Source organism: Lepisma saccharinum, chromosome 29 (assembly GCF_977018435.1).
Source record: "Lepisma saccharinum chromosome 29, izLepSacc3.1, whole genome shotgun sequence".
Taxonomy (NCBI): Eukaryota; Metazoa; Arthropoda; class Insecta; order Zygentoma; family Lepismatidae; genus Lepisma; species Lepisma saccharinum.
Genome location: NC_139257.1, coordinates 25,300,284 through 25,372,372, shown reverse-complemented (window position 1 = coordinate 25,372,372; position 72,089 = coordinate 25,300,284). Strand labels below are relative to the sequence as shown.

Below are 72,089 nucleotides of genomic sequence, written 5' to 3'. Positions count from 1 at the left end.
TGCCAGGTAGAAGCAATCAATGTTTTTGTGTCGGCCCTGTGTAAAGAAATTTCTAACCTTGTTTTGATTATCCAGTATAATGTCATCAAACACAACAACAGAATTATCGAGACATTCATGAAGTGGCTTAACATCTGATTCAAAAGTGGCAATATCCAATCCATCATATAGCTTCATCAACTGCTGATATTATAATTGTTCCAAGCTCTTAGAGAAGACATACAAGTGCCTGTGTTTCCAGTCTAACCAGTTGGGTGCCAATAGAAAATTATCAATCATTAGTGTAGTTTTACCACAAGCTGATGGCCCAACAATAAGACATCTAATATTATCAGGCAGCAACTTGCCATTTCTCTTAATCTGCTGTTCAGGTTCTGGCAGCCTCTTTATAACATCCCAGGTGTTCATAGTATCACTTTGTCTGCATCGATCCAGCTGTGTTCTGGGAGTCCTAGCCATTTGACAAGTAACTTGTTGCCTTTTCTGCGGATGATTTTTTCTATGAGATATGTGTCAGGCTGTTTAGTTTTGTTGAGTTCTTCTTCATAGAACCGGCCTTTGAGAATTTCTCCTCGGTGGTCTTTAATTATATATGTGTTAAGGGTCCCAGGTTTCATTTGAACCACTGTAAATAATTCAGTGCTCCAGTTTCTTGTAAAGCCTCTTTTGAATAAGTGCTTATATTTGCTGATTCTTACTTGATCACCCACCTTGTATTTGGCTTTTCTTGTTGTTGGCTGGTATCTAGGATAATAAACAGTCCTGATCAATTTTTGCTCATCAGATGAAGTTACTTCAGAGGGTTTCATGTTGATTGTGGAATGGACCGAGTTGTTATATTTATGTAGAAGTTCTGGAAGAATATTAAGCCATTTATAATTACCTTGAAGTGTAAATTGTTTATACATAAGATTTTTTAGGGTTTTGTTGAATCTCTCTACAATTGAGGCTTTGAGATCACTGTAACTCGAGTAATGTTTTATTGACTGGCTTTTAATAAATTGTTGGAACACAGAATTATAAAATTCTTTGCCATTATCTGTTTGCAAATAGCGCGGTGATCTTCCACTCTGATTGATGATTGTCCTGCAGGCTTCTGTAACACATGCTCCAGTCTTGGATTTGAGTGGCACAGCCCAGGCAAATTTTGAAAATTTCTTTTTCTGCTGTAAGCAATCTGCTTGTTACAGATTCAAGGTGCTCATTGATGGTCCTAACAACATCATCATAGCCTGGCTGGATTTTTATGTCCACAACAAGTTTCTTGTATTGTTGCACAATCTCTTGTAGCTAGGTGGCAAAAACAGACAGAGCATTTGCTTGATTGGATTCCATGGTCCCTAGCTGTTGCTTGATATTAGCTACAATTTGTTGCAAATTTTCAATAACTGCCAATTTTGAATTTTGAGCAGTAAGATCATGGACCTGTCTTCTGATATCCTCAAACAGGGCATGCAGTTCATTAATATGTTGATTAGTTGGTAGAGTGGCCACTGTCGGAGTAAGTTGTTTGATCTCTGTCTGGATATTCTTGATATCTTCTGATTTCAATATGCGATTCACAGCTCTCTTAATATTTTTAAGTTCCTGTGATGTAGGCAGATTTGTTACAGTATTTTGCAAAGATTCAAGTGCCAATTTCACATTATTTAATTCAGAAGCATCAGCCACATTTTGCATAGCATTTTGGAGCAGGGCTATATCTGCCTGGGTGGGTGTTGATTGTTGTAAAATTTCAAGTTTTGTTTGGATATCATCGATCAAGTGATGAAAATGAGATAGCTCAGATTCCGTGTTGAGGTTTTCAAGCTTTGTGATCTGTTGCTGGACACTGACAAGTGTGTCTACAATACCAGGCAGGCGGGATTCTAGAGATTCTTGTACATTTGTCAAATCACTTTGCACTGCTGCTATTGTACCCTCAAGATGGGTTATGGTACTTTGAATTTTTCCAAAATCTTCATATGTTTCAAGTTGCAGCTTAATGTTGGCAACACTCCGAGTTATTGCACTCAAAGCATCAGAAGATGGCAAGTTGTTCATAAAATTTTCAAGTGTCTCAATTTTTTCTTTAACCTCGGCTATGGCATTGTTCAAGGGGTCCAGATTAGGTATCTGGAGTGATTGAATCTGTTCCTTTAGAGTGGAAATCACTAGATCAAAATCTTCTTGTGATTTTATGCTTTTGACAATTGTTTGGAGCTGTGTCTGGCCATTATTTATCTGCTCTTCCAATTGCTGTTTCAATTGCTCAGAGTTGGTGGCCTGGGTCTTAAATTTGGCTTGAAGAGCTGCTACAGCTTCTTCTAAACTTTGAAAATTATCCAATGTGGCCAAGTCAGTATATTTTTGAAGCAGCAATTTGAGTTCAGAATGAATTTTAAGAAGAGGGTCCATGCATTGTGATTGCAAATTTGTAATTTCTAGTTGAAGACTGGCATTCAGTGTGGTTTGTAAAGCTTGCAAATCACTTCTTAATATCTTGACTCTGACATCAAGCATCAGAATCTCATCACTGTGATCTTCATGCCTTGTATGGCCAAATATATCATTAGGCATTTTGATTTAGTGGTTATTTATTATTGAATATCTAATTCTTAATTCTATAAAAAAAGGTATAAGCTTGTCATAGGATCCCGGGACCTCAATATATAAGCAGTCACCAGCAGAAACAGTATAAACAGTGCCAGAAATCATGTTTGAGTGCTTAATTCTATAAATATTTCTCCCTACTGAAATCTTGACATTACCCTCAGGGGTTGTAATAAATTGCAATTGACCACCTACAGGTAATTGGTAATGATTTAAATTATTGTTAAATATGTACAATGTTTTACCTGTTTCATCATCAACATCTGTAAGTATGCTGTTCAGATGAATAATTAACAAAGCACTTAGTTTAGATATCATATCAGAAGAGGGTTGTGGTGTTGGCAGGTCCATAATAGCCTGTTTTTTGAACCCAAATAAGTTCATAGGCATGTTTATTTATTTCAAATCATGCTCTGTAATTGGGCATTGATTACCACTTTTCAAATCACAATGACCCCATGGTAGAGTATGTAAGCCACATGATAAAATGCATCTCTTATCATCATGTGGATCCAGAGCCACTTTTCTTACAATATTTGTAGTCAACAAGTGATCCACACTCTGAATTCTGGATTCTGATGTTCTGATTGTGCTACATGATTTGAGGCAATTTTTGTAATCTTCAAATTCAAGCTCTTTGTCTACAGTCACTCTGCCAATGCCCTTGGCCTTTTTGGCAACAGCGCCACTACATGTTTCAAAACTGTACATCTTGGCCCTTAACCCAGCAAATGCCACAATAACATCACCAAGTGTCTCATATTTTAACTTGCCAGGCACCTTTTTGTTGTGGTGTTTAATTTTTGAATGTTCAGTGGTATCAAAATATTTAAACAATTCAGGCTGTGCTATATCTTGATAAACATCTTCTGTTTGAATATCAAGAACAAAACTATCTGTGTCCATGTACATCAGTTTTACACGATCCTTATAAAAAGGCTTCAACACATTATAAAACAATTTTAACATGTGTAATTTGGCCAATTCCAATATCACAGCCCCTACATAAATAGGCTTATCAAACTTAATCTTTGTTTTTTCATGTTGAAAAGTGCCATATTTTCATCATAAATTCTTCTGTAATTGAAGTTGGGTTTGCTATCAATTTTTTGCTCCGGCTGGGGTCAGTAATTAATTTAACATCAGTATATTTTCTGACATTTTCTATTGTTTTGCCATACACAGAATTGACCATCAATTTAAACAAGGTCTTATCAAATTGGCTCATTGCAGATGTTCGAAGCTCTGTGTTTGTATCAATATATGGTTTCAACCATCTTGAGTGCCTGAACCTCAAAACTTTTCCAACTTTGGTCACTTGGACACCATGATTTATTAGGAACTGGAGGTTTTTGTAATATAAGACATAACCCTGTTTTGGCTCTAGAGTCATCATCAATTTCTTTTGTTTAGAGCCAGGTGAGCACTCAACCTCAGGAATTGGGGGCAGATCAGAAAATGTGTTGTGTAAATCATCAGGAATTGTCAGATCAACCTCTAAGAACAGGCCATAGTTACTGTCATCAAAATCCTTAAGATCTTCAATATTGAAATCTTCAACCCACTCAAGCCCTGCATATGGCAGTTTTTTCATCATAGCATAACCATAGAGGCTATTGGCATCTACATACAGTATATAATTTGATGGCAGTGCTGGATCATAATCAGGAATATATTTGTTATTTGCTCTGGCATATCTCTGAGAACATTGCACCATGCCTCCTCTTATACATTGTTTCATAAACAGATACATATCTTGATCCTGGATCAGATCCAATTGCATTTTAGTGTTCAAAAACATTGCAGACCATGCTAGGCCCGGAGCACTGTAAAAATACATTGGATCCAGCTTATAATTTTGCATGGAAGATTTTCTAAATGCCTGAAGTATATCAGCTAAAAGGGTCACATCAAGTTTTAAATATGCCTTGTGATAATCACCAAATGTCTGGCATTTTAAATTGTTCCACATCAACTGGGCATGGTGATAATCATCATCAGTGATTCCAGATGCTCTGATTTTGCTGTAAAACTCTTGTTGTGGTGGCAAAGAACACTCATCAAATTTAGAAAAATCTGTAACATAATCATTTGGATATACACCCTTCCGCCTAATTAATTTCAGGTCCTGATTTGGAAACAAAGCACATGTGATTTTGAATTGATCATCAGATAATTGAGTGGCCAGTGTAGCCAGGCTAGCAGACAGAATTCTGTATGAATCAAGAAATTTTAAGTGAATAGGAACACCATTAACTTTAATTATTTTGCTAATGGCAATATATTTCTCATTATTTTCAGCTAAAATATTTAAATTCTGCTTGTCAAACCCCTCGTACCTGATCAAATGATGAAAATCATAATTGGATGCACCATGGCAAAATATGGGGACAAATTTTGGTCTCTGGATCTTAATATTACAGCTATTACACAGGGCCATTAAGAATTTACCATCTCTTTGAGAATGGTTATGTACCTTGATATTTGTATCTGAAAATTCAGAGTCACATACCGTGCATTTTTCTGCATTGTTGAAATCTTTAATCTGTTTCTCTGTTAAAGGCAACATGGGTTTTGATTTTAATAAGATATTAGATGCTATGTCATGGCACTCATTTTCTATTCTATGTGCAAATTCTTTGATGGCATCTGGTCCCATGTATAAATATTCTTTACTAACAACACCATCCTGTACAACAACATAATAAAAACTAGAAGGTTCATGTAACTGGTATGGTGTAATTGAAGATTCCTCAGGATCTGGGCTACAGAATGCAAGAGGTTTGAGATTTGATTCAAAATCACAGACTATATATGCTGGGTGTTCCAACAAGGCTTCAAATTTTTTGAATTTGGCATTTTCACTTGGATTAGGCTTCACCATATGAACAGGTTTATGGTTGCCACAGTATTTCAGATGCTCAATTAACTTGTTTTTAGCAATTTCTGCATTTTTTTCACGAACCTCGTTTACCATTTTTTGACCATCAAATACAGTTAAACATCTTCGGCACAACTTAAATGTTCTATTAAATTTGTCTAGTTGTGTTCTGACTAAAGCTTCAAGATTTTGTATCAGAGTATAATGGTGTGTATCATCCCCTTCAATTAAGAGCAGATCAATCGGAACAGCAGAATCATCATCAAATGTACTGATTCTGAGCAATTGCTATCAAGCAATTGCCACGGCCAGTAGAACAAATAAAAACATTAATAGATAATTGTTTACCACTGATATTCCTGGCCTTTTTTTCAAATTTATCAATATTCTGAACAGACATTGGATATTCTAAATCCTCCATTGCTTCATCAAAATCATTTTCATGTTGTTTATAATAACTTATTCGCTCAGGATGCCTTGAAACTGGATACAAAGCAGCTAAAATACACCACAAAAAGGATTTCTCATCATTATTTTTTATATTAACCACGGCTTGTTTGTTTTTAATATTGGCAGGTAATGGCAAATATGTAGATCCTTGTAATGGGCTGAATTCAGAAATATTAACATAGAGCTTGTGTGGAGATCTGCATAGGTTCCATCCAGACTCTTTTCCAGCAAATTCAGAGTGTTTAATATTCAATTGATCTATCAAACTGCTTACTATTTTGTCTGAATTTGCATTTGAATATACCGGTACAGTTTCTGTTATGTGGGGCTGTGTAAATTTTGTGCCATTTGGCTTCTTATATTGTGTAAACAATTTGAGGGACAGCTTATAAGAGCCATTTTGTGCATTTAGAATTGCCTGCACATCTGGATTTATACTGTTCAAAAAATTCTTAATGTCACATTTTGGCTCTGATACAAACCGGTGATCCCTAAGTTGGCCATTAAAACTGCTATGGATAGGTGGTGCAAAGCGTGGCTGCTTTGCTGGTCCAGCATTAACAAGTGTTTCATGCTTCCTTTTCAGACCATATGTAGATGGTTGTGGGGGCAATATTGATGACTGTACATAACAAGTACACTTATGCCTTTCGTAATATGCCTTGCTTAATATTTTATGGCATCTTGGACACATTTTTGTGGCCTTTCTGCATTTCTTAGGGTCACAAATATGAAGGTGCCTAGACCAATTAGAACTAGATATATTTTTATTACACTGATTGCAATATTTTTGATTTGGCATTTTTGTTGTTTGTTTATATAAAATTTCTTGGTCCAAAAAACAGAACTATGGATAATATGCCAAAACAATTATAACAGCAGTTAGTGGCTGAGCTGATGCTTTTATACCCAGACAACAGCAATAACTAGGCTCTGGTGATCCCCAATATAAAATAATTTTCTCCTATTATGCTGTTGTATAACACACTTTACCAGGTTTCAGATCTGGGAGCTATCAGTTGTTTATCAACTAGCAGTGAATATTCTCAAAATCTCACGTGTGGAGATATTATTTTGCCACATGTATTTCAATCTTACACATTTTATCAGGACTCAAACCCAGAGCTCTTGTTTACAAGGCAACAATATTAACACTTTGCTATCAGGGGAGGCCTCACATTTTACCAGGACTCAAACCCAGAGCTCTTGTTTACAAGGCAACAATATTAACACTTTGCCATCAGGGGAGGCCTGACATTTTACCAGGACTCAAACCCAGAGCTCTTGTTTACAAGGCAATAAACCATGGGACTATGTCCACATTTTATTGAGTATCAGAACCCAGGAGTTATGACCTCTATATCAGCTAAATACAATTCAAAGTTGGACTTTGAACTGTGCAATGAATATTCTATAAGTCTCACTCGGGTATATATTATCAGAACAAGGCAAAACCTGAATCCAATTCAGGCATATATGACAACATGCAAGAGGCCAATATTCTTTTTACTAAGAATTTCCCTTGGAGTCAATAACATGATGGCATGTATGGGGAATTTTCCCTGAAAGGGCACAGTGTATATTTTATCTCATGCATGCAAGCATATAAAATCTCCCAGGCGTGCATAATTTATTGCTGGCCGGGACATGAAACTGATCAAAGATTAGAAAAAACATGAAACCAATTTGCTTGCCTGCCCTTGTCCTATTGTATTGATCTGTAAGTTGTAGAGGATGAGAATATAAGCATTTTTGCCCTAGTTTTAAGTATAGTCAAAACAATATCAAGGGGGGCATATTTTTGACAAGTTTATGGACAACAAACTGAGAGATTCAGCCTTTGCACACTTGGCCAAATCTGTCTGTTGAGGCTTCTTCATTTGTAAACTAGGGCTCAAAATTCTTTAGATTTAAATATGTACACACATGGCCGATTGGGGCATATGGGCATCTTGACATTGTTTTAAGTGTAGGCAAATCTGTCTATTGAGGGTTCTTCATTTATACACTAGGATTCAGGGTTCTTGGGATTGAGAGCACATCACACTTGAAGAAATGGGGAATAAGAGCATCTTGGCATAGTTTGGCAAATCGGGCTGTTTAATCAAATAACCTCCTCTTTTGTACAATTTTTGTCCTGGTTATAGCACCAATTATACTACTAAAATACGTATCAAAAAACATCAAGCTGATGGCAAGGATTTGACAGTCAAAGTTAATTCTAACGATAATGATGAAGGTAGCGTAGCCCTTTCACATAATTCCTCTGCTCGTAATTCTGTTGTTACAAATAAAAATAGTAGTACAAAATCAATTGTTGTAGATAATACAGAACCTAGTACATGTCGGAATGGAAGAATCCAGTGCGATGATGTACTCAGTACTTCATCTAGTGATGTATCAGATGATTCTTCTAGTACAGTTTCCGGTAAGAAGAATGTTACTAACAGTCGTGCTCGTAAACATGTCCGTTGGAAGCACAAGAATAATATATCTGTAAGATCTAGCTCTGAAGAAACTTCCGTAAAGAAATTCCGAAGTGACGACGCAGAAGGTCCATTCCAAAAACGAGAGTTAGGTGCTGAGAAATATAACTACATTGATGCTTGCTATCAACTGTATGGTACAAATGCACATCCTACTTCTAGTTCTGTGTTTACTACGAAAAACGACAATGTTAGTAATGTACATAATAACCCACATTGTCATCTGAATCAAAGCTTTAATTCTGCTTGTATGTAGTGTGATTTTAACCCACAAATATCGGAACCTAACCCAAAAATGATTGTGTTAGTTATATCTATCGTGATACAAGAGTACCTTGTTCAGTTTCTAACAATCACGATGATCCTCATTCTTCTGTAAATGGTTCGAGATTGGATAACTGTTGTAACACAGGTTTAAACGGAGCAAATCATATTTGCTATAATCGACCGTTTAGTTCGAGAGGTAGAAGTGATCATCCTATAAGTAGAAATACATGCAATGGAGAAGGAAATGCAAGAAGTGGTCGTTTAAAATTATGTGAATTATCTCAATTGCCTACGTTCTTTGGCAAGATAGAGCAACAATCAGCGAGAGAATATACTGAACACCTGGATATCATATTAAATGTTGTAGCAGTGCCAACAGAAATGAAACTGCAAAGTATTCAACAATGCTTCATTGGGAGAGCTGGTTATTGATTTCGTACTCATAAATACAGAAGGTCGATCCGCGTATATGTGTCCGATTTTGGACTAGCACTTACCTTATGAAAATCCACGGGATGACCATCGGTTGGCCTCAATGTGATCACCGTGTGTCTTGGCAATAGCCCTGCACCGTAACTTCCATTGTAGGAGGCTACGACGAAGTACAGGAAGTGGAATCTTCTGCCATTCTGTCAAGAAATAATAGATAAATTCAAGAATTTACCTTGAGTTGATTTAGTAGATTGTGCATTGAAATTTGATAATTTTCAATTTAAATGTTTTCTACAAGAATAATTTCAACTATGGCTATAAGGAAACATTTTCGTCAATAAGATTTCCGCTTCTTATAATATAGATTTCACATGTAGGAATTGAATGAGATATGTTTAATAAAACTTTCGCTTCCATATTAAAATGAAATTTGATTATGTCAGACTCCTCTCTGCACATTGCAATCTAACATGATAGCACACGAGTATTTAGAGTTAATGCTTCCTACATTCCCGATTTCGGCTATAGTGGTAAAGATAACATCAGTACCACACTTGAACGCCCATATACCCCTCTTCCACCCAGGCATTCTTCCAAATGAAGAAAATGCAGAGGGACCATAGATCAGTGGCGGCAACATGGGTGTCATGCTTGGGTAGTTGTCCCTCTTTTGAAAAGGCACTAAAAGCTCTTAATGCTAAGCCTTGACTACAAAGAGAGAGTAAACTGTCCTCCTCCCCTTCCATTTCCCCAGGTTTGGCATCCAATTGCCGCAACAGATTTTGTTGTATGAATGATGCAACATTTCAGAAAATCTTGTCACAGGAAAGTCGTCCCTGTAAGTAGAGTTGAAATATATTCGTAAAATGCTTTTGGGAGGGAGGTCAGTTGTTTAGCACGTTTCTTTTGTTGTGCTTCTTCCGATTTTTTCCCTTTTGCTTAATTTGGCAAGTACGAATCTGAAAACCCACATCTGAAACTTCAACTGAAATAGGTCAGCCAAAGTTGGAAATAATAAAAAAAAATTGTTTGAAAAATCCAAAATATTCATGTTAGAAATGGCCGGTATTTTATCAGGAAAAAATTATTCTTCTTTACTGTTGTCACAGGTTGATGATATATCATGCAAATAATGATCCTTGCCTAAGATAAGTCATTACGTAATCCGTGAGAGATTTAAAATGCCATGCCTGAGTTTTTTTTTTTTTTGCAAATCGTAAATATTCATCTCGAGTATATGACGCAAGCAGTGAATGATGGTCATGCCATCCCAAATTATAATAGAGTACACAATTAGAGGGGGAAATTTTCTTTTCCTGGTTGGAAAGGAAATTTTAAATGTAGAGCCGCGGATGAAAATGTAGAAGGGGGAAATCCCTTGTCTTCCACCCTTCAATTCGAACATAGCTCCCAGAGACCGGTGAGTTAGTGACCTAGTGAATACAAGAGGCTGTTTATGAGAGGATACTTCCGGGGTATATTTCCTTTGAAATTATCTTTAATGATAAGTTTTTAAATTCGAAATTTGGAAATTTCTGATCTTTTCGTCGTGTCCCGTTGGAGTTCGAAATAAAAAGAGCCAACGGTATTGTATCTGATGGATTTCAGCAAACCATTTTTCATAGAATGTTTACCTGAAAGTGCCAGTTTTTACTTGGCGATACAAAATGCCAGTATTTAACTGATTTGATCTGAAAATGTTTAGAGAAATAAAGCAATTAGTTACATAATTGAAGCATTGAACCGAATAATGCTCTATTGCATATTTCAGTGAATGCGAGAACAACGGATACAACCTGTTGTATGTTACTGCCCTATAGTAGAAATAAACATAAACGCTTAGGCAAACATAGTATCAATTTTTAGGCAACATCCGAACTTATGATTGGCCAGCTTGGAGACTATAGCCGCAGGGCCGAAGCATGATTGCACTGGTAACTCAGCACATTCAAAAAAGTGCCATACTCCGTTTATGGGTGGAATGCTTCAATTATCCGATCCATATCCGGTATTCCCGGAAATTTCCGTTCTTGACGAAAATTTTCCTCATGTGAGATATTTGTGTCAGGTTATTCGGTGAAACGGGAATCGGCGAAATGAGATTCGGTGAAACGGGAGTAAATCCCATTAGCAACTTCATGAACATAGCTTCTTACATGACTGGAGTAAAAAGATTTTTGCGCATTCAGCTCAGACAGAAGCGATTCAGTGAACTCATATGATAGGACATTAATGCATTATCCAGACACCGATATTAAATATTGAATATATGAATACATATAAGTGTACAGTCAGCAGCAATACAAAGGTGACACAAGAGATACTGAAATACATTCTTGCCTGAAAGGCGTTGTGTTTCTTCCTAAATCTACGATAGAAATTGTCCTTGAAAATTTGCTATTGAACTCACTTATTGACGTAGGTTTAGACTGAGGCGCGCCCTGCAAATATAGAAAAATAAGTAACGTTAGTTCAGAGCAAGAATAACTAAACATCTAATACAATATAGAAACTAACATTAATAATGTACTAATGGAAGATACAAACTAACATTGATAGTGTAACATTTAGTAAGAATAGTTGAGCTCTTCCCCATGCTACTGAGCTACTAGAATTTCATTCAATTCAGTTATGAAATTCGATATCGATTTATCTGTCTAGGAAATGTCTGGACTCTAAACTCTTAAGTATACAAAATCCATTCGAAGCGTTCAAGCTTTATTTACTTGAAGTTGTACATCCTTAAACAGTGAAACCGTTATGTGTAGTTTCAGGGTGTTCAAAAATTATCGCAACCGAGTCTTTGAACGTACTTAACTTCTGTAGAAAGAGCGATAGAGACAGAATATTACACTAGCTATTAACTCGATGAGTACTCACACAGACCATTGATACAGATCGACATTTTGCACAGCTGCTTATGATTCACGTTTGTTATTACTTTATCTTGGAATGAAATCTTTCTTACACTTTAGTGACTTTTTCCGCATACCGAACCTTCATGTAGGACATAATATTCTTGTTTAATATATATATTTTTAAAATATCCATATAGGGTTAACATCCAGTGAAAATTTCATGTTTCTGTCTCCCTTTGTACAAACGTTACTTAGGTTTCAAAATCTATTGCGTGACATTTTGAACACCCTGTACTACGTGCAGTTACTTTCAGTGAATTAATAGAGCACAAACCTCATACGCCTAGAGTTTGTGATAAATTTCCATTTGGTTTCATTGAACAGATTCTCACTCTTTTGGTAACATTTATGTATCACAACTCGTACGGTTTGACATTTCAAATAAATGCAACTTGACTATTGTCTACTTACATGTCTACAAGTGGCTAAAATCATTCCAAAGATATAGCATGTTTGGAGATCCTCGCTCTATATCAATGGTTTTGAAACTGCAGGTGTGTGGAGCAGACTTCATAGCTTGAACACTCAACAGGAAAATAAATCTGAATTTGTCACTGACACTCTTATCTTTGTTTCATGTGATTTGAAATAAAATACTCCTTCGAAATCTATAATAGACTAATTTTGAAACCGAATCTCCGTTTGAAGGTTTCCAGTTAACAAGCCGATATCATCAAGAAACTGTGTCAGTCTATGCAGACACATAATTCTCACTAGAAACTCCGAGGATGAGGATTTACAATAAAAAAGTCCAAAATTATGCTTTACTGTTTGTTTACAAACGTAATTTTGTACTTTACTCTTTTTCAGTAAATTTGGAAAAATATATGAAAATTGGTGTTTTAAGTGCACTTTATTCACAGTAAGGCTAATCGGGACTGGACCTACAGTTGTCTCGGCATAACAGGAAGACGAGAGAAGCTGCCAGCAGAACGTACATCACGCAGAACCTCATTGTGCTCAGAATGTGTGCAACTGTTAAACAATCGGTTGATGAAGAACTTCAGGTCAAGCGAAGTGGGATTTTATACGAAAGTAAAAAAAAAAGGTAAAAGGTAAAGTGCTCTGCTGTGCTTAGCACCACGCCAGTAAGTCGTATAGGGCGTATGGGGGTAACGCTCACACTTTCTTGATCCGGTCATGAGTGGGGGTGATGTGATCAGCAACACGCTCCTGACCGCCTTTACCCCCAGGGTTTCCCCCAGGTAGCCATGTCATTCGACGCTGGATGGGCACCGGGGCCGCTTCCAACGTTAGAAAAGTTCCTGGATTTGAACCGGCCTAGGTTCGAACGCGGGACCCTGAGCATGGTAGCCAGACTTGTTACCGACTGAGCCACCGGGGCCACGTTATAGGAAATTAGAGCAGGAAAATGTAATGGCGTTCTGAGAGACGTGGACCTTTCGCATCATTTAACAAATAGCTTTTTCTTTGTTTAAATGAAATGGAACCACCTACGCTGATGACTATCAGGGATTATTCCTATGTTCTTTACCAACCTTCAGAGCGACTGGGGCGAGTAGGTGTGTTGCTACGCTATTATATTAATTTGCAAATATATTGAATTTAGCCTCTCCGATGGAGCAGTGGTAACGTTGTCACTTTCAAATCAAGGGCTGCCGAGAGTGGAGGCACACGGTGGTTTGGATCCCACTGTAAACTGTAAACTGTAGGTATATAAAGGAGGGAACCCCCTGACAAACCCGCCTCCTCTCCCATACATTCAGGGGTATGCGCTTTATGCCCGGGGCCTTCAAATAAAAACCATGGCGTCAGTTTTATCTGAATTACGGTTCCCTCCAAACTTTATTTGAGCTTACACGTAAGTGAATACAATATGTTAAAAATACAATTATTCGTGACCTTTTTTGGAATCCAGAAAGGTTATACTTTATAAACTGTAGGTCCAGACTCGATTAGTCCAGCTGCGCATAAAGTGTACTTAAACGTCAAATTGAATGGAATGATTGAAGTGTATCCCCACACGAATAAGCCTAAAGCAGAATTGGGGTTGCGATTCTTCATTCTAGATGACCTCTACGTATGTATCTTCGGAAAAAGCACCGGTTATAGCTATTCACGAACAAAAAATAATACTCTGAGCCGGTTATCTGTGGAGCTTGGGAACGAAGACAAGTCTCTGCACAAGTAGTGACGCAAGACGGCTCCACCAATGATTACGTTAGAGGGAACGGGATTACGTAGAGGGGGAAGATAATGTAGGTATTAGCCGTCGCAGCCTCTTGTACTGTTTCGCTCTTCCCATTTTACTCCCCTTCTCTGCCGCTTTGTGCGGTTTTGCCCCACATATTCCCGGGATAGAGTACAAATCCCAATTGAAACAGATGGAAAATTGTAGAAAATGGTGTCTTCACACTAGGTGGCCTCCCTGTTGAGAAGTGAAAAATCGGGCTACAGGACGAGCGCAGGTTCAAGTCTCCTGGGGAAGCGTAACAACATTTCTCCAGAGATTTCGGCCTGTATATGGGACCAGTAGCCCCCACCACCGTGAGGACATTGGAGAGCTATGAATGAGTATCGTGACCCAGTCTTGAAATCCTACAACGAAAGGGTGTTCGTCGTGCTGACCACACGTCACCCCGTAACTGGTTCGATAATCTTCCACCTAGGTAGGTTGGAGTGAGGGCTTCACTCCTGCCCTATACGGGCTATTGCGCCACGGGTTTTATGAACGTATTTGATATTTTGCTGGTGTGCAAATTTAATATTAATATGTGAAAATCTTTTGGCAAATATTTAGGATGTGTGGGCATCGAAATTATATAATTTTTAAGTTATGTAATAGCCGTTTATATAAGCTAAATGTGCATTTGTTCCCGGTAGTCATCTATTGTGAACGCTTCCGTTCCATATGACTTTCAACACAGGAAATTTCTAGTGTGTTTAAGTTACTTACAGCAAGGTCATTCGTGTAGGAGTAGTATACCTATAAATACTGACTTCACGTTTGGAAACGCGTGATACATTCGACAGACATCATGGCGAAACTGCAATTGGTTTCTGCTCTTGTTCTGATGATGCTTTTCATCGCTGGAATTGGTGCAGCAGCTTCAACTAAACCAAAGACAGATGTAAGTATAACATCGCTTTCACATTCTCAAAGGTTATTCTTAAATGATACGTTACACTAATATTGTCTTTAAAATTCATCACAAATTGCTTCAATTTTTGAGTTGATAATACCACAGATAAAGATATATAAACAGATCTTCATTAAAATCCATAAAATCCGCTGCACGGACCTCACGCTGGGATCTTCCTCTCGCAATAAGCTTCGAAATAATACGTTGGAAAGTGTAGAGAGACACCACTCGAAATCTTGCTTCCAAGAAAAGACAAGAGATGGTACTGCTAAATTTCAGCAGCTCTCAAGCCTCACTTCACTGGAACCATTGCTCTGAAGCGATGTATTCCAAGAAAACTTTCCACCTGCGAAGCCTCAGTGCTTCGACATTGAGAACTGGCCGCGAATGAGTGGCTCTACTTTTACTAGTGGTTAGGAAACCGTAGTATGATGTACATCTATATAAAATTCTTGATTCTGGAAAATACCTGACTATTATACTCATTCCTAGCATATAAGAGGTTACTGAAGGAACAACGCTACCAAAACGAGTACTTTTTCAATGAACACTTAAGAAATTTACCACATATATTCTGTACGTAGCAACGAGATAAATCGTTTATATATGTTTTTTGTTATCTTGAGTTTCTATTGCATTTTCGACATAAATACCACATCAATAGACATAAAAGACGTTACTGAGTGGTTTCAATAATCGCAGCAATGTCTCTGGACGGCAGTCGTACACCCTTTTCGCAAAACCACATGGGGACGAAATATTTTTTGTTTGTTTGTTTGAATTATTTTTGAATGACGAACAGTAACTTTCGAATACATATTTCTTTATCTGTGAAAATATAACCAGTTATATTTAGAGTATTCTCGTTTTCAAGGTTTGGGATCCTGGGTAAGGCATAAATATGCCGTTTGTGTTTGACTCATCATCTGTTAGTTCAGACTTTTGCCACCCGCCTGTGCTGCACCCGCACAGTATATATAGCTCAGGTGACTGACTGCCAGATGCCAGCGGTAAAAGACCTGGACAATCTGCTGACAAGAGAGAACGCTTCAACCATAGACGTACGCAGACCCTCTGATTAGGAAGGGGGCAAAAGCCTTGGCATTGTATTTTACAATTACATTCGGCGTGCAGGGCTTACTCAGGCGTATCTATCCTAGCTGCGGTTCTGAACTTGACAAGACTAAAATAAGCAAATATGCGAGCAAGAAAATATTACGCAATGTATTATTTTAAAATAAAATTTGATATCGAAGGGGACAATTGCCCCTTTGTGAACCCTGCGGGTGCTATTGGGCGTCAGGAAGAAATAATGCAAGAAAGACTTGAAAACTAATTCCATCATGAGTATCCTATTGTTCTGCTACTCTTAGATTCTATTAACCTTGCTTCCTTTTACCTCAATGTTTGCCCCCTAGAATTGGCTTCCGTCTAAGGTTGGCCACATCCCTCCCTTACAAATCGAATGTCAACTAAAAGTATATATTTCACACGTATAATTTGATTTCAATAGTAGTAATTTACATTAATATGATAATTTCAAATTCAAGTGGTGTTTTGTTTTGAGGGGCCAACATTATTACCGGGTAATATGTCCCATGGAAAAATGCCTTGTTCGTCCCTCCATGCGGACGTGCATGATTGGGAAGGCATTGCCTCCCTCCCCTCCTCTTGTCCCCCGTGCAAACACTTATGGCTTCATCTCGCTGTAGACCTATGCCTGGCAGCCATATTATCACTTTCACTTTGCAGATGCAACGTTTACTAAATGGATGATATAGAACTGATTGCTAAACTGTATGTAGAAAAACTGCAAAATAATAAATCACAAAATTTTGATATGAGTAGTAAATGTGGGCTATCCACCGGATGTTTACATTTCTGTACTTCCTTGGTGCGGGCGGAAACTTTACTTCCGGTTTTCAATTGAATAACATGGAGTTCGAAAATCAGAATTGTCTAACGCACATGTGTTTACTATATTTAAGATTGAAACTAACTGTTTATAATCATTCAGAATTCCAAAAATTATAATCTTATTATTTAATGTAATCAATATATACTTTATAATAAAATTTTTACTAACTTCTAAAGTCTTTTTCTTGAAAGGCAATTGAAGAGGTTAATAATAAAATAACAATAACTGTGCATTTCAGTACTGTAATTGTTGTACTGGATATGCACTCTAATATAATTATCAAGTAATAAAAAATTTAGAATACAACATGTTAATTTCATTAGTTTAGTAATTATTTATTGTATAACATTTATAACAGTTGTAATTATTATTATTTCTACTATTCTACTTTTATTACTGGCCTTTACACCCTACAAAAATTTCTGACTACGCTCTCTCTAAGCCATGAGATAAAAATAAAAGGGCATACATTTTACTGTTGTAAAATTGAAGTATTTCAATGTTTATAACTAATGTCAGCTTTATTTCAACCTGCAGAAATCTTAACACGAAACTGTTGGTAGAAGATCAATATTGTCTTGGAAAAGACTACTATTTTTCCGTAAATTTTCATCCAAACGATCCGTGAAAATGCCAATCTTTTCTAGGTTCCTTGTTTCTCTGTATCACTCAAACATTTCAAGTCATCCATTTTGTATCCGATCTTTTATAAGAAAAAAATCTCGGTAACGATCTGTATTTCACTTATTTACATTGGAAAATTATCTAAACCGAAAGTTATTTCCGCGCCACCTATAATCAAATTGTCTGATCGATTATCTTTTGTTTACTCACTGGCTGGCCGCGGTGGCTCAGTCGGTAAAGCGTCTGAGTACCATGCTAAAGGTCCCGGGTTCGATCCCCGGCCGATTCAAATCCGGGAACTTTTCTAACGATGGGAGCGGCCCCGCCGCCTACCCAGCGTCGAATAAACTGGGTACCTGGGGGAAACCCTGTGGAGTAAAGGCGGCCAGGGGCGTGATGCTGATCACATCATCCCCACTCACGTTACCCCCACACCCCTTATACGCCTTCATGGCGTGGTGCTATGCACAGGGGAGCACTTTACCTTTTTTTACCTTTACTCACGAATAGCCCCCATAGGTGGAAATGGTTGTGATGTTTGGTTGTCGTCTGCCTTCTGCTTCCGTGCTGCGCCTGCGCCACAGAGCGGGAAGGGTGACACATGGCAACAGCACTGCCTTGTAGATTTGGACGACAATGAAAAGGACGGGATAGAACGGAACGGAGTGCTTGCCAATTCGGACACTGCCATGTTTCCGGACAAAGGCTCCAAGAACCAAGCAGCGAGGTGAAGGAGAATAATGATAAGATAAGAGCAACAGTAGTAGATAAGCTACACCCGTTTGGTGTTTAAAGTACGCCATCTTGAAATGCATTACCAAACTCGATATGTAGATGGTAATGGAAAAGCTACGAATGATGGCATCACCGCCAAAACACTACTGAGTGGCCCCATTCTCTCTTCTCCCTCTAAACCACTCACTGATTTTTTTTGTCAAATTTATTTCATGTGATGCCTTTAAAATATTTACCGAATGCACTTAAATGCAATATCTGCTTCTTCATTTTCTTTAATTTAAGGTCGCTTTTATGCAACTTTTGACTAATCACGACAATGAGGACGAGTGACGAAGGGATCCTAACAGACAACACTGATGCCCAGGCCGGGATTCGAACCCGTAACGTGGCCACGGTGGTCGTCATTTATATGCTTATTGCTTCAAAGAAAGTATAAACACTTCAGCTCTGAAACTTGATTTCGTTTTGACCCTACTTTAAAAAGTTCCATGCAGGCGATCATGTCTGTTTCAAATATAATTTCCATAACATATATTATTATATCTCGGCGGCAGCAGTCCGCCTGGGCATGGGTGGTTGTGAGTGTGCATTCATCATACCATCACTCATTCCAATCTTCGTAATAGCTAACAGTGGCAAAAAAGCGAAGTAAAACAAACTAAATCAACCAATGAATCAATTAAATCAAAATTATTATTATATCTGAAACACTATAATTCATATACTCCAACAGAGAAACACCCTGTGTAACAGTAGATCATCAACAACATTTATTGGATGATGTAGGTTTAATTTCAACGCAACTATTCCGTGTTACTTGCTGTAACGCACCAAAATTTACTTTCATGATAAAAACATGCAATGCACGTACATAACCAGACATGATACACTGAAATCTGTCCGAGTTATGTCGATCTGATAATGCATTAATTCTACTTTATTTCCTAAGCTTTTTATTGTGTGTTAAATACTTAGTTGTATTATAAAATATGCTACGTAGACTTAACTAATTTCAGTATTAAATGTTACAGCCGATCGAAAAGGAACTGGCGGGTAACTATTATTTAAAAATACTTAATGAAACATATTTCTTAACATCATAATTTCGTTCAGTATATGATAAGTTATTATATTTACTACGAAGTTCAAAATATAAGTATATTTGATATGCTTAATTTTGCCCTGCCTGGTGAATGGACATTGCACTGCAAGTCCAGCCCTATCTCAACAGAAATTTTACGTTCAACAAACTTTAATGTTTAATTTCGTATCTTACGTTGTTATCAAACACTTCTACTCTAATCCAAAAATGAGTTTCAAATTCACGAGCAAAAATGAGCGACTCTACCACGAAAGTCTCTTCAAGACATATAGAAGAAATATATGTTATAAACTTTATCTCAAAATTGCGTAAGTATTAGTTGGAACATTGATGTAATATTTCCAAGGAATATTTGCACTTTTCTTTTCCTTTCTGGGGTTCCAGAGAGCTCATGTTCGTAAGCCAATAGGTGGATTCTTATTTCAGATTCTCTTTCAGAATGTGGATAGACTTTCCCATTTTTGTTCACTAGCGACCATCCTATCGGAAATTCCGGTTCGATTCGGGACTGATAAAGAATGTTACATTTCATGTTATTTCTATGCATTGCGATCTTCAGGATAGGCTAAATGTGGCAGAAAATTCAAATTATGAGACCAAATGTTGGTAGTTTACTTCCACTAAGAAAACTTAATATCTTTTCAGGTCTTTACACAGTTTAAGGTAAGTGTTCTTATGTTAGACAGCATAGACTATTTGATGCAAAAATTGTGTATCACAAGTTGAAATACGTGGAAGGTGCGTTTCTTTAATGCGTAATTTCTAACAAGCTTATTTTAAGAAATCACGTAAAGTTTATTAAAACTGAAATTATTTGAAACATATTTTCAAAATTTACCAACTATGATATCAACAATTTATATAAAATTTGAGCGAGAAACCTCTGATATTGAGTTTGGAAGAAGTAAATAGACTTCGTGCAAAAACGTAATTTGAGATTGATGCAAAATGGATTCTACACTGATTGTAAGGTTAATTCCGTGCCTCTAATGACTAACGAAAATGATACAATTTGAATTTTTTATAACAACATTTCTCTAATTGTATTTTAGGTGAATCCGTGAAGGAATATCATCTGATGAAAAAATGGACCACTTCAATGCAGCACTTCTATATTATTCACCTCACCGTTAAAATGTATTCCTTATCACTGCAATAAAAGCATTTAGGTGCAAAAATTTCATATTTCCTTAATTTGAAACATACACGTATACAATACTGGGCGTCCAACTCAAACGTCCAACTCAAATACATTTGTGTATGAGGCAAATGACGGCAACATTGCAACAGGAAATTGGAATAGTTTATTGTAACGTGAACCGTGGCAGGTACTCAAGGTCATATCTTTTCATGATCCTTGGCATGTTACTGTTGATTGGATAGCCGCCATCTTGGAATCAGCTTCATTTTGTATAATGGAAAGGTGCTAATGTTGGTTACAAGACATTTCCATTTTCGTCAAGTATCCAGTCTCGAAAATAAGACGGAATTTTTTTTTAATTCGGGACGAGACTAGCGAAAGCCTGGTCTTCTCCCGAAAGTAGAAAAAAAACAAAATTAATCATTTGGAAATACTCATTTATTCGGAATAAAGTTCTATATTTATGTGAAAGGAAGGTAATCAGGATGGTGATTGAATACCTAATCTTATTTTTAATAGTCTTTCGAAACCCAGCATTACCTCCCATTTTTCAATTCTCTCAATGCTATTAATTTTATGTTGTGATAGTACTCCAGTCACAAAGCTATGCGGATGTTTGCGTTAAAGATTAGCAATAGAGAACTGCCTTCGATAAGTTCTTTGAATGGGTAGCTTATTATTATTATTGCAAACGTACGAAGAAAATCGTGGTATTTGTTTGCGTCAATATCAGGAACTATAAGGAAAGTTCCCAATTCAGAAACCGATATTTTCACATGGAATGTTCCCATTTCAGGAACCGATATTTTCACGTGGAATGTTCCCAACTCAGGAACCAATATTTTCACTTGGAATATTCCCAATTCAGGAACCGATATTCTCACGTGAAATGTTCCCAACTCAGGAACACCTGCCCCGGAAGGGAAGAAGGAGAGGTAAGGGTCAGTTTCTGAGAGTTTCTATCGTTACTGCACGTTTCCCTGAAATACTTCGTTCATACAGTACAGGGTGTTCATGAAGTCCCGGTACGATTACAAAAACATAGCTCGGAAACTACATGCAATAGAACAATGCTGTTGATATGCAAAATAAGCTACAACTCTCTACGTTTATATGCCATACACCTCAATGTTCGGTAATACACTTCTGCCCGTACACGCCCCAACATATCACCAGTAACAGGATACTATCAGTTATTCTCCTTAGAAGAGTAGCAACATCTAGAACAGCAGTGCTTGAAACACAAACTTTTGACATACTCCCAGAAGAAATCCAAGGGTGGCCAGTGAATAGGTCCATAACGGCCTATCTACCTGACAGGGAAATGCCTATCCAGAAGAAATCGAACATCCTTGGACCAACGAGGGGTTGACTGGAATTCTTTCCAACTGAAGAAGAAGGTACTGTTCGAGTAATGTTCTTTTGTAATGGTACCGGGACTTTATGCACACCCTGTATATCCATTCGGAGAGAAAGTACTATGCTTTACGGGAATTTCTTTTTTCCTGTAATTTTGAGTATCTTGCAGATCTTTTGCTTGTAGGTTAGGTTAAGTTAGAAGTAGTATTGGACTATATATATCGTCCACACGATATATATCGCGATATTAAAAATATATCGTCCAGACGATATCAACAATCAATATATCGTCACGAAATTTTGGCGATAAATCGTCACGATATTTAGTGATATAGTATATCGTATCGGCGATATATATTCACGATATTTTGGCGATATATACGGAAAATATATCGTTTCGTATCGAGTGTGAGCATATTTTCTTGACCATAAATCGCAATATCAAATTTCCTATATCCCTAGTCAGTCGTTACACAGGTGTGCCTATTGTCAAGTATTTCAAACGCCAATTCATCGTCACCCGAGGCAATTTGTAGGATGTTCTGAGTTGGGAAGATATTTCACTGGAATATCCAACCAGTAAAAAGCAGTTCCTGAGATTGCACTGTTTTACCTAGGAATTGCCATAGTTCCTGACTTGGAAAATCCTGAATCGGGATTTCGTTCTTTGAGTAACACCAAGAACATGTTAAGATGTGCGAAGAGAAAGAAAACCACGCTAGACTTCATTTAGGTTCTTCTACTCGTGTATGTGAACGACGGAGTTTGCTGGAGCACGTGGACTCATTAAAACTAGACAAGGAAACATCAAATGGCTTCTCGGAAAATAAACTTTCCCTTTGAAAGCGACAACAATTAATGGCGAACTGATTGTTCATATGATCCTCATCAACCTTCATAACGAATGACAGATATATGTGTCCCTCCAGGACGCCCACGACACTCACCTAACCATTCTGCCACCAATGGATGCATTATCCTAATGATACACACCAGCACCGTATGGGTACAAATCTTGAAGTGTTTGTTATTTCTTCTCGTTGAAAAATGTCTGATGATGTGATATACTCATAAGCTAGATCAGTGAGACACTGGGACTGCTACCATAGGCAGTTCACATAGAGGGGCAGATTTTATATATATTTACACATATGAAGTATTGTTTATGCAAACCTTGCTCCCCCTTCCTAAAGAAAATTATCTTAAATTGGGGTCTCTGACTGCCATGATTTTGTGGCTCAAACCATCATTGATCCAACTCCTCGATTCACCATAGATACTATAGAGTGCGAACTATAGGGTGACCATTATATTTTGACCCAAAAACGGGACATCCAAAGTATATCAGTTTAGTGTTCACCTCCTTCCTGAAATATCAGTTAGATCTAATAAAATTATTGTCATTACTAACGTATTATTGTTATTTGTCACATACATGATAAAGATTAATTGAAATATGATGTTTCGTTGTCAAAAGGTATTAATTATTATAATCTCGGTATGACTTCCATAGCGTTTATCTTCCCTTCTGATAACCTTTGACATTAGTCCTACGCTGAAGTTGAGGAGTGACAGAAGTATTTATCAGAAGAATATCAACAAAAGAAAAACCCGCGGCACAAGCTGATTTAAACAGCACACCGCTGTCTTCTCGAATGTTATCGACGAGAAAGGAACATTTTGACTCTTATGAAGTGTTTGAAATGCAGTCCAACTGTTTTGCCACAGTAGTGTTTCCATTAGTTTAAACAATCCATGAGCTTCTTTGATTGACATGTTTCATATTCAGACTTGGTTTTCAAGTTAAGTCATAGACTTTTATAAAACGGAGAAAGTAGTGGGTTTTTAATAATATCGTCGGGACGATTGGAACATTCTTCTGGAACGGGACTGTCCCGGTCGAAAAGGGATGTATGATCAGCTTATACATTAGTGAGATACGAGATGTGGCAGAAAAGTAATGAGACTGGCAACACTAAGCACGAATCGACGACGCTGCTGCCTTCTGCTTCACATAACAGTTACGTTAACTCCTGCCGTTGGCTCCGTACAAGATTCAACCTGCTACAGTTGCCACGCGATTGTTGAGGGCGCCTGAAGTGAAGCTGAGTTTGTGAGGTGCGCTACGAAAATGGACTTCAAAAAGTTTGAGGAAGGTTTTACCATCAAATTTTGTGTAAAGTTTAGCGAATCCGCTACTGTGACTTCAGTGGCGTATACTGAGTCCAAGAACTGGGCTATCTCACTATGTCACGTGATCCTTGGCTATGTATAGAAATCAGGTTGCCAACTCCTAAGAAATCATGTTGCCAAATCATAAGAAATCAGGTTGCCAACTCATAGGAAATCTGGTTGCCAACTCATCAGTAATCAGGTTGCCAACTCATAAAAAGTAAGGTTGCCAACTCCAGATTCGGCATCATCATCTCACTGATATGAATTAAAATATTTACAATTTCTGATCGATTTTTCTTTTGAATTTTATTCTCTAGACTTCAGGCTTTGCAGATAGCCTTGCTAGCCTAGAATATACGCTCCTGTGTGACTTATAAAAAGTTACAAATGGCTTATGGAGAACATTCCCTATCCAGGACACAAGTGTTTAGATGGCTCCAGCTTTTTCTAGAAGGTCGAGAATGGAGGACGAACATCGTGTGGCGTCCCAAAAACGGACGACAATGTGGAAAAAGGGAGGTCTCGATTGAGGTTCAGAATGATCAGTAGTGAGTTAAATTTGAATCGTCGATCAAATTTTAGCACTTGGATGCTGCACCACGACAATACCTCATGTCACACGACAATCTCCATCAATTATTTTTTGGCAGAAAATAGCATTCCTGTGGTTCCTCGGACCCCGTATCGCCGGATCTCAGTCCCTGTGACATATTTTTATTCCCCCGGCTGAAAACCACTTGAAGGGGCCCAATTTTGGTACTTTGGATAATAAACAGAAAAGCGTAAGCGAAGAGCTGAAGGGTATTCCAGCTGAAGCAAACAACAATGGAAGCAATGCCTCCATCACTGTGTAGCTGCCCAAGGGAACTATTTTGAAGTGGATATCCTTGATTTGTAAAGGAATAACATTCATGATTAAAATAAAATCAGTCTCATTACTTTTCTGCCACACCTCGTATTCTCCATTCGGTCCCCCTTCCAGATGCAGCCAACACCCGATTCCCAGTTGCGATACATAAGCAACAGTTCGGATCCCACATTAAGGATTATATTCATTTTAATATCTGAGCATAATGTCGGCCTTAAAAAAACACCGAAGTTGGCACAAGAGCTATAACATCTACAGTCGCTCTTATTTGCTGTGTAAGTCACTTTAAATGTTGCTCATCCGTCACTCAAATAAAAGAGCCGATATGAAATAATAGCATCGTAAATTCTTATGTCTCTATGACTACAGACGCTAAAATTATATTTCCACGATTCTTGCCAATGGGAGGAGTAACACTTATGTTTCCTTCGATTAGGAACACAGTGTGTTTAATTACAATTATTATTTTGTTCATCAAATCGTTGCGCCCTTTTTGCAAGGTTATCCCTGTAAATGCAGGTGACTACTTTTAGAGAGAATCAGGCATTCAAGAGGATTCAGAATGATGTCGGAACTTATTTATGTTCTTTTCTGTTCATCTCGATCTTTGCTATTCTAACAGTTAATGGAGATGAATATGAATTCGAACCTGTAAGTAAACAATATATTTAATCCAATTATATCTACCACTTACGGAAAGATAAATTCATGAAATTCATGAAAGAATGGTGATCCATCAGCACGACCCTGATCGTCCCCACTCAACTCGCTTCACATTTGAAGAAACTGGAGTGGGAAGTTCTTCCAGACTCCTCATACAACCCTGATCTGGCACCATCAAATTACCATCTGTTTCGATTTATGAAGGATCATATGCGAGGCCAACGTTATAAGACAATGGAGCCATTTCAGTACATTAGTGTCTTCGCCAGGCTGGAAAGGAGTTCTGCCCTTGGGGTTTATTAAACCTTCCAGAACGGTGTGGAAAATATGCACAAAGAAGGGGAGATTATTATAACTCTTTGCTAATTGCCCATTGAGGGAAGGGGCCTACCTACCTACTGTCGCCCTCTGTCACCTGATCCTACTCACTCAACTAACTCGACGTGGGAGATCATTCAACCAGTGACGTGTGGTCTGCATGACGAACCCAAGTTGTAGGTTATTCATTACCGGCTTAAGCTCCCTATTTTCGGTATAAGCTTGACGCCCACTGAGACACCGGAAGCGCGGCAACAGAATGCAACAGACCCATTTCCGGCGTCTCAGTGGGCGTAAACCCTTAAGAAAAGCCATAGATTTCTGGCACGGACATTCCGGCTTATGTTCAGCGCTTTTCCCTGTAGTATATTTTACACCATTTGATTTAAATAGAAGGAACAACAGAACTTCTGTTGTCGGACATTTCTGTGTTTCGCCACGTCTCACGGTTATGGTGCGGGATGGATATTACGTGGAAAGGTAAATAATATACTGTAAATTAAGGTTATGTACTTCGTTTTTCAACTATATGTCACGTTAAACTTTAAAAAAATTCTGCTCCTTACTTTTGGTAGGATCCTCGTATTCGGACCTGATGTTCGTGGTGGCAAAAGTGCAACCTCATTTCATACTCACCTAACCATTCTAAGACTATCCTACTGATACACAACACAACCGTCTGTGAGCAATTGTTGAACTATTTTTTGAGACTTCGCATTCTATGGTGTCTGATGAGGTGATGTGCTCATCAAGACCGATCAGTGGGACTAGAGACTACCTCAATATTGTGGCTTAAATCATCACACATCCACCTACTTGATTCACTATGGATGCTAAAGAGTGACACATTAGTGAGATATTCTCCACAGAATCCCCCAGATGGAGCCAACATTCGATTCTTACATGACTAGTGGTTCGGATCACACTTGAACATACAGGTTTATTACTATGTTACAATCTGAGCATATTGTTGGTCCAACAGAACGTCAAGGTTAGCGCATGAGCTATAAAATCAATTAGTCGGTTTTATTATCAGTCACTTTGAACGTCCCTCTTCCGTTACTCAAAAGAGCCGACCTGAAATATCAACATCGCAAATTCTTATATCTCTATACCTACATAAGCTAAAGTTATATTTCCTACACATGGCAGTTATCTATTGTGAACACTTCACTTTCCTGTGATTTGGAAGAAAAGGCGGTTTTACCATAATAGTTATTTCATTGACACATATTTGTCTCCCTCTTGCAAGATTATCCCGATATACGCAAACGGCAATTTTTGGAGAGCTTTACACATCAAGAGTATTCAGAACGGTGCCACAACTTAATTTTGCTCTTCAGTTCATCACGTACTTTGTTATTCTAATAGTACATCATGAAATCGAATATGACGATGATTATAAATATAAAGAGGTAAGTAGACAACATATCTTATTCACTTGATTATACAGGGTGTCTTACATAACTTGACAAATTATAATATCGCGAGAAATATGCATCGAAGGAAGAAATATTGTGGTAGTATAATAGTATTGTAGGGGCAAGTCACCTACGCTACAATGATCCCACCACCCCACCTCCCTAAAGGGGGGTGCAGGGGCATCCTTAAAATGTTAAAAGGGAACCCCTATTTCTTATAGTAGATTTGAAACCGACGTCCGAAAATACGTAGGTTTCGTCCGACATATTTTATTCCATTCGTGATAGATACGTAGATTGTACCGTCCGTTCCTCTCCCTCCATAGGGGTGCTTGTTTTAGGTGAGTCCCCTCGCCTCTCACCATCGGGGTGCTAGATGCAATTATTCCATTCAATGCTCTACATGATGTCCTCGAACTTCAATTCATTTGTTGATACGTTGTTCGAATGACTGAACACAACAAAGACCTGTATCTGCATGAATGTGTGTGCAAGCATTTCTTATTCGTTCGATCATGTTTGCGCGGGTGTTTGGCACATCTTGATAAACACGTTCTTTCAGGTATCTCCACAAAAATAAATCCGGCGACGTAAGGTCTGGCGATCTGGCAGACTAATGCACCGGCCCGCCTCTACCAATCCAACGACCAATGTACGTATATGCGGTTTAATTTCTCCCGTGCTACTATTGCATTTTGTGATGGACAACCGGCATGTTGGAGTCACATGTGCTGTGGCAGTGCAAGGTTCACGTCGTCAAGCAATGTCGGTATTTTCTCATGCAAAAACGTTCGATATCTAGATATCTTAGGTATCTACCCGTCCTAAGTACTGTCAAAAACATAGGGACCAATCAGTTTGCCGCCTATGATTCCACACCACACGTTAACCGACCAAGGACGTTGGTGTTCAACTTTACGCAACCAATGTGGGTTCCCACACTCCAATAATGCATACTGTGACGATTAACCTGGCCGTGGTTTGTGAAGGTTGACTCGTCGGAGAAAAGTACTCTATGAAACAAATTCTGCTCGACTAGTATTTATTCGCGTGCCCATTCACAAAACGCTACTCGATTGTGAAAATCGTCGCCATGAAGTTCCTGATGCATGGACACGTGATAGAAATGAAATATATGACGTTTCAATATTCTCCAAACACTATTGCGAGAAATTCTTGACTGCGATGATATTACTCGCGTACTCGTCTTGTGATTATGAGCCACGGAGGCTAGGACTATGGTCTCCAGTGGCAGTTGCTCCACGAACCTTTTTTTAGGTTGCACACTTCCTTCGGTACGAAACTGTTTGACAACTCGAACAAACGAAGAACGCGATCGTACCCTGTCAGGAAAATGTTCCGCATAAAGGGTCACAGCATCGTCGATGTTCCTTCTGCATTCACCATAAACAAGGATCATTTCAATTTTTTCATCTACGGATAGATAATCTATGATGTTGATTACCCCATGTGTCGTTCGACTCCACCGACTGTTAGACTGCGGTCACACTGCACCGACCATACAATCACTGACTACTGAGAGCGTGAGCACAATGATTATATCCCTCCTCACACACTTCCCAGTCACTGCATTTGCGAGACAAGACCAACACGTTGCGCCTACGGCGCCATCTAGCTATCACGCATGGAACAAAATGTGTCGAACAGAACCGACGTATTTTCCGACGACTAATTCGAATCCGCAATAAAAAATAGGGGTTCCTTTTTAACATTTCAAGGTTGCCCCTGCCCCCACCCCCCTCGGGGGTGGCGGGGTGGGTTCATTGTAGTGTATGTCACAATACTATTATACTTTCATATGTTCAGCGCCAACTAGGAAAGTCCTACTGCGAACCAAGTTCCTTGTGATTCGGCCATAAGTGGAATCGGTCTAAAAATTTCCGTTAACTTCTCGGGGTCTCACTCCTATCGGCGTAAATTAGGGCCTAACATTTGGAAGAGGGGCAGAATCGAAAAGTTTTCTATTCCTTCCCTCCCCAAGAAAGTGTCCATAACTATTTTCCCAAACTGTTACAATTGAGAAATCATAAAAAATCACTTCTTCTTTGTTTGTCATCTCTCAGAAGAGTGAGAAATATACCCTTGAAAATTTTAACGATTGAATATTTTTGGGATCAAATGCTTCCCTTTACGTTCTAGTTGCATCTATGCTAACTAGTGCTAATTCTGGAGTCACACTCGCACACTTGTCCTTGAAAATTGCTCGGCTTCGAGCGTCATCTCCACACATCACAATCAGGGTTGGCAAGGTAATTTACTCGTTAGGTTTTTTTCTTAAATTACGCTTAATTTATTAGTAATTTACTTCGCGTTGAAAATCAGTTTCGTACGCAGATGTAAAAAACTCATCTTCTCTCGCAAATTTGTAATATAAAAACGACGTTAATTATATTACATTATAATCTTCAATGTTCTTACATATTTCAGCACAAAATCATTATTTGCTGAAGACTGTTTACACAGCCACCTCACACCCTCACCGTCACTAACATGTTATTAAGAACAAAACTGTTCTTTCATATATTTTTAAAAATTGAAAGACTTGATGCTATATACTTTTTACACTTGTACTTGTATTTATAAAGTAACGATACACTACAATTTATTTGGATTGGATTTCAAAGTTTTTAGTGACAGCTTCAAATTCCTTTTTTCATGCGTATTATACACTTGCATAGTCCAATTACGATGTGGAAATGAATATGGCAGTTCGTAAATTTCCATTGTATGAGCATATACAAATTTGGAAGGAATATTTTTAAAGCCTTTTTTCGTTTTCTACCACTGCCAAATGCCATACATAGCAATAACCATCGGAAAAAATAGGTTTTCTTTTAAATTTTAGGTGTAAATCTAGTTTTTGTAACGTATTTAACGTTTTATACGTATTTTACGCGTTTTTTAACGCTTTATTTAATTGTCCTGAAGAGTAACTCTCTTTACGCGTAGTTGCACAATCACTCCCGATCGCTTAGATCTTTGAACTTTCATGCCTAACCATTGGTAGTGCATAGTCAGGGTGACGACTCTAAGACCATGATAAAATTCAAGTACAGACGATATATAGCGATCAAATAATATGATCCAGGTGATATGTACTACACGATATATCGTCACGATATTTGGCGATATATATGGTGTCTGCGATATATCTCGGATATCACGATACGGAAAAATATCGTATCATATCGTTTGTGACGATATATCGCGATATCAAATTTTCAATATCGTCCATCCCTAGACACTACCTTGGATGACCTGTGACGCCAACTGACTCTAGCATGGTAACAGGCCAAGGTCACTAGTTACGTGAACGACAGTCCCTTTTCCCTTAGCACGAAACACACGATCAGTCCCATTATTTTCTAAACGATCTAAGTAGAAAATTTGTAGAATGACATTCTTTGGAAGATTTATACCGTGCTTTCAATTCCTTGCGAGGCCGAGAGATCAGGAGAAGTGTAGCGGGCGGCGCTAGCGGAGATGCCGATATTTTAGAAAAGTAACGTCCCGCTTAAGTTTACCTTCGAAAGCGTTTTGCTTCGCTCGGAATCGTTTGGAGGTTTCGAATGTATCAACACTGTATCAAGATTACGTTGCAGACTAAAGCGTTAAAAGGCAATGGTTTTCGTGCGCATTGTTTGCAATCTGGAAGCTCTGAGCTTGAGTTATCCTTTGCTTGACGACTACAGGTGGCCTGGACAGAGCTGCGAATGGAGTGAGGAACAGACCTTGAACCAAGAGCGTGTTAATTTCGTAGCGTGTGAAACAGTGTGATCTTTGGTTACTTGCCGTGCTACTTATTTGTGTAATTGCAGTATCTGTGTGTGTTGTGTGTAAGTGGGGCGATTGAAATTCCAGCCTCAAAGTTCACGTTAGAAAGATTTTTTTTTTTATGTATGAGACTTACCTGAAAACAGACTCATGTGTGTAGGCAATTCACGAATAAAATTACCACCTACGCGCTAGCGTCGCTTCCAATATGGCCGCTCTATGTAGAATAAATCTTTGTTTAGATTCAGCATAGTACGAAACAGCAGCGTGTTGTCATGGCTAGTATGGAAGAATCATTTAAATTACGCCATATTTTTAAATATTGCGAATGCGATGTGAATTCCAGGAAGTCTAACGAAGGTGAAGCTGTGATTAGAACGAAGTATTTAATTATAATAGGAAAAAATAACAGGGAAAACTCAGACGAAACTAATGTATACGTACTGGTTCTTCACAACAGTGCTGTATCATCTGCACCTCATGTTGTAACTGGAGTTCTCGGAAATTGTTTGAAAATAAAGAAATTGAAATTGATCTATACTTGAAAAGCTGGCAGGAGAAAATTGCACACATATCGTTGCAGTTCTTTCTCGATAATATTAACGAATTCATGACCAGGCTATCCTCACTGAAAAAGGACATCTTATTGAATGAAACAGCAACATTAGCATGTTGATTTTCATTTTCTGGTTACACGTGACATTAATTCATTCTCAACCTACTTTCATCTTCTCTGGACTTGCACCTATTCCAAATTTCACACATACATAATACATGGATTCATTGGGTAAGACGCTTCATGACTTTTAGAAAAAGAGCAAAGTTTTATTTTTAAAGTACAATTTAAAACCTTATTTTCATGGCAATATTTATTTGTCTCTCGAAATATAAAGTGAGCAGAGTCGTGCATTCTTCGTAATTAATGTTCTTGCCGAATTACAGTGTTATTTCCCATGCCAATCTTCTGTTATTCAATTACGTTTTCCCTGATTTATTTACAAATTTCATTTTGTTGATTCCACGGGGTGGAAACACGTGAAAACTTTTTATTTTGGTTCTCACCCATAAAACGATTTAGAGCACAGAAAAACCTGAACAATATACCTTACTGTTCACATATTCCCCATGCTATAAACGATTTCAACACAACGTATCCTACATAGACTAGTTCCTGAAAGTCCCACCAGATGGCATATCGGTTAATTTGAATCGAGAATTTGCACAAAAATTCCCTGGCGTTTCACCTCCAGGTAGAGAGACGGTTACAGACATTACGAGAAACTGGGTCGTTAAATTTTGAACGACGGATTCTAATCGAAGAAAAACCTGACGAAATTGAGGCAGTGTTAGAACGCTCTCCAAATAAACCTCTACGCAGTGTTTCACTGGAGGTTTGTATGTCAAGATCATCAGCACATGCAGCCACTAAGCTACTAAAATGAAAACCATACAGAGTCTCTATAGTGCAAGAATTAGGGCTCTTTGACAAAGTAAGCCGAGAAGAATTACGGAAAACTTTTGCGTGTGAATCAAAATTTCATCAAACGATACCAGGAATGTGTGAATGTAGATGGACATCACTTTAAACAACTCCTATAACACAGGTTAGTGCTCGTTTTGCAATATTAATATAAATATATGCATGTTAAAGATATGTCCATAAAAATAAGCGGGACGTTACTGGTCGGAAATGTCGGCATCTCCGTTAGCACCGCCCGCCACACTTCTCCCGATCTCTCGGCCTCGCAAGGAATTGGATGCACTGTATTATATTTACATACCGGGTGTTTCATAAATATTTGAGGAGTTACAACAATTTATTGCAAGTAAACTATTGAATTTAAGTTAATGAAACCAGTCCAGAACGATCGAGGAACGCAAACAGTTTGTACGTGTTTGTTCTGTTAAGGTGAGAGTTCATATTCCTGCCGCTAGGCGACACTCAAATCACCCATACATAACACTCAAAGTGTTTTGTGCAATGTTTTGGTCTTCAAGATCACCGGACCTTACACCGTGTGTATTCTCTTTGTGGGGTTTCATCGAAGACAAGGTATTTGTCTCGTCGATGCCGTGTGATATCTCAGCCCTAAGGGATCGTATCATCGCAGCGATCGCTTGTCTTGCGAGGGGTACCGGGATGCCCAGCGCCTCCACCACGTTACGGGTTAGGGTTCCTGTCTCAGGGCTGGTCCCTGGAGAGACAATTGAGGGCGTTATAAGCTTAGTCGTACCGGATTTTACCCTCTGTTTAGAGGGCAGGACCCGTTGACCAACGGGCAACGAGTCAGAGGTAGATCAGCTAAATTAAAGAAACACTAATTGAATAGTTAAGTGACTGAGGTTATATTGGCAAGCACTCCAATAGATTGTTTAGAGGGAGAAGTTAGGGGAGAAGGATTAGCACCATAAAGGGGCAGATTCGTATCTCCGGATCGCCTGGACGCTGGAATGATCGGCTGGGCGCTGGTCCCGTTGGCTGGCTAGAGGCGTCTCGCCTCTGGACAGGCCCCGGTTTGGGTCCCACGACTTCTGGGCGACCCTGTAAACGATTCCCCGTCTGCACTGTCGCTCCCTCGCAACCCGATCTCGATCTTGATCCATGGCGTTCTCGTTGACTTCTCCTCCTGAGGCAGGTTGTTAAACCCCATTTATAGTGCTCTCGGGAGTTAGGAAATGCTTAGGATAGGATTTCCGGGTATGGCCGGCAACGCTATCGACATGCCCATGTTGATTCGAGTTTGGAAGATCTATACTATCGTGTCGATGTATGCCATGTCACCCGTGATGCACACATTGAACATTTCTAGGTGTAAAAAAGAAAACTGTCCGAATTTCTCGTTCATTCTGAACTAGTTTCATTAACGTTACTTCAAAACTTTACTTTCAATATTTTTTTGAAACTCCTCAATAGTTTATGAAACACCCAGTATAATAAATTGTAAATGTGTGATGAATAATTATGACTAAAAACGGATCGTTAATTAGAATATAGGTGAAATAATTGATGGTGAGTACTTGACAACATAATACAGCAGACCCATCTGACACAAATGTGTATTCACTAATTTTCATGCGACATGGGTTGGAAATTTCGTAAAACCCAGACATTTTTGCTTCGCCTTTCTGCCACGTTAAGCTAATCGAGACTATGATAAGACAATATTTAAGAAAGGATATTCAAACATGCAATTTGACACCAGGCCAAGATTCAATTGAGGAACCAACGCATGCGATATCGTAAGTTTGAAGGGCATTTTCCCAGTTAAGTCCAGTTGTACTCATATATAAGCCTTCATGTAGAGATATTCATAATTGGTTTTCAAACACAAACTGTAAGTATGCTTGAAAATTGCATTTTAGATCTTCTGAATTGTTGATAGATCCACCCCCCCCCCAATAAAAAAAAATAAACTTAATATACAGATATGTTCAAAATATCTGTACCTTCAAGCCAAACGGGTTTGTTGCGATCTGTGCGTCAAGCTTTAAGATAACCTACAGACTTATAGCACGGAAATTCCCGCTTCAGTTCCGGGCGTTTCCATGTAGTGGGCGTTACACCATTTGAGTTCAATAGCAGCAGACAACAGAAGTTCTGTTGGTTTCTGTTGCCGCGTTTCTTCGCGTATTATTTGTATAGTTATGGGCGATAAGCTTAACAACGAATGGAGCTTCTGCAGCTCTATGGAACGAAACGTTAACGTTGGTTAACTTCTTAACCCTTAACCGGGCAACCAGTGTCTATCAGACACTGTTGCTTATGTCACATACTCCAAACGAGACTTTCTGCGAACATGATATTTTTTGACTTTGTTTGTTTCTTTCTTCTTTCCAATTTCACAACATTTGACTTTGTTTGATAAAGAAGATCAGGCGTAAAAGAATATTTTCCATTTCACTTACGTAAACGGGCAAGCAGTGTCTGTCGGACACAGTACAAACAAAAGTTGTAAAATTACTTGAATATGTATTAACAAATGTTTAATAAAAATAAAGTATTTAATGAGACATGACATAAAAATATTATTGACGCTAAAATAGAAAAAAATGAAAAATAAATGAGCAATAAAACAATTTCGTCACACTACCTTCCGGCTTAACATGTTTCATATACTACGCTGCAAAAAATGCAATTACGACGATTATGCTGGTGAAGAGTACAAGAGTACAAGAATTATGGACATAACAATGATGATTAGGTTAAAGATCATGTCACTCGCTTGTATCCACAGCGATGAAACATAAAAATCTCGCATTAGAAGGGCAAGATCTATTTAAAACAATGCAGTGCCCGGACACGTTACAAAAATAGCTTGCCCGGATAGGGTTTAAGTTACACGTGTCGAGTATGGCTTATCACTTCAGTGTGAAACCTCCGTTACATCGTAAAGTCTATTTAGCACACTAGAATGAACGAATGACACTAAAAGTGTTAACATGCCTAAATAAAAAATTACTCAGGAACTGTATTAGGTGCGACACACACAACTGAATGCAAATAATACAATTGAAGGGTGTGGTTCTGATTCATTCCTGACTAAAGCTCTCGCCAAGAAAACAGTCCAATCAGGGCCACGCCACCCACCTACAGTGTTGCCAATTAGGAACGATTTGAACCAACGAAATCAACCACATACGTACAACGCGCGAAGTGTCGACCGAGCAGCTTAGAAGTGTGCCAACCCTGAAGGGCCAGGGGTGTGGAGTAGGCAGGGGGAATCTCCGACCTTGACTGGATTGTTTTCGTGGCGAGAGGTATAGCCCATCTCAGTACAATATAGTACAATTAGAGCAAACTTTGGCATACTTACTCAATAACATCTTGTAAAAAATGAACTAAATACAGGGTGGGCCATATTGATGGGACACATTTCAAATGCATATGTGGAGCATGCAGGAAGCAACATTTATTACCAAATATATGGAAAACACTGCGAAAGGACGGGAGTTTTGCACTGTGTTCAGTGTTTGAAGATTACATCCGTGAGATGGACACCACTGTGACGAGAACATTTGTTAATACGAACAGAATGACACCATCACAGTCACCGCTGAGCGGTACAACATGATGCTACGAACATTCTTCATGCCCGAAATGACACGGCTTGGCCTAAGGGATATGTGGCTGCAGCAGGATGGTGCCACTAGTCATACAGCAGTAGTATCAATGATAATCCTTCGACGACACTTCCCGGGACGGCGCATCTCGGGATTCGGTGATGTCCATTGGCCATCCAGATCCTCGGATCTAACTCCACCGGACTATTTCCTGTGGGGTTACCTAAAGGACAAGGTGTACACCACAAGGCCCACTACCATCAATGAACTGAAGGACAACATTCGAAGGTAGATAGCGGCCATCCCAGCCGAAACCCTGCTCAAAACTATGCAGAATCTGACTGTTAGAGTCAAAGAATGTTCTCGTCAAGGTGGTGTCCATCTCAGGGATGTAATCTTCAAACACTGAACACAGTGCAAAACTCCCATCCTTTGGCAATGTTTTCCATATATTTGGTAATAAATGTTGCTTCCTACATGCTACACATATGCATTTGAAATGTGTCCCATCAATATGGCCCACCCTGTATATAGTGTTTATTTTGTTTATCGAAATCATTCTTGAGTTATAATTAATGATACGGATTTATTTTTCCTTTCCAGCCGTCGTCGATGAGATGTGTAATTTACAGAAATTTCTTGACTTTAGAGCATACCAAGTATTTGATGTTAAAAAGAGAAGATTAGTAATTGTTATAAAATAGTATTGAAGTACTGATAAATGTCGCACACTGACTAATGCTGTATGCCAGTCCTGAATATATATATATATATATATATATATATATATATATATATATATATATATATATTGAACTGTGACTCGGTGAACAGCTTGGGGATTGATTGAGTCACAAGGGATTGTAGCAAATTACGATAAGCGAGAGGTTTTCATTTTATAACTTAATTGGCCTACTCTGTCAAGAAGAGGGATGCGAGAGCCAAGCTCTCTCCACACTTACCGTGAACCGATCGTGAAGATGCTCAATGTAAGGTCCTGGGTTCGTGGTGTAACTTACTGAGGCGTCTCGCGCCTTAAGTTATACGTCGCCTCGAACTGCCTCGCCAAAGTGCCTATCATACTCGATGAATTCTGATTTCAGATTGAGACCGTGTTTTACTATTCGGGACGTTTTATACTTTATTTACGATCCCCTGTCTCTGACCTCTCATTGACAGGTTAAAGCCTCTATCCTCCACGGAAAGTCCCCAGAGGACGTGAGACCAGGATTACATACTCAGCGGTATGAAGCTTTGTTGTTGAATAATCGGGCCCTTGATCAGTGTGTAGAGGTGGATAAATAGAGCTTTTCCAGATTTCGCTCGGTATCACTCTTCAATATATAAATCAAACAACAACTTTTAAACAAATAGTGATGCAAGTATTTGCTTATGCAATAATAATTCGTATGAATGACAAATTGTAGTAATAATGTAGTAACCAGATCTTCATTAGACACAAAATAATTATTCTCATAACCCACCATACTATGATAAAGAAAGCATTCTTAGTGAGTAATATTTACTAATCAATGTTTGGCTGAAACAACAACACACTCTTAATAATTTCTTTTCGATCACTATTAATTTTAAATCGCAAGTGAAATTAATCAATTTCGCTTTTACATTCTCTTTACCAATTGGGTCTCCCCCATGGCGCAGTGGTAGCGTCATTGCCTTGTAATCAAGGGGTCCCGGGTTCGATACCCGGTGGAGGCACAAGTGGTTCGGATCCCACTTTAAACTGTAGGTCCAGTCCCGATTAGCCTTACTGTGCATAAAGTGGACTTAAAACACCAACCAACTCTTTACCAATTGTCACTTTTGGGAGAAAAAAATCTTACTTCGAATACTCATTTTCTGACTAGAACCTTTTTAAGGATAGAGTTGATTTTCTCTTAGGCGTTTACGCTATGCAGACATGATTATTAAATTGTACATACAATTTTGGTAACCAGGTTAAAATTTTGAATATTTAATAATTACTAGATTATGAAGATTTAAAACTAAGAAACAGGTAATGCGTTTGGTATGTACACTGGTATATTTAAAATATATAAATTTACATTGCAATTATGAAAAATTAAGTATTAAATTCTGTCAAAGGATTAAACTAACTTTTGGAGTCAATTTTATCTTATAATTCTACATTATCATAGAAGTTTAAGTTGCAACTTAAGTTCGCAAATTTATTTTTCAGCTGTTTCCAAAAATATCACCTGATGGTAAGTAATTTTTTAAATTTTTTTTTTCCATGGACAACCATGTCATAGAAATTAGATCTGGTACAAAATATTGTAAATATTACAATAACAAATTTAAAACTGGAAACAATGAGAATAACCGTGATTTATAACTTAATTTATTATTAATTTTGCCTCAATAGAATTTAAAACAAATAACGATGAACCATAACTCTATAAAACCTATAATTCAATCCAAGATATTTAAAAACAAATTAAAGTGAATTTGAAAAAAAATGATGTAAAGTATGCTATAAAGACTGGTTTTGATTATTTGTGTAATATCAAATGAGAAATTAACAAATTAGAAATTGCCACATTCTTGTAACAGAAACATAATTTTATTATCTTATTTATTAAATTCTTAAATAAATATTTATTAATTTACACTTTTCTCGCCAGCTCAAACTTATTTTAACAACAAATGAAAGAGAATAAATTATCAATGTATCACAAACAATTTAACACCCTATAGTTTATTTTAAAGAGATAATTTCAAGTAAATGTTCTACTTTATAAAAACATAGTTATATGATAACACAAAAATGTCACTCGTTTGCACGTCGTTATTTTGATGCTCGATTTTATTTTGACATAATAGATAATGCTCTGAATTTTATTTTTCAGACATTTGATGGTGTTATGGGTATGTTGTTCTTCGTTCGTTTAATTGTGTTTAATAATTATGAATGAGATTCAGATTAATGCAAAATATTTAACGTATCAGAAACCAAAACTTGACTCCAAATCAACTTTACACGATAGAGACCAATTGAGACTAGAATTATGGCTTAGATTGTGGTTATGCGGTGAAGGCCTTTAATATACGTTTATGTGTAGGGTACCATAAATATATATGTGTAAGTCTGAAATAATATGTCTATCTAAGTATGCTATGTAGTGGAATTCCACAATGTATCACATGCGATTCTTCAATTTGGTGTTGAAAGCCCCTTTAATGAAGTTAAAATTGCAAGTAATATTTCGTGTAAGACTTTAAATTGGAAAGAGTAATTTACGCCATTCATTCAATAACCTAAGAGTTATTACATATGCATATGCATTCAACATGAATCCTAGTGTAAATATGGTGTTTCTATTTTGTACTGAAAAACAGAAGGGATATGATTTCCAACTTTTCTATTTTTTGTAATTATATTTTGTAGGAAAATCATTCTAAGAAGATGACGTGTTGAGAAAACCCTACCTATTTCACTTCATGGTTCATTGTATTCATTGTTATTGTAATTAAAGCACTATAGTTCAGAAATAGTGTTTCCATTTCATATCCTGTTATATGACTCCACATACAATATTCTGTGTTAGTATGAAGAGAGAGAATCACATGAGCCTCGTAGCGGTCGTGCAGCATCAACTGAAGACAGCCAGAAGCAGGGTGGGGAGATTTCCTGAACTGGGCAAACCAAAAATGCTGCTGTTGTGTCCACTGTACAAGCTCCGTTGTGCTTTGGGCGATAAGCCTCCTGGAAGAAAGGTCATCCTCGAGCACGACAATGACCGGCCCCACTCAGCTCGCTTCACGTCGTAAGAAATTGACAAAATAGGGTGGGAAGTTCTTCCACACTCCTCCTACAGTTCTGTTCTAGCACCACCAGGTTACCATATGTGTGAATTTATATCTTCCACAACGGTGTGGAAAATGTGTACCAACAAGTGAAGATTATTTGGAAAAGTTAATAAAAGACTATAGATTAAGGTTATATACATCGTTTTTCAATTATACATGATAATAAAAAAGAAATATTGTTCCTTACTTTTAGTATGACCCTCGTATTCGGATCTGATGATCATGGCAAAAGTGCAAATCACTTCATACTCACCAAACCACTCTCTCACCATCGCTGCCTTTAATGATGGACTATCCTACCGATAAACACCACAACCGTCCGGGAGCAATTGTCGAACTGTTTGTTGAGCCTTGGCATAATTTGGTGTCTGATAATGCGATGTGTTCACCAAGACTGATCAGTGGGACTAGGGGCTACGACGATTATGTGGCTCAAACCATCACTGATCCATCTCCTCGTTTCACCATGGACACTAAAGCGTGCGAATGTTACATTAATCAGAGTGTCTACAGTTTTGTAAGAACGAAATTCACTGTCATTTCCAGGTTTTATAGACCAAGTCATTAGGTCAATTCATGTGTGTAAAAAACTAAACGCACTTCATATGTTGAAAGTAATGAGAAGGGAAACTGAACAGAACTTGACTGCTTGATAGGACCGGAAGAATTCACATTTTCACTAATGTAAACAAATTCTATAAAAACCTAACAATTATAGTAAAAATAATGCATAGTTATAATAAAATCCAGTAGTATATATATTCATCCTAATATCAACAAAACACAGCCCAAGAGTTGCAAATTAGAATGTGGTAAAAATCAATATCCACTTACTGTAGTAATTTCTGCTTCAAAAGAGATGAAAACATGGCCCCAGGACGGTAAAGGCTCAGAACATTCCAGGTGCCTATTTTAATAACCTCATTTCTACTGCAGCTGGCCCCGTGGCGGAGTGGTTAGAACATCGCGCCACGACGCAAGGGGTACCTGGTTCGAATCCCGACCTGGGCATGGATGTTTGTCCATTCATCAATTTTATCATATCATCACTCATCCCAATCTTTGAAAATTAGCCAAAAGTGGCACAAAAAGTGAAGTAAAATAAAGCAAAACAATAAACAATTATTCCTACTGCACACCCTATCCTTCGTCCAGGGACTTCTGAAAGTAGTCCCCACTCGGAGATTTGAATGGGGGACTATGTTACCTGAGGAATATTTTACCTTGGGAACATCCATGACCTCATGTTGCTCTTTCTTGACATAACGTTTTTACAGTGCTACAGTGCAGAGTTGTCAGCTCTACGCCTACCCCCAATATGAATGAAGGACTGCACCTGTCGTTGGTCAGCGGATCCCTCAGATCTAGCTGGGAGGACCACATTAAAGTCCACCAAACCTACCCCACCTCTGCCAATTGTGTGACGCTCATACAGCCTTGACAAAACAGCTCTATTAATTCCAACAGAGCAAAATTTTAACATTTCAATCTTTTGGTTGATTGACTGCAGTGAACACGCCACTGAGTGGTGGGGTTCGTCACATATGTACGCCAGCTGTAAAATTTGAGGAATAAAATAAATATGTAAAAAGTTTAAAATTTGTTGCTTGTCCATTATTTCATTGTTCAAGAACCTACTTTTAGAGCACTACTACACCAGATGTTGATTTTTCCAGAAAAACAGTAAATTTTCCTGATATTCCCGTGACTTTTCCAGGAAAAATAAATTATTTGACATTTCCAGGATATTCAGGTTTTCCAGAATGGTAGGCATCCTGATTAGTGAGTCATACTCCACATAGATTGCCCATTCGTAGTGCGTGGTTTGTTTAGTTTAATATAAATTAGATTACAGGATTTTAATTTTTAATAATGTTGCCCGGCCAAATTCGTGCCAGCATTGGAGCCAAAATCCGATTCCCACATGAGCAGTTGTAAGGATCCCACTTTCACTTGCAGTTTATTACCATTTTGCAATCTGAGTATATTGCTGGTCAAACAGAACGTAAGGATTTACACAAGAGCCATATAGGCTTTAGTCGGTTTTATTGAATTATTTTATTATGGTAATTGTATGCCTCTCTTCCGTTACTGAAATAACACAGCCTATCTGAAATAATGGCATCGTAAATTCTTGTGTCTTTATGACCATGGAAACAAAAGTTATAATTCCACGATTCCTGGCAATGGAAGTTGTCTATTGTCAACTCTTCCGTTTCCTAGGATAGAACAAAGAGTGCTTTATCATAATAATTATTTCTTTGATCAAATCGCTGTGTCCTTCTTGCAAGATTAGGCCTATAAATACAGGTGACTATTTTTGAATAGCCTCAAACAGTCAAGAGGATTCAGAATGATGCCGCAAAAGATTTATGTTCTTCTGTTCATCGCGATCTTTGCTATTTTAACAGTTTATGGAGATGAAGATGAAGATGAAGAAGAATCTAAAGATGAATATGGATTCCCACCTGTAAGTAGACAATATGCAGGGTGGTCCAAATTGATGGGACACATTTCTAGTAATGTAACAAGCACGTTTATTAAGCACAGTATCCAATACATAACCAAGAGTTTACAGCACTTGTTATCGTTTGAATGTGACATCACGTAGGTGGGCACCACCTTGATGGGAACATTATTGGGCTCTCGAAGTCATACTGCCCATACTGTGGCCCAGCAAATCGGCCGGAATGGCCTCTATCTCCTTACAGATGTTGCCCTTGAGTTTAGCAGTTGTTTGGGGTCTTGTGGTGAACTCTCTTTCTGTTAGGTAACCCTACATGAAGTAGTACTTTGGGGCTACATCTGGTGATCTGGATGGCCAATTGACATCGCCGAATTTGGAAATGAAGCGACCAGTGAAATGGTCACGAAGGTTTCTCATTGGCACTAATCCTGCACGATGAGTAACAGCGCCTCCTCGTTTAGGGAACGAGATACGTGATTCACATGTCGTTCTAGCGCTCAGCAGTGACTGTTACGGTTGGGACATTGCTCGACTGTATTCGCCAGGCGTTAAATGTTCTCTGCACTACTAGACGGTGGAGCTCGCCTAGGTGAAGGTTTCTTGTCGGCACTAACTGTCTCACAGCACCTTCTGAGATGGTGCTTCACGCTTCTTGAAATTTGTTCTGAACAGCCTTTGTGATATAGAGATGAAGCTTCCACTAGTCAGGAACGCTTCCACATCACAAGCAATTTCAACCGGAGTCAACAACACCATAATTCATTAGAACAATAAAATGAAAATTGAATTAATATAAACTCCCAAGCTCAGGCTTCCAAATACAATGCCTGTGAAAAATGGTAGAATATTACTACTATCTGAAAATACAAAACAGAATTCACCAACGGAAACAGCGGATAACTTGGAAGTAAAAGGAGTGTGAACTTTACCCTCCGAGATCGGTGCGGAAAAGCGGGGTTAATCCACGTGCAGCGGAGCAATGGCTGCCATCTGTCATCTGCAAATTGTAATGCATCACTTCAAAATTTCGAAACTAAAAATAATGTAAAATAGGAAGTAATGGAATTAAACAATGCATATAAAATTCATAAATATAAATATGCTATTAAAATTACATGTTATAGTAAATATTTACTGAAGTACAGAGTTCATAAAATTACAGATGCAATAAAAAACTCAATATGCTGACCAAGGCAGAAATTTATTTTATTTTATTATAAAACATAAACTAAACGTACCATTTGTACTTGGTGCAGAGTCTGAAGAAGACCTTGGTAGAAGGTTGAAACGTTACGTTTAGTTTATGTATTATAATAAAATACATTTCTGCCTTGTTCAGCATATTGAATTTTTTATATCATGGAAACAAGGCTTAATGGTTTTATAATGCAATAAAAATATATACATGCTAAGTGAAAAAAGTTGTATTTGGCAAATACATACTTGTATTATGTAAACTATGATATTCTGGTTTCATATAGGACAATGCTAATGGTGGGTTCGTATGTGATCGTGTTCGTGAGGAACAGGATTTGGTACCAGTGCTCGACATTTGATGATTGGAGATTGCTGATAAGGTGATTTGTTGTAACAATCAAATAATTAATTAATTCTTAGTAATGTTTCCACAAAAATCACTACTTGAGACAATTACTTGGATGGGCACTTAAAATATTATGGAGAAGGAAACAATAGAAATTTAATTGTAACTCTAAATTTTCCAGGATGAAACTCCTAGGCGGTAAACACCAGGTAAAGTTATTTTTAAGTACGTATTATAATGTTCACCAGGGAAAGCGCTACAGTATTTGGTACTAGCGCTAGAAATTTGATGCGTGAAGCCTACTGATAAGGTTTTCTCACTATTGCTTAGTCATAAAAGTCTAACGATTAATAAATTCGACTAATTTTCCGGAAATATATCATTACATTTGACACAAATACTCAGAACAGTTCTTGAATGTGTACTTAAAATATTATTGAAAAGGAAACATCAGATAACTAATTGTAGCCATAAATTTTCCAGATCGAGCCGCGCAACGATTCGGATGACACTTCACACGGGACAATGGATCCAGGTAAAGTTATTGTATATTGACTATTAATAAATATTTAAACAATTCCAAAACAAATATCGTCTTCTTGGTGCAGAAGTAATTGATAGAAAAGTACTTCAAAAGTGTCGGGAGTTGATGAGGAATTCCTTATTCATCGTCCTGATGTCTACACATATACACACATGTATAAAAATGCTCCATTATTGGAAAATTATTGATGGTAGAAATCTATTACCTTTGTATTTGAGTTCTGTGAGAAACAGAAAAGCTTCTTTTCTGTCTCTCTGCAGTCGTGGTGAACATTTCAAATATTTAGCACAGTTTTTAAATCACACTGCATGGGCTACAAAGACGATTCAATTTTCAAATAATGTAATATTAGAATTAATTATCTATCTATCGTACAACCCTTTCGGGGCTATATTCCTACAAAAAACCTAGACCATCGGAGGTCCTTAACGCTTGAGAAGTAACAGCATTTTCAGTACTCAAAAAAGTAACAACTCAGTTCAATCATACAGTACATTTATGTTACAGATGTTGTTGCTGATTTGTTGTTTTAAGTCCACTTTATGCACAGTTAGGATAATCGGGACTGGACCTACAGTTTAAAGTGGAATCCGAACCACTATGTGCCTCTACCGGGTATCGAACCCGGAACTCCTTGATTACAAGGCAACGACGCTACCATTGCGCAATCTAGGAGGCCCTGTTACAGATTTGGAGCTTAATTACAATTCTCTGGGTATAACATTTGTCTTCTATAATTCATGATTATGGTTTCAGGAAGTACAAGTTTTGTGTTTTGAGAAATCTCACATGAGAGAGAGAGAGAAATTACTTTTCTTTTTGACGGAGAGAATAAAGAACTCAACTAAAATTATCTTTCTTTCTTTATTTCTAATCGATGACCTAATCAATAAATTAATTTTGGTGATACTGAACTGAAAAACTGAAGACCGATTGCCCAAGCGATTCTCTCTCTCTATCTCTCTCTCTTTCTCATGTCTGCCGATACACAAAGGCAGTTTCTCAGTACCATGTCAATTTCCTATAACAAAAATCTTAAAAATATACTACGAAAATAATAAAATTTTTATCAGACTCTAAGTGTGACAGAAATAAGATTTAACGAAAATGTTTCATAGTTTGTTATATCTGATCAAAGTAAATCAACCTAGAATTGCAATTTTAATGTTCGGGAGAGTGTATGAATTAAACGACAAACTGTTTACAAATTTGATTTTAAATTGAATCACTTAATACGAATTGTGTCACAAGTAAATTTCACAAATGTCTCTAAAATCTTGGAAAATATTCAAAACTGTGCCACCGTTGACAAAGTAAACTTTACGAATTACCAAAAACTATTTACATAGGTATGCTTCATGTATATATTTATCATTGTTAAAAACTTCCATATTTGCTCAGAATTATAATAAACTTTTTTTTTCTTCTTCCTTAGCTAAATTACCAATGACTTCAGTAGGTATGTCATCGAGGTTATATTTGCTTAGACAATAATATTCGAATATATTTATTGATAAAATTATTAATTATATGTCACGAGAGAAATTATATGAAAACTTTGTAGAAAATAATGTATGTAAATGCATTATGAACATATAAAGTATTAAGAAAAATACCTTAAAAAGTTGACGTGATATTTATTTTTTATGATAAAGATAAAGAATAATAAAAATTGAAATAATAATAGCTAACATTTTTATACATAGTAACTAACACAAATATCACTGTTATCATAACAATTTCAGGTTACTTAGCAAATGCAGGTATAAAGGTATTAAGAAGAAAATAATGCAGATATTCGAAATTCAGTACCTGTACAGGAAGAGACAGATGTTTTTGAAACATGACAATAATATGCTTACCATCAATTTCTGAACAAAGTTCTGTACAGAAATAGTTCATTTAGGTAACGATATATAACTTAAATAACATATTATCAGAATACTGAGTGTTTCAAAAGTCAAGCTTCCACCCCCAACTTTGATCGCTTATAACATAAGGGTCAGATCAAAAACACCGATATTTCTGCATTATCAAGACTCGTCTATTTAGATATTTTTCAATGCTTAATATTATCAGTCTTCACCATACAGAAAATTCTCTAAACTAATAAATAATTGGTCAGCATGTTTAACATTTCATTTTTCTGAATGACACTTTTTGGTGAGAAAAATAGGCAAGAAATTTTGGAAGGGTCAAAATTAGACGTCAGATGACTGATGCCATGTTAATCTGTCCTTTGCGGCCAATACTGGTCATGAGCAGCAATTCATGATTTGGGACTGCCGATTTTATAGGTTAAGCAAAATAATGCTATTTCATGAGCATGTCAGATTAGCTGGTAACACTACAAAGTCTAAATTTTGTCAACAGACACAAGGAACATGTACCAAGATATTGGCAATACATTTATATGAAAAATAAAAATTCCGTGACTTTGTCTGTTTGTAAATACTGTAAATACTTCTTAGAACATCGGAAGTGCCTTTGTATTTTGCGCAGGTAAGACTTCCAAGTTGATGTCTTTAAATCATCTCTCCTAACAAGGGACGCTACTGGCAACTACGTCACGCGTCCCTGGAAGTTACGTCAGAGTGATTGTTTGCTGTGTTGGGTTGCATAAATACGGGTGGGTTAGGTATTAAGCGCTTATAGCGCAGCAACTAAGCCCTTCCGAGGTAATGTTTATAATAAAAAGCCACTTGTTTTATTATTATTATTTTATTATTTTTATATTAGTCTATATATACAGGGTGTCATTTTAATGGCGCCCACGGACCACAGATTAGTATAAAAGACATCGAAATAAACAACAGTAACATATTATTGTATCTGAAACGTCATTTCCTGTGGTAACTAGATTTGCAAATATTTGACACGCAAGCTGAGACACAATTCGATATGACCACTTCTACTTGAATTCTATTTTCTTTTTACCATTTTTCGAATAGTTTGTTTACTTCCTTGTTAGATTACAGAACGTGTTTTCTGTGGCTGATTGTAGCTATGTCATTTTTCACACAATATGTGTGTTCCTGGCAACCCTGCAACGCATCGCTTCACAACGGGATATGACGTCACACATGCTATCAAATGTTCTGTTGGGATACGAGCATTCAGGCGGCAAAACGGGCTTTTTTGAACGACTGTAGAGCCGAAACGACTCTCCAACGAGAAAAATGTTACAGAGAAAATGTATTTGTTTTGATGTCCTCTATACGTTTCCGTGGTCCGTGGGCGCCATTAAAATGACACCCTGTATATATGTTATACATACATATATATTATATAGTATTTATGTATATTATACATAATATTATATATATATAATATACCGGGTGAGTGTTTTAGCTTGACACAACGACATATCTGATCAAAAAAGAGTTCTGAATGAAATTTGTTCGTCTCGAACGGGCTCATCCAATGATGCCAAACTTCACCCCCACCCCACCTCCTGGGGGTGGAGTTAGAGGCAACTTTATAATCTCAAATAGGAACCCGCATTTTTTTATTGAAGATTCGGATTCTCCAGACAAAAATACGGAGGTTTTGTCTGAAACTTTTCCATGGATTTGTGATAGAAGAAATATTGCTGAAATGGTAAAAAATGCAATTTTAATCGCAAAGTGACGTGAGGCATGTTGAATTTTTATAAGAAACTGCATTTAGCATAATCCAGGAACAACGACGTGGACGTAGCAGTATTTTGTTCCCATGGGGGTGCTTTTGTAAGATGAGTCCCCTCGCCTCTCACCATCGGGGTGCTTTTTTTAGGTGAGTCTCCTCGCTTCTCACCATCGGTGTGCTTGTTTTTAATAATCATTTGAAAATAAGTGCTCGAAAATATAACCACCCACTTCGATACACTGATTTATCCGCACTTGGAATGATTGGACACAACTGAGAAGCGTGCCCGGTGTAATATTTCGACATGCATTGGTGATTCGCTCAATCATGTTCTCATGCGTTGTTGGCAGTTCATTATAAACTTCACTCTTCACGTAGCCCCACATACAAAAGTCAGGCGAAGTAAGATCTGGCGATCATGCATGCCAAGACACTATACCACCTCTTCCGAATCAACCGACGATTGTACACGCGATGTAATACTTCCCGTGCTGCAACGAAATAATGTGCTGGACAACGGTCATGTTGAAACCACATTGTTTGTGGCACGTCTAAGGGAAGGTCTGCAAGCAATACTGGAAGTTCGTTCTGCAAGACGTTTCGATATTTCTCACCATTTAAGTTCCCATCGATAAAATATGGACCAATAAGTTTATCGCCAATTATTCCACAACAAAAAGTTACATTCCAAGGGCGATGATGTTCAACTTGGCGTAACCAATGAGAGTTTTCGACACTCCAATAATGCATGTTGTGTCGATTAATGGTACCGTGGTTTGTAAACGTCTACTCGTCAGAGATCAAAACTTGAGTAAAGGAATTGGGGTCTCCTTGTATTTGCTAAAGAGGCCATTGCCAGAATGTCACTCTGTTCTGAAAATCATCGCCATGAAGTTCTTGATGCAACGAAACATGAAACGGATGATATTATCTACGCTTCAGTTCCTGGCACACAGTAGTCTGCGAAATTCCAGAATCACGAATTATTGTCGAGCACCAGCGTGGGGGTTATAAGCCACTGCAGCTAATACAGCAATTTCATTATTTTCTAAACAATTGTTCTTCGGCGATTCCTTTTTTTTTTGTTGTTGTACAGTTCCCTCGGTGGAGAACTGTTGAACAACTCTGCGAGAAGAAGCGTGCAATCGCACCCGGTCTGGAAGACGTTGAGCATAAAGAATCACAGCATGATTGATATTTCTGACACTTTCTCCATAAATGTACACCATTTCGATTTTCTCTTGCACCGTTATAGCCTGCCTGCGTTATGACCACTAATGGAGTCAAGGAAGAAAAACACTACTTCCGTCCTCTTCTTCAGGATTCAGGGAAGATTATGCCGTGTCTGTTTGACTAGGAAACAAGGTCAAATGGTCTTTAGGGGAACACATTCGGTCTTGAAACATGCTCGGCAATCTGTTCAAAACGTTTTTAACCACTTATAAAACTGTAAAACGTTGATGATTTCAAAACTCCGTAAAAACCTTTTACCATGTGAAACTAAACAATCTCACTTCCGCGGAATGGATCGTCGAGTTAGTCGTCTTTACAGCTCATGTTGTGCTGCTGATGCGCTGCTGATGTGCTGCCGATGGCTGTTACTGGCACCGCCCACTTTCTTACTCCCTCCCCCTCCTTTTCCCCGGTACTTCTGAATTATTACGTCATCCCTCCGCCTTGGAACTCCTCTATCATCATGAATGCTCGTGTCATTTCTTTCGTTACATTAAAGCATATTTGTTTTTATCTTCTTCAATTTTGTTTAACATCTTTAAACATCCTTTCTCTACATTCCCTTTCTTCGACGTTTTACAGTTTTATCATTGGTTAACCTCGTTTTTAACAGATTGCCGAGCATGTTTCAGGACCGCATGTTTTATCTTACAAACCACTGCACCTTGTTTGCTGGTATACAAGACACGGCATAATCTGCTACGAAACCTGACGAAGAGGACAGTATTTCTCGAGAATTGCGCAAAATCTTACTTTTTGCGATTACAGCGCCATCTATCAAAAATAAAAAAAAAAGTTTGGGACAAAACCTATATATTCTTGTCTGGAGAATCCGAATCTGCGATAAAAAAATAGGGGTTACCATTTGAGATTTTAAAGTTGCCCCTCGCCTCACTCCCAGAAGGTGGGGCGGGTATGAAGTTTGGCATTATTGGATGAGCCACTTCGAGACGAACAAATTTTGTTCATAACTTTTTTTTTGACCAGATGCGTACTTTTCGATATATTTCGTTGTGTCAAGCTAAAAAACTCACCCGGTATACTGTATTTTATTATACCAGCACTCAACCGTTTTTGAAGTTGTGTGAGTGTGTGTATACATTTATTAATTTATTTATATTTATTTATATTTATTTTTATGTACATAATGCTTGTGAATTCAAGAAGTATAATTTGAGAATAAAATTATTTTGCAGGAATGTATCGTTACAACCAATCGGTAAGTTAATATTTTTTGATAATATTATACTCGAATACAAATAAATAAGAAATATTTAAGACATATGAAAATTATACATGTAAAAGACAAAATTCCAAGCAACATCACATGAATAAGAGTAATGATATTGTGTTGTGTTTGATAGTAGTTTATATTTTGATACAACAGTTAACTTCACAACCAATGGCTGTGATTGGGTTAAAAAACTACGTGGGCAAGATGCTAAAAGTAGGGGAGTCTAGAACAGTTCGATTAGCATAGTAAAAAGGCAAAACTGGCAAAACGTGGGGGAGGTGCATCTGCTTCCCCTCGCCCCCCTAATCGCCGCCACTGTTTAGAACTAAAAATTATATAAATGCAGGGAAAATAGGTGGAACTATCGTTTACCTTATTGAGAAACCGTATTAGAGACACTCAAGATATGAAACACAGTTTCCAAGTTATACAGTGCGGCGCAAAAGGATAGAAGTGTAGCGTCGTTGATTTTCAAGATAAAACGTTTTATTAACATCAAAACCAATACCATGAATAGGTATAAAGTGATGATTTAAGTATGGAAGACGATGTCGGATAAATGACGTCACGTAATCTAAGTTTCGGCGATGTCTCTTGGCCTCCACGCTCGCCAGATTCGTCTGGCGGCGACTTCATTCTGTGGGGCTACTTCAAGTCGAAAACCTCGTTCAGTCGACGAACAGAAAGTTGCCATTCGTTAAGGAATTACAGCTGTACCAGACGAAATGTTGGCAAGGTCAATGCAGAACTTTGAGGAGAGACTCCAGATGTATGCAGCAACAATGACGTCATCTTTCCTACATCATCTTTGTAACGAATGTGAATGTTTGCTTAATATTTTTTGAGATATTAAGATTTTTTAATGTTTGTTATTTCAAATTATGTGCAAGATGTCACAGACAACTTTAGTGAGATTGGTACAGTTGTGGTTGAAATTTGTATATATGTTTTGGAAATACGTCATAAGAATTCGATTACTTTGTTATTCGGTAGAACTCCTGATCAAGAAGAAGGTAATCCTGTAGATATAAAAATAGTGAAGTACATTCAAAAGGTCCAGGGTAAGGATGAGAAGTGGACGTATAAAACCGCGGACTTGAGAGAGAAGGTTGAAACTATTAATATTTTATATCATTCCCAGAAGCAGGAGCTAATAAACGTGCTGACTCGTTATTTAAAGGTATTCTGTGAGAAGCCCGGAACAATGGAGAGCTTTGAGTGTGAAATACTCTTAACAAGCACCGAACCAGTCCATCGCCCACCATACCCTGCGCCACTTTCAAAAACTGCAGCTATGGAAAAGGAGCTAGACTTATGGAAGGCCTGGAATATCATTGAACCGTCAGTATCTCATTATTTAAATCCTCTGTTGGTTGTAGTCAAGCCAGATGGAACTGTCAGACCATGCATAGATTTCCGACTGCTAAACCCCATCATGTTAATCCCTAAAAGTTATTTTCCGCCAATTGATGGATCTCTTCAAAAGTTTAAAGGATGAGGTATTATAGAAGTCTGGATCTTCCCTGTGGTTATTTACAGATTCCTGTAAAACCAGACTGCCGCATATACACGGCGTTCTCATATAAAGGCAGACAGTATGAATTTTTGAAAATGCCTCTTGGTTTATCAAATGCTGTGTCCACATTGGTATACGTAATGCATCGAGTGTTTGGACCAGAAACAGAACATTTGTCAACAGTTTATATCAACGACCTGTTGATTTTCGATACGGATTATAACACTCACATTCAGCACAGACAAGAAGTATTTCAAAGACTGAAAGACGCAGGTCTTAAAGGGAAACTTAGGAAGTGTAATATTGTTAAGGGAGAACTAGTTTATCTAGGACACTTGATGTCTGGATACCATGTTAGAGTTGATCCAAAAAAGAATTAAGCAATTTTAAAATTCCCACAATCTAAGTGTAAGGAGTTTGTTCGAAAATTTTTAGGTTTAGCAAATTGGAGGCGGTAGTTTATAAAAGGCTTTTCCATGAAAACGGAGCCTTTATTAAGATTGCTGTGAAAGTCTGCTAAATGGAACTGGGGCCAGGATGAAGAAACTGCTTTTGACCACCTTAAAATAGAGTTAACAAATACTGCAGCCCTAGCTCAGAATGATCTCAACAGAGAATTTTGTATTCAATGTGACGCCTCTACCAAAGGTCTAGATGCATCTTATTTCAAGAGCAAGGCGACGAGAAAACTGTCGTGCAGTACGCTAGCAGAAAATTAAAATAAAATGAAAGACACTATTCGATTCACTAATTGGAATGTTTGTCTATTCTTTTTGGTATCAACAAATTTGAAATATATTTGAGAGGAAGACATTTTAAAATATACACAGTTCATTACTGTGGCTCAAAAATTCTAAAAATTGGAATTTCAGGCTTACAAGGTGGTCTCTAAAATTGCAGTCTTACTCTTTTGAAATTAAATACATCAAGGGAAAGGATAACGTCGTATCGGATATTCTGAGTCGCTATCCCATCGATTAAGGAAATGGGAAGGAAGAAGCTAACTAGTTCCATGTAAATTATATCTAGGAAGAAAGAGGATAAATAGAGGATATAACACATTGGACTGAAGCACAAGAAGATGATGTTTTTTGCCAAAGCATAATAAAGCTTTTGAATAAGCCAGAAACTGAAGACTTTCCTACTGAAACGAAGATGAAGAACGTGTATCAGGTTTATGGAAGTCTCTTATTCCGAAAAACCTCCGGTAAAAAATTGACTTGGAAATTTTGAGTCGTATGAAGTTCAAAGAATAAGTGCTTCGGGAAAATCACGAAGAACTAGGACATTTCGGTGCAGCAAAAACCCCAGAGAGAATAAAAAGTAGATACTTTTAGCCAAAGATGAAACAAGATGTTGCTAAGCACATTAGGGATTGCCTCGTATATGCCAAAGCTAAAATGGACAAGTTAGGAATCTTGAAAGATACGTTACATATTAATCAAAATAGTCCTCACGAGCTACTTCCAATAGACCTGATAGGTAAATTGCCCATGTCCCAAGGTTTCAAATACATTCTAACCTTGGTAGATTCGGGAACAAAGTTCGTCGACGTTTACCCACTGAGGCGTGGCACCGCCAGAGAAATAACCACTGTGATGGAGAAAAAGTACTTCACCCATTTTCCTAAAGTTAAGGCAATCGAGGTACACAATTCACTTCTGCGCTGTGGAAAGAATATTTGGACAAAAAGGGGGTTAAGTATTTATTCACTACGGCCTAGCACTCTACTAGTAATACTATAGAACGTATGAATCAGGAGATTGTTCGACTGCTCAGGTTATTTTGTCACAAGGAACATCAAAGTTGGTCGAAATATTTATCAGAAATTGTCTGGTTACTGAACAATTCTGTTTCGGACACTACTGGGTATGCTTCTTCAGAACTATTTTTCAATCGCCCTGTGCCTAATGAAATATTGGACCAATTTTATTGGCCTGATAACGACGATGATCCTTATTTAACTAACTGGGATAGAAAGATGTTTATGGCGAAGAAAAGGGAACGCACGAAAAGTGATAGGAAATAATTCAAAGTCACGTGCAATGCTCTTCAGTTAAAGGAAGGAGATTTGGTGCTCATAAGAAATCACAAACTAAGTTCTAGGAAAAATAAAGCCATAGCTAAGTTTTTTGAGGATTATATTGGTCCCTACATTGCAACAGATGTTCGAAGCAATACTACACTACTGTTACTTCCCAAGTCCAGGAACCCGATTGATAGAGTAAATTTTGACAATCTTAGGATCTTTAATTGTTCTCAAGAACACAGAAAGCATTGGTTGCTGAAGTTGACTTAGTGTCAAGATAATTTCTGGATTTAAAGTTTCATTGTGTACTCAAAATTTTTTCAGAACTTGCAAATTAGAATTTCTTCAAAAATATTCCCAGTATTAGGGGCAATTGTAACGAACCTGAATGTTTGCCTAATATTTGTTGAGATATTAAGATTTTTAATTGTTCGTTATTTCAAATTGTGTGCAAGATGTCACAGACAACTTTAGTGAGATTGGTACAGTTGTGATTGGAATTTGTATATATGATTTGGAAATACGTCATAATCTGTTCGCATTGACGTGACTTTTCTATCTCGGCTTTGGAAGTGTATGAACCCGCCTGAATGTTTTCTCCTGACGGCGGACTGATTTGAAAAACAGGCGAGGGTAGAGGATTCAATAAGCATGTGGTAACGGGAAAATGGAATGCCAGAATAGTGTTATTGGTTTGAATTAATTGTGTTTTTTTAGGCTATACGCTGAAATAATAATTACGTGCAGAAACCTTCTTGTATTTTGGTGTGTTTTGTCTAACGTTTTGTGTTAGTGATTCTGATTTGAAATGCTGTAAGAACTGTTTCTTTTCGTTCGCATCTTCAGGCATCAAATGATATGCTATAGAGTTGTTCTTTATTTCTCTTCAGAAAAGCAAAGAAACGTAAGTAAATCTGTACATTGCTTATAAGTCCACATACGATAGTAAATCTATGTAATTATTAAATATAAGTGATTATAAAACTGCAGTTAACTTTGAAAACCATTTTGTGGTTCTTTCTACCCAGCAAGCAATGATGATTTGCAAAGATTCTCATGTTCCTGACACAAAGAGCAGAATAACTGGCATCTTCCATACTTAAATCATCACTGTATAGAGTGCCGTAGCAACACTGGCGCCAGACCCTGGAGAGATTTGAATGCGACCCCAATTGTTCTTTAAATATGAGATTTCAATGTAAATCGATACAAAATATTTAGGAATGCGTCAGCAATTTATCACATTTAAATAATAATAAAAAATTACTGACGAAAATTATATTTAATAATTTCACACCCTAAAAGTGTCTTTCTCTGTTTTCCGGAAGCGGAAATCTGAAGATGTAGGACAAGCCCATACCCAGAGGAGGGGGCCACGAGGGCCATGATCCTCCTCGAACTATGAAATATTATAATGTGAAGATATAAAAACCTACCAAATTAATACTGATAATTTTTCAGCTTGTACAAGAATTTCGATTTCGTTCGTGCATATATGAATGGGTTATTTGGGGATAGAGGCAGACTCGAGAAGTCTGCAATCTTCAACACTGAGCTAACAACCGTTGATGCAAGTCTACAAGACTCCCGATTTAGTTGGGTCAGCCATTCTTTCTAATCCCTGTCCCGACTTTTTCAAACAACAGTCGTGTTGCGAAAATGCGTCTCTCTCTTTCTTTCTTTTTTTTCCTGTTAGGTTTTGTTTTGTTAGACATCTTCTTCATTTTAAAAATCATTGCTAATACGTATCAATTAATTTATAAATATATTATTTTCTAACCAAATAACTATCATGGTGGTTCAATGATACTGTTACGTTTTTTTTTTTAATGAAGATATTGTTAATTTGCGGAACACAATACTATTAGAATACGTCTGACAATTGAATGTAAACAATAAGCACCAAGCTGTACGCCATGTCACCATTCTTGTCTGTAAGCGACTGTGATGCTGATTGTCAGACAGGGAGAGGGTATCAACTGGCGAGTTATTTTTTCGTTACTTTGGACCATAACATTGCAACTATACAAGTGTACAGGGAATAGCAAAGATAATAGAGGCAAATTGTTCATCAATATTTCCATTCTGTTTTACGCTATATCTTTTGTTGTTCTATGGAAAATAATTCTTTTGATGTGAAGCTGATGTTTACATTGCTTAGTGCTGTTCTTATTTTAACCCATTATCATCACACTGTGGAAGACAGACAATGAAAATACAATGGACATTTTGGACACTTTTTCTGTTTGGTGTCCGCTTAGCACTAACTTCAATAGTATAGTCCACGCGTTTAAATCGTTAACGGCGAAGAACTAACGAAAGCCGTCGACACAAACGTGGGTTGGGATAAATAGGGGAGAGTTGTTTTTGTCCGATCACACGCCAAAGGGCGCAGCTGTCATTCTGCTCGTCTACTCCACGTGGAGTCTCAGTCACATGACTGCGGATACCCTGTTGCCGTACTTAGCAACTTCAATGTAGAGACCGTGGGAAGGTGCTTGTGCGCGGAGGGACAAGATGGCGTAAAGTAGATGTGGAGAGTAGATGTGTGGCAACAATTTGCGTTGAATGTGACTGTTGCAGCTGGTGGGCGCGCTCCGTGGACTTCAAAGGAAGCTGGTCGTTAACGTAGCTAGCGCGTCGACTATACCACTAACCATAACGTTATACCCCAGTAGCATTTCGCTTACAACCGTAATGTAGTTGTACGCCCGCTACGACGTTATGGGTCCCGGGTTCGAATCCTGGGCTGTGCATCCCTGTTCTCTGTGCGTTCCTATATCGTTCATGATATCATAACTCATTTTCATCTTCGCGATTAGCCAAAAATGTCAGAAAATTGACGTAAAATAACCTAACTTATTCAACCCAACAGCATTTCGGATCTTCCCTTTGTTCCACATTTTAGGATCAGCTCCTGCCCCCCACACTCAAAAAAATCCAAGGGTATACGGGCCTACTGTAGGAAAGAAGGAAACAACGTGAGTATTTAAATGCCTCACACTTGCTTCGTTGCAGTTGGGGGTGCTTTATTGTTAACTTATTAAAATCTGGAGCGCAAAGTCAAGAGAGAAGAAAATGCTAGACAAATTGCTTTTATTCAATTAAAAAATAAATGGGTGAACATGTCGAAGCAAATTGTCGTGAATTTTTGCTCAAACGTTTCACATGAGAAATACGACCCGCAAAGGGTTAGGGCCCGCCTGTCTGTATGTTACGTCCGTGATTTGACGTAATCATTCAAATTATATCGTTTAACTAGAATTTAAAACCAGATATAAACAGAATGTTATAATTTTATTGCGCACAATAACAAGAATTTTCAATTTTTTTTCTCACTTCTACTTACTACATTTTCCCTATCAATCCCATGGGATGCGAGGCCCCTTTAGGAGCGAGGCCCCCTGCGGTCGTCCACTTCGCCCACCACATGCTACGCCACTGACTGTATGCCAATCAAAACTCTATTTCATAACGATGGTTTTGGTGTTAAAAACGTTTATTTTTGAAAATCAGCGACGTTATACTTATTCCAAAATCATGCGTTCTTCTTGCGCCACCCTGTATTTTATTTTTTGATACCACATAGCGAATAAAGCTCGTTAATTAAAACAGATATGCAATGAAAGCATAAATAAATATATAATAATATTGAGCTAAAAATTTTTTAAAAAAATTCTAAACATGAGTATATCCCTAATCATGAAAATCCGAAGTAGATTAAAATAATTTTAATTAAAACCATAAAAACATTGTTTTAATTTTTATTAAAAACAAATTAATATAATACAATCATCTCTGCAGTAAGACTGTCTTTCCATTATCAAACTTTATGTAGTTATGATGCTAAAATAAATACAATCTTAAGTAATAAATAAGTAAAAGAACGACACTCTACCGTGACGTATAATAATTATTATGTTAGGTGTAACTTAAATACATTAAGTTAGATAAAAGTATGCCTGGTTCTCTTACGTCAGTAAAATTAACAGAAAAATCAGGTCATGTACCGACATTCTAAATCTATGCGAGCGCTATATAGAAAACATTGATTTATAAAAACCTAATTTTTTTTTACGGAGAAGTTTGAAGACTATTTTGTTCTTTACAGTATGTCAAACAAACTATAGGAAAATAAGTTTTATTCAGTTCATAATACGTGAAATTGTATACAATTCTCTCTTATAGAAGTTATAACTACTGTATATTGAAAATGCCGTTTGGAACGAACATGTATATAATAATTACTTTTGAATGATCATAGGAAATGGTACCAAATACAAGATACTTGTTAAACATTTCTATTTAGAAGTTTACTCCAACATCTGAGTTTCATTTCACTTGTGATGATAGACGATATGAGTAAAAACCAAACGTATGTCACTTCGTAAAATGTAATAATTTCTTAATTCTAAATTCTAAAACGTATGGAGGAAGTCGAGGGATTGTGTTTGAACATACAGGTAGTGCCCCATAAAAGGGTTATGGGTGTAGTGTCTCGAAAGTTTCAAATGAAATAGGAGATCGGTGTCACACATCGTTTTACAGTCGTCTTAATTCAAAAATATATTTTGCAGACAATATTTTATGGTTTTAGTCAATGGTTTTCGAATGGTCGCCGAGAAATTCCGTAATACTTTCAATGAGTTTATAACTTCTAGAGACATATGTTTAATCATCGTACTGTTATTAATAATTCTGAAGTTAAGAGACTTGAGTTTGTTTGATTCTGTTTTTAGTCCACCCTTATGCACAGATAGGCTAATCGGGACTGGACCTAGAGTTTAAAGTGGGGTCTGAATCAGTATGTGCCTACACTGGGTTTCGAACTCAGGACCCCTCTATTACAAGGCTACGACCGTACCACTATATCATAGCATATGCCCTTGGAGATTTATATTGACTACGTCTTTAAGGATAGGATTAACAATTTTTAACTACTGCACTGTTTCAATTTCATATGTGCCCAGCTTCTAGGAGAGATTAATCGGAAAAACATATTTTAGCAGTTCCTTAACCTAACGTTTCATAAACTCGATTTACGAGGGCTATTTTTTTCAACCTCCGATGGCGCCGCTAGGTGGCCCTTGAAACGCTAGAAAGCGGGGCGTCACGCAGCGTGATTGGCGTCCCCTCTGCTACTACCACCACCACTGCCAAGTCCAACGCTTCAGTTGAATCTGAGGAATGGGCCCGTAGAGACGTCTGCTACAATCGACTCTCCCGCCAAGTGCGAGGTGCGTAGTGTGATATGATTTCCACAGGCAGAGAGGCACAATCAATGCGGCTACACTGTGAGACATTGCGCAGACTACGCAGAGCAATCCAGAACAAACGGAGAGGCATGCTGTCTTCAGACATTATCTTGCTTCATGATAATGCCCGACCGCTTGTTGCTGCATCAACCCAAGACATTCTTTAACGATTCCACTGGGAAATGTTTGATCACCCTCCTTAAAGCCCAGACCTTTTCCCGGCGATGGAGAAGTGTTTTTGAGGACTGTGGTTCCACACCAATGAGCACCTTTGGGACACAGTGCAGACCTGGCTCAACAGACAAGCAGTACCTTTTGTTGCAAAGGGTATTGGAAAGCTTGTGCATTGGTACGATAAATGTTTGAATCTTCTTGGTGTTTACGTTGAAAAGTAGATTATACGTGTACATAACTTTTGCCAATAAACCCATCCTGCTATTCACTGTGATTTTGATATCATGTCCTATCGGAGGTTGAAAAAAAATAACCCTCGTAACTACATCTCAAGTAATAGAGTCTATTTCATACTAAAATGACAAATAAGCTATTCCGTGAATATATTACTACATACAATAAGAAGCATTGAAGGAAATATTCTTAATAATCATTGTTTTCCCCAGGTTTCAAATTGTGCTTTTTCATAATTATTTACTTGTTTTTATTTACAGGAGGCAGATGAAGTTATGAAGAAGAAAAAATCATTTTACTTCTTTTGAAGGTAAAGATAAACATTATAATTGTTACTGTAGATTTGTGTAAATTTTCACGATTTTACATTATGCATAAATAATAAATATTATGACATTCCTTGATGATTCTAAACTTATTAATTACACAATTATTATCAAATATATACGTGGATACTGGATAGAGTCACACCTAAATTTGGCTTTATCCAGAAAAAAAATGGTATTTCCTGTTATATTTAAGTTGTATTTGAGCTTCTGATTCTATAATTAAGAAAGTAATATTGTATAACAGTGACGTATATAGTGGATGAGCTTGCTTGCTTATTAAATTATCTTTCTCGATATTTCATACAAATTTGCATTTAATTAACACGAGTTATACTAAAAATGTAGCATATATATATAATTACGATTAATAATAATAATAACAATATTGCCAAGTTGAGCACATTCCTATATACAGTTTATAAACAAAATTCCGTAGCTGTTACAAAGTAATCCTGTGATATTTAAAATTACTATTCTTGTATTTTGAAGGAATACCATGCAGGATGACCATCTAAGGACAAAACTGGATGCATTTTAATATAACTGAAAGATATATGTTATATGGTTTTGACTGCTAAATTTGATGTTACTGTCCTCTTCACAATGAGATTATCAGTGTTAAAATAAAGAACCTGCATTTTGAAATGTTTTGTTCCTTTCATGTATATCTCAAAGCAATAAAGTAAGCCCTCGTTAACACAAACTCGCTTAAGACGAACACTCGTTTAACGTGAACAAAATGTTGGTCCCGGCAGGGATGTATTATATCTTATAGAATGTTTTATCGGTTAACGCGAATTTCGGTTACCACGCATTACGAACTGTTTTTTTTAGTCCGTTGCGTCATTAGATCTCATTTAACACAAACTTTCAAAGTTTTTCACATTTTTTTTCTGTTCCTCTCCTAGGTATGTAAGAAATCGCCCAACAATCTCTATCATCTTATCAACAATCAACTTATACAGTATTGTAACCAACAGATTCAGATCAACAATGTGTTTTTTCTATTCTTTAAAACATAGCCAGTACGAGTAACAACAAGATTAAAACTTGGGTGCAATTGCTCGACAATCGCGATCATAGCGCCAACAATGAGCTTATACGTATTTAATCAACAAATTCAGTTGTGTTCAGATATGTTTTCTATTATTTAAAACGTAGAACACGGAAACCCCAAGTTGCAGTGTGCTTGATGCACGCCGCATCCTGTGAATGTGTGTCATCACAACAAATAGAGAACTGTTTTTAACCAGAAAATGATCTGTGAGTTCTTTTTGTAAAAGTTAATTACTGTAGTAGTGTTTTCTATGATGACATACATAATACGTATTGTAGAAAGAACTGTATTGTGTTTGAGTTCCCGATTAGCACGATTTTTTTTAACACGAACTCTTGATTTTTTGGTGCCTTGGAATTCGTGTTAACGAGCGGTTACTGTACATTTGTCAAGGTTGGTTATGATTTTAACACTCCAAACTATGTTTGTTTTAAAATTAAATGTCAAGTGTAAAACTTACTTACACAGAAACGTTGCCAGCCTGAGTTTAGGAACCCACTTTTTAGTCCTCGTTCACTGAAGTAGCACACAAAGTCTGGAACGTCTAAGTACATCGCAAAACTCAAAAAACCATTTTCGCAACATGTTACGTAAATCACTGATTGACAATTAGATGCCTCACAGCAAGAGATGCATCTCGCCCTGCAAAAAAGGTAATTAAAATTGGTCCTTCATGTAGAATAATTTGGCCAGTGATGGTTGGTAGGGTCATAAATAGGGGTCAGAAGCTGAAGAACTAAAAATTAAAGAAAATGCCCTGTGGAATTACCTTAAAAGAATTTTAAAAAAAATACCTAAAATACTTTTTCTCTCTTTCATATTTTTATAAATTAGTCGAAAGTACAGGGCGAGACAGTCAAACTGTACATGAGTGGAAATTACTAGTATACCTGACAAATGTTCATTTTTTGAATAGATTGGTGTTGAACACATTGTCGGAGTCTCATGATTATATTCCCTTTATATATTGTCACTAATTATACTTTAAAACCACAGATTAAAGCAATAATAGTGTCCAGCAAGGGAACACAAAATAGACTTCAACCAAAGAGTTTTTAGTTTACCGGAGGGAAAAGAAATATACTTCAATTAATTATTAAATCCATTGCCAAAGATTTCAGTCGATTCATGTCTCACTTGCTAAAAAGAAGTTTTACCACACCCTTTCTACAGCCCTAGTTTAGCACCATTAGGCTACCATATGTGTGTATTTGGGAAGGATCAGATGTGAGGCCAACGTTACGGGACATGGATGCAGTGCAGAAATAATTATATGACTCAGTGTCTTCGGCAGGCTGGGAAGGTGTTCTACCCCTGGGGTATATTACAACTTTCAGAAGGGTGTGGAAAATGTGTTCCAAGAAGTGGAAATTTTTGGATAAAAGACTGTAGATTAATGTTATGTTCTTGATTTTCAATTATACATCATAATAATTTGTAAACAAAATTGTTGCATCTTGTTTTGGTATGACCCTAGTATTCGGATCTGCATGAGTGCAACCCCATTTCATACTCACATAAGCATGCTATGACCATCGTTGCATTTAATGATGCACTATCCTACTGATACACAACACAACCGCCTGGGAGCAACTGCTGAACTGTTTATTGAGCCTTCACATTCTTTGTTTGATGATGTGATGTGCTCTTCAAGACTGATCACTGGGACTAGGAATTTCCTCAATTTTGTGGCTTAAAACATCGCCTATTCACCTGATTGATTCACTATGGATACTAAAGGGTCCGAGTGATGCGTTAGTGATATATTCTCCACGCGGAATCCCCCAGGTGGAGACAACATCCGATTCCCACATGAGCAGTAATTCCGATCCCACCTTAGCCTGAAGGTTTATATCCATTTTTACTATCTGAGCATAATGTTGGTCATACAAAACGTCGAGGTTTGCACAAAGGCTATAAAATCTTTAGTTGGTTTTATTCTCCAATTTAGGTTATTTTGAATGTCTTTCTTCCGTCACTCAAACAACAGAGTCGATCTGAAGCCTCGTAAATTCTTGTCAATGGTTCCTGTGCAACACTTCCATTGTCAACACTTCTGTTCCTATGATTTGGGACACAGGGTGTTTTATCCTAACAATTATTTCACAGACCAAATCGTTTTGTCCTTCTTCCAAGATTATCCCTATAAACACAAGGGAACAATTTTTGAGAGGATCAGACATTCAAGAGGAGTGAGAATGGTTCCGCAAATGATTCATGCTATTCTGTTCATCGCGATCTTTGCCATTCTAACAGTTAATGGAGATGAATTTGGACCTGTAAGTATGCAATATATTTTATCCACTTGGTTATATCTACCACTTATGGGAAGATAAATTCATGAAATAATCCCTCCACATATTTTAATGCATTTAATGACTGTAATACAGGGTAATTCAGAATGAATGGTACAACTTTGCATCTACGCAGTAATGATATTGCGCACCATATAATTCGAGTAAACAGAAGCCTCAGAACCAGATCTCACCATCGGCCTACCAAGGTCTCACCCGTTTGCACAAACTCGCGAGTTTGAAAATCCTCAGGTGAGGGTAACCCTCGAGTTACAATCATCTTCCATTGCTCAAATCTGAAAAGAATGAGAGACCATGCGAGTCACAAAATACGGGCATGACTCTAGGATATTAGCTAGCCTCAAAGTAAGGGGCCTAAAAGCCATACAAGTGGGAGAACGTGATTAGTTGCCTGTTTCGAGAATGCGTGGTTCTACTGATAGCGTGGATGAGGATAGAAGTAACGGAACGCTATTCACCGTAAATAGTGGCAAGCAACTGACAGGAGCAAATTTCAAACACATAATTAAGATGTAAAGAAAACATATTCACGTGATTATTTGATATATTATTGCAACTTGAAATCATACTTAGGAATTTTATAGTGATATCTGTAGTAGATTTATACACACACACACCGACACACACAAACACACACACACACACACACACACACATCTACCTCTACGTACCATACACGATTAATTATTTTGATATTTATTTTTCTTGGTTTGTTCTACTGAAGACCAAACTATGTGAAATAATTTTTCAATTTTCTGTACAATATGTAGCAACTGCTATTGTAAAAAGTGGAACCCAAACTCAAAAACAGCATGTTTAAAAATTACCTCAAAGTATAATGTATATTTTGTGTGTTTTAGTTACGGTTGCTGTGTTTCTTGTTGAAGGAGAGCATACTTTGGAATGTTATGTATCAAGCTCGAGAAAAGAAGATTAATGCATTATGAAACACATTTTATAAAATCAATCAGAATCGTTCATACTTCACTTTGGTTATCGGTGTATCTTCATATTTGTATTACTAGGGCAGTCAAATGAAAACCGAACATCCGCTACAAAGTGTAAATGGAGTTCGTTTTATTCAAAAGTAATTGCCACAAGTGTTAAGACATTTATCCCACTGGGAGACGAGACGATCAATTTCAGTCTTGTAGAAAGAGGTAGGTCGCTGACGGATCCACAACCTCACCCACTGTTGCACTTCCTCGTCCGAGAAAAACCGACGTCCACGAATGTCTTTCTTCAGGTCACCAAAAATGTAGAAGTCACAAGGGCAAATATCGGGAGTAGTGTAAAATACTATATTATAAAATCGAGAAAGTACGAGGTATTTTGATTGAATAGAAATACTTAAAACTAGGGCAAAATGTCTATAAAATCTTATTGCTACTGTGTATAACCTACGATTTTTGTAAAAAAGTAAGAAAGTACGACCCCCCCCCTCAGATTGATGTGGCTACACCTGAATCTGCTAAATTGTTGTTTTTAAACTTGTTAAAAATATGGCTTATATGATATTTGTTTTGGCTATACTTAAAACTAAGTCAAGATGCTCATATGAGCCACACCCACCCACACACACCCACTCACACCCACACCCACACGTATGTGTAGAAGTAGAAGTCTACTTCTGGTCTACTTCTATTGCATCATGTTGGGCAACAAATTATTATTCAATACTATCCAACAAAATTATTAGGTATGTGATTGGTTGGTTATGATGTAATAGGTGTCTTCTGATTGGCTCACTGTTTCAGATGCGGTCCGCGCTTAGGCTATTTAAAGAGTATTTGCATTACATATCAGTTAATATTGTGAGAATAGTTGAAGAGTACAGAAGTGTTGTTCCAGTGCTCCTCATATTATAGCTCTGTTTGGTTTGATATACCGAATTTCTTCTTATTCATATTAAACATATTTCTGGTATATTGAACAAAAATCTTATATTTTGTATAAAGAAGTCTGATATTTTATACATCCAGCTTGTATTTGTTGTAATCTAGTCATATTTAGAGTCTGGCTTGCAGCTGATGCAGTCTGTCCCAGCTTCTTATACATAATCAATACCGGCATTAGGTCATTGCCTTACATGCACATCACGACATGGTGGAGTAGGTCAGTGATTCTGTAGGTCAGTGCTTCTGTAGATCAATACTTATTCTACCTTCGTGCATGTAAGCTATTAGCTTTACAACCTGTTATAGTTTTATTAAGTATAAAATTTTGATTTAAACCCCAAGAAATCTGATATAATAAACCAACAACAAAAACCAATAATATTAATACACTAAGTATATACACTAAATATATAAAATACACTGCTAAACCCAATTGATATTTTATATTAAGTATAGAGTTTTAATTTAAACCCCAACTTTCGTCACGCTTTTTAACGTGAATAACTGGCGAGTGATATGGACTTGTACTATCTCAGATTATTGCCTGTTTTTCAAAGTATCAATGTGTTTTCTTATCTCTGTTTGCAAATGTACCATGATCGGATATTGCTCTTTATGGAACGGCGTAGGATCAGAGAGCTTTAACCTATGTTTGTAATTTGTGGCAAGACGTATGCCAATCTTGGACAAACTGAAAATATTTTTTTGAATTTTAACAAAAGCTCTGAAAGTTGATTTTTCTCATGTTCCGCAAATTGTGGATTAATGTCAAATTTGGATATATCCACTTGTGAGATATCGTCGTTTTCTGATTTTTCTCTTCTTAAATTAATTGTTACAGCACTATTTTCCTGATGCACCGTTGTCCACTCAAAAGATTCTGCGCCACCGGTGCGAGTACCTTTGCGAATTACAATTCTATAATTCAAAGGGATGGATACCCAAACAAGTTGTGTGTCAGGGTTCTGTATCGACCTTAATACATTTATGTTAGAAAAATCTATTGCATGGAATTTTTATAAGTCAAACGTCTAACGAAATTATATTGGTAGCTCTTCAACAAGGAAGTATTGTGAAATTCGATTCGGAGGAGCAGGAGGCGTGACTCACGGTCTTGTCCACAGGAAGTTCAATCAATGCAGCATTTTCAAACATGAGATAACGTCCCAATGGTTAAATATTTTTTCAATAACGGGAATTAGCAGAAAGATTGCGCAAAAGTTAACGTTGTCACTTTAATTGTCTTTAGTAGTTTCAAATTAGCATTAAATTGTCTCAATTATAGTTAACGAATTTTATATATGTGTTCATGTATGTGTTTGACTATCATATATTACTCATTAGAACAATTTTCACACTTTTTTCACTAAGTGAGATGACATTTCTTTTACATATGTAATAAAATAGTGGTTGGGGTGTAACAACAGTTTTCATTAATTAATTTGGAGATGCATTTCTATTTGTTGAGTTAATGATTAAGTTAATTTGTTATTTTTCGCTAAAAGATGGAACCACAGGTGAAAGAATATACACAAATTGCATTATTGAGGTCAAGAGTTCGTTTTGGCATTACATTTTGAACACATAAGCTAATCACGACTCGGGATACATTTAAATTGAAATCTCAAACATTATGCGACCTGACTGGAACTCGGAAAAGGACACATTGATTACAAGACGTCGATACATTACCACTATGGTGTGGCGAATGCCAATAATAATGAGGGGTAGTGAGAGTGGGAGAGAGGTAACGGAAAGTAGAAAATAAATAGTATTTTGAGGGGTATTTAATTTTATATTTATTCACATACAAGCCTAAGAAAACATTTATTTTGATACAGGTGTGTGGGGAGGTTTGGGGAAGGGGGAAAAGGAGAATGACAGAAATATATAGGGAGAGATGATGTGATTGTAGAAAATGTTTTATTTGACGTTCAGTAATAAAAATATTAAAATAATAAATTATTATCTCATAAATACCATATTTCATGTAAATTGGTTTTAGTAATGTGGGGGCAACAGGGAGCTGTTTGTTTAAGTTAAGTGCAGGATAACAAGTGTAGACACATAGTGGTTGGAATCTCTCTTTAAACTGTAGGTCCAGGCCCGAGAAGCCTATCTGTACATAAACTGGACTTAGAATTCAGTAGAAAAATAACGTTGATCTAGTATTTTGGATTTTAGATGCGTTTAGACCCCTAAAATTACCAATTCTTATAATAAGAAACTTATCCTCATCTTGCCATTTGGAAAAACAAAGAGTTAGTTGTATAATTGTTAATTTCAAAGAATACTAATTCAAATAGTAAAAATGAGAACGAATAAATCTAACGAGAAATTTTTGCCAGCGTGGGGATTTGAACCTACTACCATTAGTGTGACAACCTAGTGCGATAACCACTACCCCACGAGTTCGTTCCTTCATACAGCATGATTATAAGTTAAAACCAATTCGTTCAATGTGAATTACAAATATAATCCCCATCCGCCTCTTTATTAACAACACACCGAAACGCTCCTTTGTAGCAATTGAAATAAAAGTTGTATGAATGTCAGAAAAACATTTAAGCAAAATCTACTATACTTACGACACAATCGATTTACATGGAAAGATTACAGCTTCGAAAATTGAGGTCGTGGTTTGACTGTAATTGTAGAATACCCCGTAGGTATTGATAAGCCAAGGCTCTAGTGTGCACTAGATTGGTTGATTTGGAGTGACTTTCTCAGGAATTTGTAAAGAGGTAGTGAATATAAAAATGTGTTAATGCTTACTTTTTAAACAGTGAAATCATATTTTAATATCTCTCTGTCCATCTCATTATCTCAATCAGGAACTAATTAAAGGTCATACCAAAAAAAATCTCACGTGACAAATGACGAGAAATTAGATTTACGGAAGGAATAGTTTTCATATTTTAAATCCTCGAAGGGACTTGGGCTATCTCCTGACTGTCAGTCTCCCTTCCACAATCTAACCTAGATATGTGGAGATCTTCAACCGGCAACGAGGTAACTTTGGTCAGCACCTCGAACCCTCAGCCATTATAGAAGATATCTTGAACTAGGTTACACTAGTCACTCGTAGCTCCCCAATTTCCTCACGATGGTGGGTTGCCACCAGTCATATACACAGGACGAGAACCCAGGTCGACTCGAATTCTTGCCATCCCGCTGCAGTCGGAGTCCAAAGCACACAGTCTTAGACCGCACCGCTACGGAGGAGAAGAGTTTTCATATTTTGTTTCTTATAAATGTCGACAATACATTAAATATATTACGCACCAGAAATTAGTGGAAGAAATAGCCGGTTCTATAAGAGATTCCAAAATTCGATCTTAACTCAACTAGGCCGTTATTTTTAACAATTTCCAATTTTCTCACTCAAGAACCTTTGTTAAACTTTTGTCATAAGAGTCGTTAGTAATCTTGTTAACCTTATTAAGCTATCTGCTGTTTATTACAAATTTATTTTACAACCTGGAGTAGATTTTTATGTCTTTTTTTATACTATTGCAACTCTGTGATTTTTCATCTCGTACTTGGTATATATATAAACGTTTCAACGTATGTTGAACGATGTTCCTATATACGATGTTTCTATATAAACGTTCAACGTATGTTGATTCGCGATTAGTCAAACATGTCAAATGTAACTGCTATTAGTAAACGTACGAGGAAAATAAGTTTTGTAGAAATTCTCTTCTCAATAAGAATACTATATTACTACCTTTATTACATTAAATATTAATTAATTAATTAATTCTCTAGCCCTCTTGATTCTGAAAATTCGTGATTACAGTTCAATTTGTACTTATCCTGAGCAAAATTTATATATATTTTATTCTAATCTTTACATATTTCTTTTAGGTTCATCTCCATCTTCGTTTTGGTCCTTTACCATCAGGTTTCCCAACAAGAATCCTGTAAAATCTCCTTTATTCCTTTCTCATTCGTGCCCACCTAGGTTTTCATGATTTAATCATCAATCTAATAATACTTGGAAACTAACATAAATTATGTACTTCTAAATTATGTAACCTTCACCATTCACTTGTTTCTTTATCCCTTTTAGGCTGAAATATTTTCCTAAGAATCTTATTTTCAAATACTCTTAATGTCAATGCAAGGGATCAAGTTTCCGCATCCACAGGCACAATTACTGTTATTGTATATTTTAACATTTAGTATCTTAGACATTAAACAAGAAGACAGAGAAAAATAACATGCATTAAGCTTTATTTTTTCATTTCTTCTTTAATATCATTTTCATTTGTAAGTATTACTTAAATTTAAAAACTAGATTAAACAAGTTAGTTTCGACCTGTACTTTTCTCTTTACTAACTTTCTTACTTGCTTTAAAAATATTTTAGCATAATTCTTAATTGTATTTACATCATCTGCATATGCTAAACAGTTGAGTCACATTACTTCGTTAGTGTTTTTACCTTCCTAACAGCATATTCTAAGGCAAAATTAAAAAGCAATAAATATGATGCATCTTTGTTTTATAACCTTTCATAAATTTTACATTTGTCAGACATATTAACAAGATTCTTAGGTATTCCAAATTCGATTAATTTATCTTTTTAGCATATTTAAATTCAATCAAGTTAGTTCCTGGAACAATAGGTTCTGCTTCATTTATTTCTGATTTATCTCCTACATGAACATTTAAAAAGTCATTAAAGCAATTCTTCCATCTATTTAAAATAGTCAGCCATATTTTATCAAGTTTACTTTAGGTTGCTACGCCTTTCTAAATTTATTTGCACCTCAAATACTTTTATTTCAATTGCATTAATTTTACTTTTCAAGTAATCTCTTTTTTGTTACTTCTAAACATGCTGTTCTTTAACCATCGAAGTCTATTTCTATTAGGTTATGTGAACCCTTGCTTCTTTTTTTCTTAGTTTATACATTATTTAACTGTTGATTCAATTCTACTATGTATGTGCTTCACAGTTCTTATTTAAGTCTGTTTCATTTAAATACTACAGAATAAAAAAATGTACAATGCTATAGGTTGAAGTTCATTATGTTGAAATAAAAAAAAAGGTAGAGTGTTCCCCTGTGCTTAGCACCACGCCATGAAGGCGTATAGGGGGTGTGGGGGTAACGCAAGTTTCATTTTTTTAAAATTCATTTTATACCAGAGATTGAAATTTTTTTATAGTTTTTAGAGTAACATGTGCTTTCATAACTAACTAACTAACTCTCTAGTCTTCTTAAACCCGATGGTTCATGGCTGCAGCAACACAGGCCTTCCATCTTTCCCTATCTTGAGCAAGTTCTATATACTCTTTTCCATCCCTACCGATTTCCCTTAGGTCCATCTCAACGTTGTCCCTCCTTCTTCGTCTTGGCGTTCCTACAGGTCTCTTACCATCAGGTTTACCAACAAGAATCCTGTAAACTCCTCTTTCCTCTCCCATTCTTGCCACATGGCCTGTCCACCTAAGTCTTCTTGATTTAATTATTCTAACAATATCTGGACATGAATACACATTATGTAGTTCTAAATTATGTAACCTTCGCCACTAACCTGTCTTCTCATCCCTTTTAGGTCCAAATATTTTCCTAACAATCTTATTTTCAAATACTCTCAATTAATGTTCCTCTTTCAATATAATAGACCAAGTTTCATATCTATATAATACTACAGGCAGAATTACTGTTTTGTATATTTTAACTTTTAGTTTCTTAGAGAGAAGTAATATGCATTTCTTGAATTAAGCATACTTTTTATTTTATTTCCTTTTTAATATAATTTTCATTTGTTAATATTACTCCTAAATATTTGAATAGGGGCAAATAGAGAGTACTGAATCTTCTTTTGGGGCTCGTGGGGCTCGATCGCCTTAATGGATTTCTCTCGTAAGGCGCAGTGTTGCCAACTCCTTACCCGAAAAAATCACCAAGGTTGTGGCGCTCGTCGTAGCCTTTTATGATGTATATTTTGAGGGCAGAGTTGGCAACACTGTGGGTTTACTGTAGCCTTTTATGAGGGGGGGTTTATTGCCCTCTGTTTACATCTGGCAACACTACCGTAGATTGACAGTGTTGTTAACCTACTGGGTTTTTTCACTGTAAATTTTTATCAAAGGACCTGAGGGGCCTATGTATCTTTTATGTCTGGCAACACTGTTGGGGGCCTAATGTTGGCAACACTGTGGGGGCACTGTAGCCTTTTATGAGGGGGGGTTTATTGTCCTCTTTTTTACATCTGGCAACTCTATTGGATGTTTTTTGTTTGAGGCTTGGGTTTTGCCAACCCATCAGAAGAAAATTCCACTATATGATCTTTCACTGGCTAAGCTAACCTACAAATAGGAATTGGCAACACCGACGAGTCTTGAATTATTATTTGAGGCTCGTCGGTGTTGCCTACCCACTCTACAAAAATTCTACTATATGATATTTTGAAACTTTTGAATGCAACTTATCGTAATTTTCCAACTGTGGGACCAAATGTTTATATATCGTGAC

General features: G+C 37.2%; 2 long non-coding RNA genes across 2 annotated transcripts; both read left to right on the top strand.

Moving 5' to 3' along the window:
• The first annotated feature begins 14,991 nt into the window (after positions 1-14,991).
• Positions 14,992-20,690, top strand: LOC145981257 (uncharacterized). The gene is made up of 4 exons (XR_014440945.1): positions 14,992-15,118; positions 19,442-19,463; positions 20,158-20,175; positions 20,565-20,690. It is a non-coding gene; the product is annotated as an uncharacterized LOC145981257 (long non-coding RNA).
• Positions 20,691-42,492: 21,802 nt separating this feature from the next.
• On the top strand, positions 42,493-60,858 carry LOC145981369 (uncharacterized). Its single transcript, XR_014440961.1, has 6 exons — positions 42,493-42,614; positions 44,638-44,689; positions 46,134-46,157; positions 50,755-50,777; positions 60,261-60,310; positions 60,819-60,858. It is a non-coding gene; the product is annotated as an uncharacterized LOC145981369 (long non-coding RNA).
• The last annotated feature ends 11,231 nt before the right edge of the window (positions 60,859-72,089 follow it).